The sequence below is a fragment of the Lactuca sativa genome, chromosome 7, assembly GCF_002870075.4.
Source record: "Lactuca sativa cultivar Salinas chromosome 7, Lsat_Salinas_v11, whole genome shotgun sequence".
Classification (NCBI taxonomy): domain Eukaryota; kingdom Viridiplantae; phylum Streptophyta; class Magnoliopsida; order Asterales; family Asteraceae; genus Lactuca; species Lactuca sativa.
This window is the reverse complement of record NC_056629.2, coordinates 165,027,539-165,099,627: the sequence shown is the minus strand read 5'-3', so window position 1 is coordinate 165,099,627 and position 72,089 is coordinate 165,027,539. Positions and strand designations below refer to the sequence as shown.

Sequence of the window (72,089 nt, the reverse complement as noted above, 5' to 3'; positions counted from 1 at the left end):
CTAAAGGTTAATTAATCAACAAATGGCCCAATTTTCCAAATTGGGCCCAAACGCCTTACATGGGCCTTACCTTAAGGCCAAAACATTCTTTCTCGTCCAAAACACTTTGTATTTCGTTGGCCATTAATAACTTAACCACTCAAGCCCAAAATATCAAGAACCACTCGTGGCCCAAATCATGGCCCAATTTTCCAAATTGGGCCTAATTCCCTTCGTAGGACTTCTCAAAATCACTATTAGAGCACAACCTGATGGCCAAATAGGACCAAGACACATAAGCCCAACAAATGGCCCTCATCGAAGACCAATAGCGAAACTTCTGCTGAGGCGTATTCAACTGCACGGTAAACGTATTGGTTGTTTTGCTTGTACGTTGCGCGTACTAAATTATACGCCCAACCTACTCCTCCATTGTGACAAATCCTTCATTAAGCTCCAAATGCTTAATCCTTTAAGTCAAAACCACATATCCGCTTCTAAATGGATGTTTAGAACCATAATGTCACTGACTTGGTGACTTTACATGCCCCAAAAACACCCATTCTCAAAGTGTAGCATTCTACTTTCATGAAAAGGACCCAAACTCAACCATAGATGGTTTTAAGCTCGAAAGGTGCCAACTTTATGGACCTTGAACCTCAGAAACACTAAGAGGGGCAACTCAAAGCTCCTGGGGTGGAATCAAGACAACTAGATCTCATTCTCGGGAGCAAATTAAACCAAAACTGATAAATGATAGATCTAAGACATCAATGATCAAGTTCAAATCTTTTTACCTGCAACATGCTGGAAATGAGACACATGAGCAAGATCCATATTCTCTTCATTTTTTCCCATCCTTGCACCAAACTCCATCTTCTAGAAATGGACCAAACATACCAAAAATGGACACCGTGAGCTCAAATTGCCACCACGAAGACTAAAAGACGATTTAGGGTTTTGAGACGGTGGAGTCTGACCTAGAAATCAAGGAAAAGGGCTAACATTATGCTTATATAAGGTACAACCCTAAAATTAGGGTTTTCAACCTAACCCTCGTACGCTCAGCGTACCTCCTCGTACGCTAGCGTACGAGGTATCTTACCCCGACCCACTTCGCAACTACACTCTGCATTCCTCCGGTTATGCTTCGTGTAAATCCTTATATATATATATATATATATATATATATATATATATATATATATATATATATATAAGGATTTCCTAATATATGCCTTAAATGCATAGATAAAAAACATTAATTATGAAAAATATTTCCATAATTAAATGTGAAATGTATTTCTTAAGAAAATTATTAATCTATTTCATATTTAATTATGGTAATATTTCTTATAATTAATATATTTCACATTTAATTATAAAAAAATTGCCGTAATTAATGATTTTCATTTTTTTGGAAAAGGCTGAAATATTATAAAAATACCCCAAGATTGCACGCACCTAAAAGGGGGCAAGGAGAACATACCAATACAATTAGATTGAAATAAAATTAAAGCGACGAAAATGGGAAAACAGTCTGGTCTTCCCACTCACAACAATCCTTACTACCCGTACATTTCACTCACAAATACACAAGGGATTTAACGTTCTCCACTATTCTGAAAGGAACACTAAAAATTTTCTTAAAGATTCGATCATTTCTAGCTTTCCAAAGACACCATACTAGACCATAACAAACAGCTAAGGCAATGTGATTTCTGCCCAATGCTCTGAATGTCAAAGTCAATAAATTCAACTAAGCACGGGTAAACCGCGGGAGTAGTATGAATCTATTAAGGTAGCCAAATGTCTCGTCATCTAATTAACGATTGTCATATGTGCCTTTAGTCATATATTAAAAAACCCGCTATTAATTTAAGTAAGCAATATCAGAATGGCTATCAAGATACGTTTGAATGTGAAATTACATTAATGGTACCTACTATATTCTTCACCTTCCTTATTATTTTCAATTGTAGTTTCTAAAATTTCCAAATTCACCCTCCTCAACTCTCTAGTACACGTTCGGATCACGTCAAATTCATTCATAATTTGGCTTAACACCCATCATTGTAAAAAATACCCTTTAAATAATAATTAAACCCTTATACTTCATTTAAATATAAAAAAAATTATAAGACTTTTAAAGTATAAAACATCTAACATGGACTAACGTTGTTTTATACTGCTTGTAGTTGTTTAAAGTTTTATCTCACCTATGATTCATAACTTTACAAAATGATTTAATATATTGACATTGATAAGTATTGAAAACGATATATCAAAGAATATTGATTATAATATTTTCACGATATATATATATATATATATATATATATATATATATATATATATATATATATATATATATATATATATATATATAACGATATATTGAAGAGTATTGATTATAACATTTTCAGGATATATATATATATATATATATATATATATATATATATATATATATTATTGTATTATATTATATTATGGTTCTTTTGATTTGATTGCTTTTATAACATTCATTGATTTATGGTAGTATTAACAAATTTTGCTTAAATATAAAAACCTAAGAACGATTTTTATTTTTGAGTAAATTACACAAATGGTCCCTACGGTTTGGGATAATTTGCACGTTTGGTCCCTATCTTATTTTTTTAACTCGGAAGGTTCCTACTGTTTGTTTTTGTTATGTGCTTTGTCCCTACTATTTGTTTTTGTTACACGTTTGGTCTCTATCTTAGCTAAAAAGACTTTTATTTAAATATATAAAAATGATGGAGTAGATAAGATAAGGTGAAAAGTGTGAGATTGTGGGTGTGTTTATTTAAATAAATCAAAAAATCAAAGGCAAAATAGTCTTTTTAGGTAAGTCAGGGACCAAGCACGTAGAAAAACAAAAAAGTAAGGATCTTCCGAGTTAAAAAAATAAGTTAGAGACTAAACGTGTAAATTACCGTAAACCATAGGGACTATTCGTGTAATTTACTCATTTTTTTTGTACTAGGACTCATATCAATGGGATGCCCTTGATTAAAAATAAAAGCCGGCAATTCTATTGTGGTTTTATGAAGTCGATAATGATAACAACCTAACCATTTTATTGGAAGTATTAAAAAATGGCTAAAATTTAAAACTTGTGTTTCCTTTCTTTCAAAAAAAACTACCTATCGTGTGGTAATTTATGTATTTCTGTTGTTTGTCGTATGGTTTATAATCATCTTAGACAAACATACTATTGAAACTCCTTCCTTCTTCTATAAATACCCATAACTGTCTCTACATTTTCTTCATCTAACGTGTTGCGGGTTCTTCCGTTTCATCATATATAACTTAAAAATGGCAAAAAGATCAATTGCCACCTATACAATCCTTCTCCTCCTCTTCGTTCTTGCCATTTCAGGTGCTCAATCTATCAAGTTGCTTTAGATACTTTTCCAATTTTTTACTTATTATTCTGATTTTGTTTCCTTAAATGCTAACAATTTATGTTTCTTAATTGTTTCTTTACAATCAAGAGCAATATCAAGTTATATAAACAACGAGACTTGTGTGACTTTTGCATGATGTGAACAGAAATCGGTACAGTGAAAGGAAAACTATGTGAAAAGACGAGCCAGACTTGGTCTGGAAAGTGTAATTCCAAGAAGTGTGACAAAAAGTGCATAGAATGGGAGAAGGCAGTCCACGGAGCTTGTCACAAGCGTGAAGGGAAAGGCGGCTGCTTCTGCTACTTTGACTGTGACAAGAAACCTCCAAAAGATGCAAAACCAGTTCCTCCTGATGCTGTACCACCGCCTCCAAAAGATGGTTCCCCTCCAAAAGATTCGCCTCCTGCTGATGGCGGTGGTTCCCCTCCTCCTGCCGAGGGTGGATCCCCACCTCCTGCCGAGGGGGGATCCCCACCTCCAGCTCCTTCACGACACTAAACGCCTGCTCATGGTAAAAGGAAAGGGGCTGATCAGGGACTAGGTTGTAGCCAAAAAAGTGCCACAACTTGAGCTTCTGTCAGCCTAGATAGCAAGCCTTATATGATAAAAATAATGGAGAAAAATGCGTCCTAATTAACAAATTTAGCATTTTCAAAGGTGTAATATCTGTTTCGTTTTTAATCGATAACTTAAGATTCAAGGCATTAGTACTTTGTTAATATAAGAAATCTACTTTTATAATCATGTCCAATAGGCACCAATAAAAAAAATATATGTCCTGGTATGCAAAATATTCCAACACATGCATGTAAATACATAAAAATATTGTATGGCATTTATATATTTACAATACTAGAAAAACTGGGAAATATATACCCATAATTTAGCGACAGCCAACTGAAAACAAATTTCGTCGATAATTATGGACGACATACCGACGACTCCAGTTTACTGACGGATTAGCTACACTTTAGCGACTGATGCCTATACGACGTTGTTTAACCTGAATACCAAAGAAATGCCGAAAACATGATTTTACCGACAGATTAGATATGATTTTATCATTTTTTACTCTCTTTGACTTAGTTCCGACATGACCTTTTACCGACATATATCCAGTCTTTAATCTACCTGTATTGTCGATTTACTTTTCTAAAAATATGTAAAATTTCAAGTTTTTTTTTGTCAATATGCCGAAAAAAAATCAATACTCAAAATTTATTAATAAATATATTCAAATACAAACCTCACTGAACATTAAAGATAATATGTAAAAATATACAAAAAAGTGTCCCACTACCAAGTTTTACAAAGTTGTTCTGTACCAACTAAGAAATAACACAAAAGCAAACAATACCAAGTATGTTTACATATTCTGTTGTTTACAAAACTAAGCAATATCATCGGGTAGATTACGGGTTTGATTACCGAGCATATTCCATTTCCTGAAAAACATGGTCATTTGTTCTTTAATTTGCTCTTGTACTTGTCGCATGGTAGAAACTTCATCACACAACCTTACAACCTAAAAAATGGTAACAAAACTAAGAAATAACACAAAAGCAAACAATACCAAGTATGTTTAGATTTTCCATTGTCTAAAAAACAAAGAAATATCAATGTACTTAAGTTTATTCTAAAAATATGCTTAACAGTTAAACCATAATAGGAATGTCATTTTGTTTATTATAGCAATGTACTTTAGTTTATATTTATAGCAATATATTTAAGTTTTAAACCATAATAGCAATGTATTTTTTAATTATCAATTTAATCCAAACTAGTTTTCAAACAATCTTTACTTTAAAGCTGATATGTGCAGTGACATCTATTAGACCATGATAGGTATAAGAAAGAATGATAACTTAATCTTAGTTTTCGATTCTAACTTATCTGAATATATTTAGTATAAATCGTGTGTGTAACGTTGTCGACATGGTAATATAAACAAGAAGCGAATCACTTTGCTCCATTCAGATGTGATCTTGGTATAATTTAGCTTAGAGTGAAATATTGTATGTGAATTTTGTTTACTTGGAAATATGACAAATGAGCCGTTCACATGTAAATGTGAATGACTCAACGATTTGTTAGGCCTCATTTATGTTGGATTAGTGTCTAAGTCCATAACTATTTTGGTATGTACTTGACCCGATTGTGCATGGTCCTTTTGGGTTGCCTTCACCAAAGCAACATGATTAGAGAAATAAATAGAGAGAGAGAGAGAGGTTATTATGATTTATTAATATGTTATAAGAATAATATATTAAAGGAGAAATCATATTTGTTTAATTAATATTGGTCAATAATTAATTAAGAATTAATTTTGTGATCAAATGTAATTAATTCAACTAGAGGGGCTGAATTGTAATTATGTGATAGTTGCAAAATAGGGCAATGGTTATCCTTGTTAAAGGATGGACGAATTCAAGGATAAGGATATCCTTGAAATCGTTCAAGGCCTAAGAGATAAGGGTTTTTCAAGGCTTATCTTATGGTTGCTTGATGTGCAAGTAACTAGATAAGGATAAGGACTAATACCCTAATCCCAACCCTATATAAAGACCCCTAAGGCTCATGAATTCGTCCAAGCCTTCCCTATAAGTCCTAAGGACGAATTCAATACCTCCCCTCTCTCCTCATATCTTCTCCATTTGCTCTTGGTGTTTGTAAGCCATTAGAGGAGTGACACTTGTGACTCTAAGCCTTCCAAAGTCAATTCAAGAAGGAATTGGGATTGTTATTGCTACATAACAATCAAGGTAATATCATAAACCTAATTATATGTTAGTATGATTATTTGAATGCTAGAATTAGGGTTTATAGTCTTGGATTCAAAGCATGTACAATAGAGAAACCTAGATCCAAGCATTAGGGTTTGTATGAGTACATAGGATGTCTTATGACCAAAACCCATAAGTGGTATCAGAGCCTAGCTTGGTTTCAATTGTATTGATGCATTAGATATCTGGAAAATTCGTTTTTTTGGGTTTCTGGAGGCTGGACTCGCCGAGTCCATAGCTGAACTCGCCGAGTCCAAGGTGACTCGACGAGTCCAAGCCTGACTCGACGAGTCAACTCGTCAGATGGGGATAATCTCAGGATTTCTTGTTGTTTTTGCATTGGGATAGTTACCTTATCATGTTAGATCAATATTAATCCGATTATATGATATATTTGACTATAATTTTGATCTAATTGAAGATATTTATCAATTAATAAGATAATTGTTTCCTTATAAGATAATTGATTAATTATTTTGACTAAATTGATAAATTGTTTTGCAATAAATCATTAAATAAATCAAATATGGATAATTATGTGATTAAATGTTAATTTGAATTATTTGTTATTTGATCCTTGCTGTTATGAAAAGTTTCATATTTTGCCCTTTAGGTTTTATAGTTTAAATTTGAACCCAAAAGTTTTGTTGTTTTGAAATTTAAATAGTTAAAACCCTAATGTTTTGAAAAAGGTTTCAAAACTTGCCCTCAAGTTTTGGAATTTAAATTTTGATTAAATAGTTTAATTTTGATGTATATTTAAATTCTAAACCCTAATGTGTTGAAATGTTTCAAAACTTGCCCTCAAGTTTTCGAATTTAAAAGTTGATTAAAAGTTTAATTAGGAATGTTAAATTCTAAAAACCTAGCATAGTTTTGAAAAAGTTTAAACCACACCCTTATGGTTTTATTAATTAATTAAGGTGTATAATTAAAGGAGGTTTAATAAATCCATAAAAGTTTTGGTTTCCAATTTAATTGAATTAAAGGTATAATTGTTAAGTTTGACCACCTAATATTTTAAAAGTATAAAATACACCCTATACTATATATAACATTAAAAGTCTAACATTATATATATGTATGAGTAAAAGTCAGTCTTATTGTTAGTAGGCCTCATTCACGAAGCTGGTCTATAAGGGGTGTTTAAGGAAATTGCCTATAAAATGGCGATTGAATGGGTATCCACTCTTACCCACCGCACTCTTGACTAGTGGAGGGTCGTTAGCCAAACGGGTAGGATAGGACGAAACCTTCCATTATAAGTATAATGAAGTATAAAAGTAACTAAATGTTTTCATAAAATTCTCAATCTTAGTTACTTAGGCAAAAGTGAATTGATGCAATTCCATGAAATTACACTTTGTGCCCTTGCGAAGACGTTAGTGGAGCGTGTGTGGTTTACCGGCACACTAAATGGTTCTAAGCAAAGGTAGCAAAGGGTGACTCAATGTTTGTCATAGTTCGGTGGAGCGTGTGTGGTTTACCGGCACATCAAATAGGTGACTGTAACATGTGAGGGCACCATGTAAGTTTGCATGGTTATTCACACCCGCTTTGTGATCCTCGGCATCCCAGTCAGAAACAAGAGGGGCATATCGAGATTTAAACATGCCATTGAAAGTACAATGAATCTCAAAGGATCTAGGAGTTTTCATAGATTTAAAACTTAAAATTCTTTTTCGTTTTTCGTGGTGGAAATTAGTGAATCGTCATTCACTTACCTTCAAATATTCTACAATTAGGGTTACGGCATCCCACTCCCGAGTTGTAGAATATTGTGTTGGGTCCTAGCCTTAGTATCTCATTTGGGTGATTTACTAAGGACTCAATCAATCAACTAACTTGAATTTGTTTTTCTCTCGTTTTGTAGATGTCAAAGTTCGACAACTATGGTCTTCCCAAATCCCGTGGAACAAGCATTCCACATGAAGATGGTATTCCATGATTCAATCGAGGAACAAGAAATCATGCTTCACTTCCTCATCCTCCTCCTATTGTTCTCCCCAACCCACAAGATCGAAGAATTGAAAGGTTCAATATCACTAAAGCCTTATTGGAAATGAAACATGAAGATGGTAAACCCGTGTGTACCCACGTTCTAGGAATGAAATCACACATTGATAGGTTGATAATGTTGGGTGTGTCATTCCCAGATGAGTTGGCTGTGAATTGGGTTTTGCAGTCACTTCCTGAATCATATAATGAGTTCAAAAGAGAGTATTATATGATGGATCATGACGACAACCTCATTGACCTAACTGACATGCTCATTGCTGCTGAATCAGAAATGATTTGGCGAAGCAATGGAGCGTATTTGTTGGGAAAGTCAACCGACCATGCTTCCGAGGACGTTCCAGGAGAACCGACCTGCATTTGCTGCCAAAAGAAAGGGCGTTGGATATAAGTCTGCCCAAAGAGCCTGAAGAGTCCAGAAGATGGGAGAGTCAAAGAGTATGGCTGCGCTTCAGGTAAAATCCACTATCTAACTCCATTAAGTTCCTATTCATTAATTCTTAATACATAATGTAATAAGATTGCATTTGAATGTTTTACAGGATCGGTGAAAAGAAAGGAAGCTTGGTGAAAGAGCAAGATGAATCTAATCACAAGGAATGGATCTTGATCGCATGGACTTGAAGATTAGATTTTGATCTTAGATAGTTATGATAGAGTTGTTAGAAAATTTTCTTTTGAAATACATAGTTTTCAATGGATTTTACATTGTAAGGACAAATGTTTTCCGCTGCTTTTATAAATAAAATAAATTTTCGTTTGACTTATTTATTTATTTGTTTATTTCCTTGCAATGAAATCGTTATGAAAATTGGTGTTTGCATATTTCTACAACAAATGGATATGATTCTTATTTATGGTGTTTATGGAAAAGTCAAGAATTTACCAAATAGGGAGAGTTTCTCATCGCCCAAGTTTCAATTGGACAGAAACTTGGAATCATGCAACGTGGATGCACGATGAATGAGAAATTTCGTATTTGGAAATTAGACTAATTCATTGACAAAGTGTCAAGTGAAGGACTAGGAGATCGAGTACACAAAGTTGTGTGTTGATCAAAGTTCACCATAAGAGTAACAAAATATTCGTCATGATTTACTAAAGGTTTAGTAAATATGATTATACTTATAAGATTAAGTGTAATTCTGAATTGATTGAAAAAGTTTAAATCAATAGTAAAACGAACAACAAGAATCAAGTAGGCAGAAAGATAAAAGTTTCTCCATTCTAAGAAGAAGGGAGAGTACCTTTTATGCTTTATGATAGGTCTTAATGATTAAGAACCATATCTCAATTGATCCTCTAAGTGACTCTTAGTACAATTGTATGTCTAAGAAGAGGAATCATGAATTGAAGAAATGGTTAAATCAAAAGTCAATCATACTTCGTTCCAAATCAAGTCTTAGAGTTAAGATTATGACATTGAGTGAAAAGTATTAAGAAGGTTTATAACATTCATCAATTGTGGAAAGTTGTGATGTCTTGGATAAGACAAAGACCAACTAAGACCAAAATTATGAAGTGTTTTGTTTTGATAAAAACTACACTAACTCTTGAATATTTGTTTGTCAAGAAATGTTTTGACAAGAGAATTGTATATGTCAAGGAGTCAGTGGGAGTCTTTATAGTCTTGAAAAGTTTCAAGAACAAATCAAATAAACCTTATCGATCATCACTAGCATACGAGTTGAGGTTTACAACCTATCGTGATGACATTATTTGGTTTCTGTGCCTATCCAATCGAGTTAATTATGCATGTGAGTTCTATGAATTCTCATTTTGAACGCATAAAAGGGAAGGCACCTTAATCAATGAAAGGTACATTGATAGGAAAGGGTGAACTTCTTAACTACTTGGAAGACGTGGTGGGCAGTTGTGCTACCATAAGGCAAGAAATCAAGATTAAGAAAGTTCGGTCCATATGAGTTTGAATTTGTCGTAAACCTTGGTTTTAACAAATTCACATGGATAGGAACACATACGCCATTTAAATCTAAGTGTCATAAGATTTCCTCCTTCATGAAAATGATTGTGACAAAATGCTTTCACTAAGAAAGATTTTAAGAAGATAGTGATTATAAAATTGCATTCTCAAATTCGATTATGGTTACGGCATCCCTTTCCATAATTTGAATTGTGAGGTTTGGCAATTAGTCTTAATTGTTTAGACACACATATGAACTATCGAAGGCAAAGGTGTATAAGTTCAAAAATCCTTGATAAAAGATTATTAAAGCACTAAGTATTAGAAACATGAACTTAAGAAATTCAATAAGTATTGTCTTTCTGGAAGTTGAGATGTTTATGAATACATGTCGAAGCTAATGGGAGCATAAGTGTTATGTTTTAATCATCATGATAGTGGGAGCATAAAAGTTATGATTGTATGATTATTAAGGAAAGTATTGCAAGGTTAGCAATATTAATTATAGAAAACAAGAGTCATACTTTGCAAAGCTGTAAGAGTTGAAAGGTTGTTTTGCTATAATTAAGGGAGAGAATTTTATGATTCATTTCAAATCTAAAGGATTAGGTTGAGAAATGTTAATAAACTTAGTCAAGGGTACATAGTGTGTTCTTAAAATTTCGATTATGATTATGGCATTCCTCTTCACAATTCGAATTTTGAGAACATAGCAAATAAAACATTATGCGTCGTGTCCCATATGCTTCGAGTATAGGATAGATTGCAAATGCTTTAATGTTTGACCATTCTAATTTTTTTTTCCAAATGTCTAGCGCATTTAGAGGGAAAAAGGACTAGAATCAGTTTTGACTAAAGTAATTAAACAACTATCAAAGGACAATCCAAAGTTCGATGAGGATTAGTCACTTGTGAGTAGTTGGAAGCATGGTGTTGGATGGACCATATTGACATTATTATGAATAGAAAAGATTCTATTAAGAATGAGTTTTCATATGGAAAATATGGAAATGTGTCCATATTGGATGGACCATATCGACATCATTACGAATAGATGAGATTCTATTAAGAATGAGTTGTCATATGGAAAATATGGAAATGTATCCATATTGGGAATTGAATATTAAATAAAATCTATGACTAGATTAGAAACTTTTATGCAAAAGGATGTTCAAAGGAATGTACTTTGAGTGAGAGACATCACATCTAAGGAATTGTCTTGTAATAATCTCCGATAGAAGACTTTATAATATCATTGGCAATAGTCTTTGTGACTTTGGTGCATTGGCATTACGAAAGGGTAAGTTGCATAAATGTTAGAATCTAGCATATTCTATAAGTGGCAAGAATTTGAAATTCTTAAACTTATGAAAAATGGATTTGGAGTTGTGAAATGAGAATGATTGCAAATGTGTTCAATGTGATCTATTTCACAAAGTAAGAACCATAGGTAAACATTGTGTGCATGCTAGGAGCATGGGACAAGTGTAATAATTCAAGTACGAAGTTGATTACCCGAAACGACAAATAATGAGTAATCAAAATGGTGATAAATAAAAGGTGTTTTATTTATACTCAAAGGTTTGAGGCCATATGGGATTAGTATTATTCTTGTGTTTCACATTTACATGTTTTGACTTCCAGAATAATTGAGTTTATTAAGAATAATCGAATTATTCAAACGAGCCACAGTCGTTCATATGTTGGAAGTAGATATGAATGAAGACTGTCATGAATTGGTGTGTGGATTGTCTAACGAGCATTAGACATAAGCAAATGTTTGCTGCAACGTTCATGAGTGCTTATGAATATGAATTTGAGCATTAGATGAAACCCACGCTCACTTGGATCACTCCATGAATTGTATCACGAGTAATTAGTGAGACGATAACATCTTATATTCTTGAAACCGAGATGTGTGAGTTGTATCTTGCGAATCGGTTGCACATTGATAATATGTAAACGCACTAGTAACTTGGTGTTATAAAACATATTGTTGTGTGTGATTTGGTTAGTGAGTGCAAGCGAGCATTGTATCAAAGTTTATCCATTCCTTTTATTGAAAGTAGGATAAAAGCGATATCTTTGGGCCCCTCGATGGTTTAGTGATGACAAACGTAAATGCTCGGCTGGGCTAGGGCTAATTTGATTTGTTCAATTAGTCAGTCATCATAAATCAGAAATCGAGAAGTAGTACAAAGAGAATGATTTGAAATCATATCTCATATGATATCTAGAATGGAGGAATATATGATCCCTTATCTAAGGACACATGTATTTGATATGATAAGAGTTGACAGCGGATTTGAAAAGCTACGATTGCAGATCGGGATCCAAAGTCATACGCAGAATAGTTATTAGACTTATCCAAGTGGGAGACTATTGGATTAGTGTCTAAGTCCATAACTATTTTGGTATGTACTTGACCCGATTGTGCATGGTCCTTTTGGGTTGCCTTCACCAAAGCAACATGATTGGAGAAATAAATGCAGAGAGAGAGAGGTTATTATGATTTATTAATATGTTATAAGAATAATATATTAAAGGAGAAATCATATTTGTTTAATTAATATTGGTCAATAATTAATTAAGAATTAATTTTGTGATCAAATGTAATTAATTAAACTAGAGGGGCTGAATTGTAATTATGTGATAGTTGCAAAATAGGGCAATGGTTATCCTTGTTAAAGGATGGATGAATTCAAGGATAAGGATATCCTTGAAATCGTTCAAGGCCTAAGAGATAAGGGTTTTTCAAGGCTTATCTTATGGTTGCTTGATGGGCAAGTAACTAGATAAGGATAAGGACTAAAACCCTAATCCCAACCCTATATAAAGACCCCTAAGGCTCATGAATTCGTCCAAGCCTTCCCTAGAAGTCCTAAGGACGAATTCAATACCTCCCCTCTCTCCTCATATCTTCTCCATTTGCTCTTGGTGTTTGTAAGCCATTAGAGGAGTGACACTTGTGACTCTAAGCCTTCCAAAGTCAATTCAAGAAGGAATTGGGATTGTTATTGCTACATAACAATCAAGGTAATATCATAAACCTAATTATATGTTAATATGATTATTTGAATGCTAGAATTAGGGTTTATAGTCTTGGATTCAAAGCATGTACAATAGAGAAACCTAGATCCAAGCATTAGGGTTTGTATGAGTACATAGGATGTCTTATGACCAAAACCCATCAATTTACACGGACTTGTGTGGACCATTTATATCTACCATACAACATGGTGAGAGATATTTTGTAACATTAACTAATGATTTCAGTATATATGCATATGTTTATATGATTAAACATCGGTTAGATGCCTTTGAGGCGATCAAGACATTCCAAATGATTATGATTCTCCGATCTGAAAGAACTAGAGTGTATCGTACTCATCAGTTTTACGACTATCGTAAAAGTTGTGGAATAGCTTTGCAGCATAATGTTGTGTCTCAGAGGAGAAATTGAACATTGCTTGATATAGTTAGATTAATGATGACAAATCTGATAAATTTCTGGGGTATTGCCATAAAGATTAATGCTTATGTCATAAACCTTGTATGAACTAATATGGTTTCAAAGACGCCCTATGAAATGTGGAGTCGAGTTTGTTCCTCATTGGTACATATAAAAGTTAGGGCTATGAGGCTTTCGTTCATCACGAAGCAATTGACAAGCTTGATCCGAGATCAAAGAAGTGTTGCTTCATTGGGTATCCCGACAAGTCCTGTGCATATTTGTTTTAAAAACCCTCCGAGAACAAAGTTTTTGTTTCTTGAAGGGCAGTTTTCCAAGAGAGGGAGCTGATATCTAAAGAAACTAGTAGGAGCCAGACTGATCTTGATAAGATTCAAAAGTCGACTAATAAAGAACTTAAAGTTGGCACTAGCACTCAAACCGAGGTTGAATGACCTGTTGTGGAATCTAATTTACTTCCACATCCTCTCATAGATTTGATAGAGAGCATTGTGCTCTAGAGTTTTATGTTTCGATTTTACAAAGGGCGATGACACACAACGTGGAAAAGATGAGCCAAGAAACTATCCGGAAGCCATGGCAAGCCCAGAGGCTACAAAATTGCAAGAGATTCTGGAGAGCGAGGTTCAGTGCATGTGTATTAACAAAGTTTGTATCATATTTTATCCACATCTGGCCTTAAAACGGTGGGTGTAATTAGGTCCTCGAGAAGTAGACCGAGATGGATGAGAATGTACACACATTCAAAGCTTAACTGGTTATGAAGAGTACACTCAGACTCAAGGAATTTATGATGATGAAACCTTGTCACTTGTGGTTATGATTAAGTCAATACGATAGTACTTGCCATAGCAGAATTTTATGATTATGAAACTTGACAAATGGATGTAAAAACCGCTTTCCATAACGGAAAACTATCACATGATGTATATATGACACAACCAAAAGGTTTTATATAGTTCAAGTATCTGAATAGAGTGTGTTTTCTTAAAAGGTCCATTTGTGGCTTCAAACAAGCCTCTCGTAGCTAGAATCTTTTCCTTAGATGACAAAATGAAAGAGTTTGGTTTTTTAAGAAGCGAATATGTGACAAACTTATATGTTAGACCTGGTGGGAGCTCTATTGTCACCCTTGTAATGTATGTTAATCACATACTACTCATAGGAAAAGATGTCACAACATTGCGAAGTGTAAAATCTTGGTTTGGCATATATTTGGCTAGGAAAGACTTCGGAGATGCAATATATATACTTTGTATAAAACACCTATAGAGATAGATCTAAGCGACTAATAAAATTAAGCCAAAGCACACAGATAGATAAGATCTTTGATAAATTCAAGATGCAAGATTCAAAGAAACGTCTTGTGCCTATGGACCATGGCATGAAATTGAGTAAGGTTTAGTATCCCATTTAAAATGATGAATTGGAAAGGATAAGTAGAATCTCCTAGGGTTAAAATCTCTCCATTGGAAGATCACTTAATGGTTTGGACATATCCTTTATGAAATGTGAAAAATTAAGCCATATAACTTAGTTGGTTGTAGCTCCGTATAAATAGTAATGTCTTAATCTGTATAGAGTAGAGCTCCCACATTAGATTAGATAGTTTGATTACGTAGTTGAGCAAACACATGCCTCTTTTGAGTTTTATTCTACATCTCACATTTTTATAAAATTAGGCTTAAATATAGGTTTATTGTCTTAACAAGTGGTATCAGAGTCAAACCATAAATATTCAAGTTACTATTCATGGAACGGTTTGTGATTTGACAACATTCTTACATAATCAATTCATGATTCGGTAACTTTTTGTGAGCCTAACAAAATCATTAGTAATCTTGTACATCTTTTTGGATTTATTATTCATCACGATTTTCTAATTAAATATAATTCATTTCAAAACCCAATTATATTTCATTCAATCTAATTTTTAATGATATAGCCAATTTTTTCTTACATTTACTATTCATTGTATTCTTGTATGATCCATTTGTTTGTTGGACTATTCAAGCCCAATGTAGTCAAATTGATTTATATTTGTTACAGCTCAAGCTCAAATTAACATTTAACAATAGACCTATATAAAAAGAACGGTCTTGGATTGGACCATAAAAAAGGCAATCACCGAACCGGTCTAAAACAAGATCGGATAGAAAAAAGATTGGTCCTAAAAAAGACTGGACTGAAAAAAGACCAAGTAGAGACCATCCAGGACCTGTCTGAAAAAGTCTGGACCGTTCAGAGACCGGTCCTAGAAGACCGGAATGTTCTGAGACTGATACAAGACCGGTTGAAGACCGAATGAGACCGGTCCGATAGTGGTTTCAAAAAAGGTTTTGTGGCCAAACATTATTAATATATCATTTTTGGGTTAATTACAAAATTTTTTTAATCACATATTATTTAAATTATTTCACTTTCATCTTTTATCAAACTTAAATTGTCATTTTTAATAAATTTTAATCTATCATTTTGGCGTTAATTATGTATTTGTTAACAGATGCAACTCGATGTAACATTTGATTATGGGTATATATATATATCTATATATATATATATATATATATATATATATATATATATATATATACATATATATATATATATATATATATGTGTGTGTGTGTATGCGTGTGTGTGTTTTCAGTTTTAGTCCCTACACTAGGCGTAAGTTGGAGCTACAACCCGCGTAGCACTTTTAACATGGTCACGACTTTGGGCTCGTATGTTGACCATATATATTTAGGTATGTTGAGAATACTCATGAAAAGTGCAAACCATAATTTTTAGGGTTTGGACACTATTTAAAGGAGTTTATGGCCCTAAACCCTTCCCTATCTCCAGAATCCATCCCTAATATCCCTCATCTCGAAACCCAAATCCTTGTATGTAAATTTTGAAGCTTTTTAGTGATATTTGGGTGTTCTTGGTGGTGAACGAATGCCTTTGAAGTGGTGGTATTGCTCTTAAGACTTTGGATTTAGATTTTTCTCATATATGTGCATCTTTAGTAGATATTAAGTACAAGTCTTGAAGAGTGCTTTGATACATCTTGTCAAAGCTTAGATTTATGTTCTCTTTGTCCCTAAACCTTGACTTTTGAGAGTATGGCATACTTTTAAGCTTTTAGCTATCCTTTCAGACGTTTTAGGGTGTATAGTGTCATAAAAATACATGTTTGGTCCATGGTATTCATCCATGCAAGAGCTATGAATGTTTAGATGATATTACTAGTTAGAGTTTGGTTTTAAGTTTCCTTCTTCCATGAAAGGGCATAATGGTTGCAAATTTATGGCTTTAGACATTTTATTAGGCATAGATATAAAGTTTGGGCATTAAGTCTTAACCTATTAAGACCTTACATTAAAGTTTGGAACTCAGGTGATTATGATGGGGGTAACGAGTACATTGGGCGTAGAGTTTTATGGCCTCGTAACCTTTCCATGGATTGGTTGTACATTGGGCGTAATGTGGAGTATGTCGGGCGTACTCCTTGAAAACGCATTGGGCCATTTTTGGGCCTTGATTAGTTGGATTAAAGTTTAGGAAGGGAAAAATGATCTTTTTAGCTAAATAAGATAAAAGATGATTTGGACCATTGATTATGGGTTTAAAACCTTATTGTAATTAGGATTTTCTTTAGGTTTTGATTAGCATGAGGAGCCATGTTAGTAGCATCTTGAGTTTGAGATTCTGTTGTCTTCAGCCAAACGTGATTCTTCTTACCACACTAGTGGGTCGAAGGGACCACGGTCATCTCCATAGTTTATATGTGTAGAATGTATGAAGTTATATGACTATTATTGATGTGACTGTATGATATATGCATTGAGCCAATCTGGGTTAGATGTCATTATGGACTCGGAGTTGATACGGACCTCGCGGTTGATACGGACCCGACACAACTATTTGATGTTCCTTGGGGTTAATATGGACCCGAGGGTTTTTATGGACCTGAAACAACAACATGCTGTTATGTTTTTATATGTATGGTGTATGTGGTATTTTAGAGAAGCTCACTAATATTTATGCTTACAAATATTTACTTTTTTTAGCTACTTCCGGTGCAAAAGGGAATATCCCGACGTGATGACACAACATTCCCCCCCCCCCCCCCTCATGATTTCCTCATTTTTGATCTCTTTTACTCAGATGATTTGTGATAGATTGTATTTTTGATGATTTTGAAACTTGTGAACTTTGGGATTGATGAATTAAAAATGATTTTTTTTAATTATGAATTTTGGGTTGTTAGAAGTTGGTATCAAAGCCTTGGTTTGAGGGATTCTAGCACACTTGCGGGTGTGTCAGAACTCAAACTATGGAAATTATAATATTTTTAAAAGAACATTTAAATTCTAAAAATATATTCACCAAGTAAAAAGAGGGGTGCAATGCATGCAATCATCCGAGCTCAAGTAAGTGATTCCCAAAATAGTGATATCTATGTTTTGTGATCGGTAGGCCTACTATATGAATTGCATGCTAGAGTAGGGCTACAAATATCTTCAAGAATCGTATGATAGAATTACCTGATATATGTGATGTCTTATAGCTAAAGGGATATGGATGCTATGTATTGCATGGAATTGATATCGGATCAATTAATTTCTAAGTATGGACTTCGAGTAGAATCATCATTTGACATTATATGTGATCCCATTTTGTGTATAACTTGCTTGTATAGGGCAACTGACAGTGTTTCATGAGATTCTTTGTATGAAAGAGGTAGTCAAAATGAGAATTCCTAGGAGAGCCTAGGTAATGCCATGATAGATTTTGTATGTTGTATATCTTAGGATTGGTATATAGATTTAGTGTGGTGCCTTAGAGGAATCAGGAAGGATTTTGAGGAAGGTACAGATAGATGTGGAAGGTAGTATTGGGCCCGTACTACTAGAATCACATGATCTATACTCGAGCAAGGATGGTCTTGAGGATTCTAAGGAGACCTGTATAGTGAGAGTCCCCTTGAGTCTTATTCTGGTCATTTATATGTTAATATTTCAGTTTGATTATTGTGGTGATCACTCGGGGAGGAGGTTCTAGTTTAGGTTCTGGTTCTAGTTTTGGCTCGGGCACATAACCAATTCATGAGAGCCTGCGTGAGTTCATTTTGTCTGATATTATTTGTGGTATCTTGGATGATACTCCTATGATGTTTGGTACCATCAAGGAGGAGATTGTGGAGCTTCTGTATGAGTGACCCGGGGATATTCAATCCAAGATTGGTGCGAGTCAGTTAGGAGAGTGTACTCCCTCATTTTGGGAGTTCAAGGCTTGTGGAGCTCCAAAGTTCTTCATAGCTATGGACCCCATCACTAGCCGACACTAGACCATTGACATAGAGAATTCTCATAAGGCAATTTTTTGATCGGATGGGTTAAAGGTAGGGTTTGCATCCTGCTTGTTGAGGGGCTGAGTAGGTAACTGCTGTAATGAGGTCGGCCAAGCTGTGGGGGTTGTGGCGGTGGCAACCATGACTTGGGAGGAGTTTTTTATGAGGTTTGATATTGCCATATTTATACCTATTTTTAGGCAATATTTAAGTACATTTTTATATATAAGTTGGTAATTTGTTTAGAATAATGATACTTATGGGTTTAAATGTTATTTGCAGCCAAAAAGAAGACATTTTGAAGAAAAGGGACTAAAAACGTTAAAGGAAGAAACTTTGGGAGTTAAAAGATTAAAGGACAAGAAAATCAGGAAAATATAAGCGTTTTCATGTCGTGAGAACTGGGAGATTCACGACGTGAGCTTAAGTTCTAGAAGATATGTACGCGGGTGAAGGAATCCTTGCCGGGCACGGTTATCTTGTATTCACAACGTGAATATTTTATTGTTCACGACGGGAATTATTAAAATCAGGAAACTATATATATCCTTGACCATTACGAATTCAGGAGACTTTTGGCAGAAGAAAGAGATTCCAAAAGGCGAATTTCAGAGGAAAAAGAAATCTGGAAGTGGTTTTCAACACCAAAGAAGAGGAAGTTCATAATTTTCTTTATAAACTTGGTACACTTAACATGTGTTTGATTATTGCTTTTGATTGTTTAGCTGTTAATATGTCCAGCTAAATCTAGCTGCTTCTGTTAGCTAGATGAAGCTGGAACTCATGGTTTGAATGCATTAGATTAGACTTTATCTATTGGTTATATGCTTGTGTTGATTGATTTTACCTAGCATGTTTAGTTAATGATTTAATTGCTGTAAATTCTTGTTCTGTGGAGTTAGTGAACACAAATCTGCATGAATATGAATACCTAATAACAAAATGAACACTAGTTTATTAGAGCTAAGATCAAACCAATCTTATATAAGTAATTGAATCATTGAATTAAGCTGTGTTAGAGAACTAATATTATGAATGTAATTGTGTTTTGATTAATCAATCTTCATAGCTCCAATCTTACATAATAATAGATTATGTGTTAATTATTGTGTGACCACACATAGATTTACATGAATTGATTAACAACTAGTAGGTTTAGAACTAAACTTCTAATACTTCTTAAATTGGTAACCAATGGTAATAGTCTTTAATAATGTATAACCACTGAGTGAAAGTGGATTCGAACTAATAGAAGTATTTTGCTTATAGATTGAGTTCTTGTTAAAGAATTAAGTTTATCTAAACTTGCAAAATTAGATACAAACCCTTTTAGCCTATTAATAATTAGATTAATTTAGTAGTAAATAAGTAAATTAACAACACTGTTCCCTGTGATCGACACCCAACTTACCCAAGGTATACTGTAATCTGACTAGGTACACTGTCTATAAGTGCATAGTTAGTTTAAGTTTGTTAGGTTATAAATATTAAAATTAGTGGGTACGTTCGTGCACATCAAGTTTTTGGCGCCGTTGCCGGAGAAAGGCTAGTTTATTAGTTTACTTAGTTGCATTAGATTAATCGACCCTTTTTGTGGGATAAAATCTACAAAAAGTTAATTAGTTATTTATTTTTGTTTATTAGCTTAGTTTATTAGAATATTATTTTAGCAAAAATTTTGATTTTTGTTTCTGTCACAGAATTCACGACGTGAGCTTTATAAACTCACGACATGAGAGCTTGGATTTTTAGTTTTTAGTATTTTCCTATTTTTGTTTAGTTTTACGTTTTTATTTTGTCGAGTTGCAGGAGTTCATGACCAGAGGTTCTACCACACCTTTGGTGCCACCGATTGAAGATCTAGAAGCTGCACTTCACAAAATGACTGATAAGATGACGTCGTTGCAAGAACTAAGGTCAGCATTTTCAAGGAAGTCGGGAAAGAAGACAGGAGAGTCAAGTTCATCCTCAAAGAACAAGAGCAAGCTTGAACACTTTGATCAAATACCCGTCCAAACCGAATCCGAATACGATACCGAGCCTGAATTTGAAGAACATACGAGCGAACCCGAGAACGAGCCAAGGAACGAGATGGCAGACATTGAAGAGATGTCCATGGGAGCTTATAAGAAGTGGATCCGAGAAGACATGGGTCCCAGTTTAGTCCAACCCGCAATACCTGCCACTGCCACATTCGAGCTGAAGGGGCACATCTTGACTGCACTAAAGGAAATCCCATTCTATGGGAAAGATCATGAGGATGCTTTTAAGAATCTAGATGAAGTCAATGACATTGCGGATTACTTTAATGTCCCAAATGTCAATAGAAACACCGTACTGCTCAGGATGCTTCCCATTAATTTCAAGGGAGCTGCTAAAGAGTGGTTAAAATCACTTCCACCGGGTACAATCACCACTTGGGCTCAAATGCGTGAGCAATTTCTGGACCAATTTTGCCCACCATCCAAGATAGCTAAACTCAAGAAGGCAATAGCCAACTTTGAACAATAGTCAGGGGAGTCATTATACGAAGCATGGGAGCGGTACAAGGGCTTGCTCAGAAATTGCCCTCAGTATGATCTAAATGTGCAACAAGAGATGTCCATGTTCTATGATGGGGTCAACGTTATGACGAGACAACTCCTTGACTCTCAAGGACCTTTGACAAAGAAAAATCCAAGGTAGCTCATGGAGCTGATCGAAGAATTCGCGAAGCACTCTCATGAATACCACAACCCTAGGCAAGATGGAATTAAAGGCGGTGGAGGGGCCCAAACTGAAGAAATAGCAACCATGATGGCTATGCTAAATAATATGGACTGGGGGTTGACACAAATGGACCACTCAATTCATGCCATAAGAGTGGGTTGCGAGAGGTATAGTGGTCCACACTTGACCAAGGACTGCAATTTAGATGAGTTTGGGAACAGAAAAGCTCAAGTGTGCTACTCGAGTGGGGATAAATATGATGAAGACTGGAGGAAACCAAAGAAGGAGTAGCTGCCATATGAAGAATTTAAGAAAGCAAAAAGAAGAAAAGTATAGGCAAACAAGCCGATGCTTCTACCAAAAGGAGCAGCCACCAGCTGAGAAGAAACATGATCTAGAGACCATGTTGATGAAGTTTATGGAAGCTTCAGAAAAGTGACATGAGGCTACTGATTCTCCTATTACTAAACAAAGAACCTTGGTTAAGAATCATCATTCATTGATGGTAGAACATCAAACTTTAATAAAGAATCAGCAAGCTTCCATCAATAACCTTGATGTACAACTTGATCAACTAGCCACTCTGGTTCATGAGAAGTTGTCCCCGAAAAGTCCCGAAACGAAGGCCCAATCTCATGTAATGGCCATAGATACTGAAGAAGAGGCCATCTCTGAGTTCCTAGAAGCCTTAGAAGTTGAACAACAACAGCCCGATCCAAAGTTAAAGAAGCCCAAGCTCGAGAATCAAGATGCTGCTGAATTAACGAACTCACAACGTGAGCCATATAAGTTCACGACGTGGGCCCGTCATGAACAGAAAAATTCTATAGCTGGTTTGGTTTATCAGCCGCCTTTGCCTTTTCCTTCCCGAGCTAACCTTAGTCCACTGGAAAGTGAACATCTAGAGTTTGTTAAGCACATGAAGGGTATCCCGATTAATACTCCCTTTGTCGAGTCCTTATCCAAAATTCCTGAGTATCAAAAATTACTGCAAGACTTGATACACACTCGAAAGAAATTAAAGAAGCATTCTAAGGTGATTCTAAGTGAGCAAAGCTCAAAAGCTGGGTTGGGAGAGACACGTAAGAAGATGGGAGATCCTGGACGCCTCACTATTCCGTGTGAGTTTGGTAACAATATGAAGGTTGATGCATTAGCCGATTTTGGGGCTAGCATTAATTTGATGCCTTACTCATTTTATCAAAAGTTAGATAATCAGAATTTGAAGGGTACAAGAATGAGTATTCACATGGCGAACCGTTCAGTGACACAGCCCCGGGGCATTGTGGAGGATATTTTAGTAAAAATTGGAAAATTTGTTTTTCCAATAGATTTTGTAGTGTTTGATATGAAGGAAGACCCTGATGTTCCAATTATCCATGGTCGTCCATTGCTTAACTCTGTTGGAGCTCTTGTTGATATTCGTGAGTGTAAGCTCACATTGAGGGTTGGTGATGAAAAAGAAATTTTTAGGATAAAGGATGACTTTCAAAGGAATTATGTTCAAGAAGAGGTGTTCATAATTAATGAAGACAATGAATTATAAGAACTAGAAAATCTTATGGAATAAGAGATCAAGATAGTTCATCAAGTCAAAAGAGCAAAACCAAGAGCATTTGTTCCATATTTGGTTGAGGTCGTTGCTTACAAGAGTCCACCTTATTGGGTAAGCGAGGAAGATGAGATGACTAGTGATGAAGAGGAGGTTACTTCAAAGGTGACAAAGCCAGTAGTGAAAGAGGAGAAGGATGCTGTGGAGTGCAGGGAGGAAACTAAAGGGACCAAACACAAGCTTGATGAAGAAGAGGTCAAAGCTAAAAAGGGAAATTCAAAAAAGGCATAGAAAAGACAAGTTCAAGCTTACAAGAGGCATTTCAAGGAACAGAAGATCCTAGTGGTAGACTCTTCAGAACATTCAACATAGAATGCACGGAGTCCAGCTCAAGACTCCAAGAAAAAGAAGCACTTCTCGGGAGGCAACCCGAGTTTGGTTTGTAATTTTTTTGTTTTCTTTTTGCATTTTAGTCTTAAAAACATAGATCATATCATCCAACTCGATTATAACATTATTAAACACTGAATGTGGGGTTCGTAAAAACGAAGTGGTGATAATTAGGAAGATAGCTGTGAGACATACTTTATTTGAGAATAACTACATTTCGTGCAGGATTCACAACGTGAATAGTTACTAATTCACGACGTGAATTCTGATTAAGCGGGATAATATAAAAATGATGCATATCAACCCATTTTCTATTAAATAAATAGGCCAAGACTTAGCCCATTTTTTTTAATTGAATTGGCCCAATTTTAAGCCCAGAACATGACTCACGACGTGAATCTTTAAGAACTCACGACGTGAGTTGTCACTTATTCGGGACCACTGATTAAAGGGATAAGAATCAGTTTGACCTCATTTCTTTATTCCCCACGAAGTGAAACACACGATCCGGTCCCCTTTTTCCAAATTTGGCCGATAATTTCTCTATTTTCCTTTGTGCTTATGTTATACTACGATCTAAGGTAATGATTCTTAATTCTTAAGTTTAATTTTTATTCAATGGTTGAACTTAGGATTAGGGTTTGTTCATTAGATGAAAATCGAATTTACTTCTTAAAAGTGTTGTAATAGCCTTGAAATGTTGATGCTTTATGCTTGTAAATGCTATGAAGTAAACCCCATTATTCTTGTGGTTTGATTTGTACCCTGATTTTCCCGATTATAGTTGCTGGGTACGAATTCACGACGTGAATCCTGGCCTGAGCAGTTTTCAGTTTCCTTAATTTCTAGTTTGTTGGATTATTTCTTTTGGATATGTTTGTTGTTGTTTTTGCAGTAATGGCTCCCCGAAGAGAGACTCCCATTGGGGTGGCAAGTTTACACCCGTTTTAGAATTTACCCACAACAATGTCCCGCGACATCTTAACCCGATGGAACAACAAGTTAGGGTGGCTTTACAACTGAGAAATTGCAGTTGCTCCAACAATTAATTGGACACGGTTGAGGGAAGTCGGGCTCGTAGACCAGCTATGCCCATTTTTGACAAAAATATTTATTGGAAATAGGTATTCGTTAACTTGTTCTAGATGGCGTAACCTGTTCCGGGTCCAAGAGCGGGTATATAAGGAATTTTGTGTTGAGTTTTTCTCAACAGTGACATTTCAGGAAACTGTCCGAGGCCCACATTGGCCACAAGCTTTGGTATTCCGTTTGGCGGGTGAGTACCGGGAGTCCAGCCTCGTTGAATTTGCTTGGAGAGTTGGACTATATGATCGACAAGAGGCAATGAATCCCGAATTTGGTATGTTTTTGAGTGCGGCTGCTAGAGTATATGCGGAGGGTGTGACTGGGTATGCTTTCTGGCATAATATTGCGTCTGGAATGTTTAATTCCGTAGTGTCTCCCGGGAGCAGTATTCGGTCCCCGATCCATCGCTTACTCCATCGTTTCATCACATTCTCCATCAATCATAGGAGGCATGGAGATAAAGTGACAAAACAAAATTTATTCTTCTTATGGTGTATCTTACAACCTAACGTGTGTTGCAATATTCCTTATTTTATGGTACGTTTTCTGGCCGGGTCTGCAGCTAGTTCGCGCCCTGGGAGCCCCATTTGTGGAGGGCAATTGATTACGTGTTTGGCCCGCTCGTATCATTTGAATGTTCCTGATATTATTCGTTCCATGACTTGTGTGGATAAGCATGAGTTTGGCATGGGGTATTTGGAGACTATGCGGGTTGTCAGAAACGTCCGGTCGCATTGGGGCATAGTACCTTTAGATGGTGAGGGTGATGATGGTGATGACCAGCTGGCCGACCAACCTGAACCACAACCGAGGCCGAGGCATAGGAACATGAGAGGAAGGGGAGAATGCGGGCAGCCAATGCGTCCTCCCGCATCCATGGTGGGAGCACCTTTTTGGAGTGACATGGCTGGTTATTTTGACCAGTTATCTTTGAGTGTCAATTGGATTGGAGGTACTATGGAGAACGTTGTTCGACACCTTGGAGTGGAGCAGCCACCTCATTTGGGGTATCATTACCCGATTTTCCCGAGATGGACGGAGTATGGCGGACGTGGAGGTGACGGAGCAGGCACGAGCAGAGCGAACGATGAGGAGGAGAATGATTGATTGTTTGTTCAATTTTATTTTGTTTGGTTTGTTTTTATTTTGTTTTCTTTTGTTTTATTTTGTTGGGATTGTAAGCTTTATTAAGATATTATGTTACTTTTATTCTTCTTTGGTTGTTATTTCTCAGAAATTGCTAGGAGCGCCTAAAAAGGATATCGAGATATACGTGCATATGTGTTTAGCTAGGAGTGTTTAAAGTTGAGAATCAAGACCCATATTTTAAAATAAGTGTGGGGTGAGTCAAGAGAGTAGAAAGTCAGCGAAAGAGTCAAAAACTAGTGAATTTAGAAGAGTCTTAATACATTAAGACATTGGGTTGAATTGTGCACATTAAAAGAAGATTTTGCTAAATGTTTTTTTGTCTGCCCAGTTTTCACGACGTAAACTCTTGTTACTCACGTCGTGAGTCAGTTCGCAGGGGTTCCCAGAATATGCGTGATTGCGACTTCACGTCGTGACTTTTCTTATCAAACGTTGTGAATCGGTGTTCTTCACAAATTCAAGGCCCTTGACATATTATTATTCCATGGGTCGATACCATTCTTCTTGTCATTATTATGAAGATTATTTTGGCTCATTTTCACTACCATATAATGTGGCGTATGTTTTTCCACATTGTTTGTTCTATTTTGGAGATTTCCACCACATTTGTAGAAGATTGAAGGCTCGATTTCATGTTTTGCCGGTACATTCCTTATCTCGCGTGTTCAAGATCCAAATTTCTATTTCTCAGAGTCCATATTCAAGATGCACGTTTTCCACACTTTTCGAGATATTTACGCCGCTATCGCAGGGGAGTCTGTTCCTTTTTCTCCCTTTTCTTAATTTTGATTTATCCTAGGCATACAATGAGGGCATTGTATGAAATAAGTGTGGGGTAGGGGGTAGAAAAAGTAAATTGCTAGTAAATGGTAAAATTTGATGGTAAAATTTAAAGTTTGAAAATTGAAATTTCTAATAATTAAATCTAGTAATAATAATTTGAACTGGAATTGTTAGTGTCATATGGGATGATCCGATAAAAGTTCAAATGTTTAGTTGAGAGAATACACGTTATAGTGCATTTGTGGTCTCCCTTATTTTAGTGAAATCATGGAACAAAAACATAACCCCGCTTAGTTTGATGGATGCAATATGTTTAGCAGCCTAAACCTGAAATGTATCCAGGAAAGCTATGTCTTAACCAATAAAGGGTGAAGTTAAGCGCCCCTGCTTAAGCATGTAGGTTTTGAGTGGAAAAAGTGAGTTATACATGTAGAAAAAAGAGAGAGAGAGAGAGAGAGAGAGAGAGAGAGAGAGAAATTACTGAAAAGTAAGAATTCTTGAAGATTTTTGGAGCTATCAAAGTATGTAGATCAAAGATCAAAGTTCTAAGGAATCAAAAGTTGAAGATGCCAGAAATCATGAAAGAAGTGAATCCAAAGAAATCAAGATTAAACTGTTAAAGAAGTGAAGAATTCAAGAGCTCCAAGTATTGGTATCTTAAAGTTGTAATTCTCTAGTTTATGTATGCTTGGGTAGCTTTTCAAAAATACTTTGAGGTTAAGTAAGATTTATGCGGATGGATTCGGAGGGTTGCATAAAATGAGCATTGTTCGAAAGAAGTGGGCGCGTGTTTATGAAGTTTGTGAGTATTTAAAGTATGGGGGGTTACTTTAGGAAAACTTTAGACATAAATGCATGCGTTGAGGTCTTGGCATAATGGCTGAGCGGGAATCAGATTGTTCTATGTGATGTTAGCAATAAAAGGTTAAGTTTAAATTTGCTTGAGGGCAAGCAAAGCCCAAGTGTGGGGTATTTTGATATTGCCACATTTATACCTATTTTTAGGAAATATTTAAGTACATTTTTATATATAAGTTGGTAATTTGTTTAGAATAATGGTACATATAGGTTTAAATGTTATTTGCAGCCAAAAAGAAGACATTTAGAAGAAAAGGGACTAAAAACGTTAAAGGAAGAAACTTTGGGAGTTAAAAGATTAAAGGACAAGAAAATCAGGAAAAAGCGTTTTCACGTCGTGAGAACTGGAAGATTCACGACGTGAGCTTAAGTTCTAGAATATATGTACGTGGGTGAAGGAATCCTTGCTGGACACGGTTATCTTGTATTCACGACGTGAATATTTTATTGTTCACGACGTGAATTATTAAAATCAGGAAACTATATATATCCCTGACCATTACGAATTGAGGAGACTTTTGGCAGAAGAAAGAGATTCCAGAAGGCGAATTTCAGAGGAAGAAGAGATCTGCAAGTGGTTTTCAACACCAAAGAAGAGGAAGTTCATAATTTGCTTTATAAACTTGGTACACTTAACATGTGTTTGATTATAGCTTTTGATTGTTTAGCTTTTAATATATCCAGCTAAATCTAACTGCTTCTGTTAGTTAGATGAAGTTGGAACTCGTGGTTTGAATGCATCATATTAGATTTTATCTGTTGGTTATATGCTTGTGTTGATTGATTTTACCTAGCATGTTTAGTTAATGATTTAATTGCTTTAAATTCTTGTTCTGTGTAGTTATTGAATACAAATCTGCATGAATATGAATACCTAATAATAAAGTGAACACTAGTTTATTTGAGCTAAGATCAAACCAATCTTGGATAAGTAATTGAATCATTGAATTAAGCTGTGTTAGAGAACTCATATTATGAATGTAATTGTGTTTTGATTAATCAATCTTCATAGCTCCAATCTTACTTAATAATAGATTATTTGTTAACAATTGTGTGACCACACATAGATTTACATGAATTGATTAGTAATTAGTAGGTTTAGAACTAAACTGCTAACACTTCTTAAATTGGTAACCAACGGTAATAGTCTTGACTAATGTATAACCATTGAGTGAAAGTGGATTCGAACTAATAGAAGTATTTTGTTTATAGATTGAGTTTTTGTTAAAGAATTAAGTTTATCTAAACTTGCAAAATTAAATACAAACCCTTTTAGCCTATTAATAATTAGATTAATTTAGTAGTAATGAATAAATTAACAACACCGTTCCTTGTGATCGACACACGACTTACCCAAGCTATACTGTAATCTGACTAGGTACACTGCCTATAAGTGCACTGTCAGTCTAAGTTTGTTAGGTTATAAATATTAAAATTAGTGGGTAGTTTCGTGCACATCAAGTTTTTGGCGCCGTTGCCGGCGAACGGCCAATTTATTAGTTTATTTATTTGCATTAGATTAATCGACCCTTTTTGTGGGAGAAAATATACAAAAAGTTAATTAGTAATTTATTTTTGTTTATTAGCTTAGTTTATTAGCATATTATTTTAGCAAAAATTTTGATTTTTGATTCTATCATAGAATTCAAGATGTGAGCTTTATAAACTCACGACGTGAGAGCTGTGATTTTTAGTTTTTAGTATTTTCCTATTTTAGTTCAGCTTTACATTTTTATTTTGTCGAGTTGCAGGAGTTCATGACCAGAGGTTCTACCACACCTTTGGTGCCACCGATTGAAGATCCAGAAGTTGCACTTCACAAAAAGATTGATAAGAAGACGCCATTGCAAGAACTAAGGTCAGCATTTTCATGGAAATCGGGAAAGAAGACAGGAGAGTCAAGTTCATCCTCAAAGAACAAGAGCAAGCTTGAACACTTGGATCAAATACCCATCCAAACCGAATCCGAATACGATATCGAGCCTGAATTTGAAGAACATACGAGCGAACCCGAGAACGAGATAGCAGACATTAAAGAGATGTCCATGGGAGCTTATAAGAAGCGGATCCGAGAAGATGTGGGGCCCGGTTTAGTCCAACCCGCAATACCTGCCACTGCCACATTCAAGCTGAAGGGGCACATCGTGACTGCACTAAAGGAAATCCCATTCTATGGGAATGATCACGAGGATGGTTTTAAGCATCTAGATGAAGTCAATGACATTGCAGATTACTTCATTGTCCCAAATGTCAATAGAAACACCATACTGCTCAGGATGCTTCCCATTAATTTCACGGGAGCTGCTAAAGAGTGGTTAAAATCACTTCCACCGTGTACAATCACCACTTGGGCTTAAATGCGTGAGCAATTTCTAGACTAGTTTCGCCCACCATCCAAGATAGCTAAACTCAAGAAGGCAATAGCCAACTTTGAACAACAGCCGGGGGAGACATTATACGAAGCATGGGAGCGGTATAAGGGCTTGTTCAGAATTTGCCCTCAGTATGATCTAAATGTGCAACAAGAGATGTCCATTTTCTATGATGGGGTCAACGTTATGACGAGACAACTCCTTGACTCTCAAGGACCTTTGACAAAGAAAAATACAAGGGAGGTCATGGAGCTGATCGAAGAATTCGCGAAGCACTCTCATGAATACCACAACCCTAGGCAAGATGGAATTAAAGGCGGTGGAGGGGCCCAAACTGAAGAAATAGCAACCATGATGGCTATGCTAAATAATATGGACTGGGGGTTGACACAAATGGACCACTCAATTCATGCCATAAGAGTGGGTTGCGAGAGGTATAGTGGTCCACACTTGACCAAGGACTGCAATTTAGATGAGTTTGGGAACAGAAAAGCTCAAGTGTGCTACTCGAGTGGGGATAAATATGATGAAGACTAGAGGAAACCAAAGAAGGAGTAGCTGCCATATGAAGAATTTAAGAAAGCAAAAAGAAGAAAAGTATAGGAAAACAAGCCGATGCTTCTACCAAAAGGAGCAGCCACCAGCTGAGAAGAAACATGATCTAGAGACCATGTTGATGAAGTTTATGGAAGCTTCGGAAAAGAGACATGAGGTTACTGATTCTGTTATTAATGAACAAAGAACCTTGGTTAAGAATCATCATCCATTGATGGTAGAACAACAAACTTTAATAAAGAATCATCAAGCTTCCATCAATAACCTTGAGGTACAACTTGGTTAACTAGCCACTCTGGTTCATGAGAAGCTGTCCCCGAAAAATCCCGAAACGAAGGCCCAATCTCATGTAAATGCCATAGATACTGAAGAAGAGGACATCTCTGAGTTCCTAGAAGCCTTAGAAGTTGAACAATAGTAGCCCAATCCAAAGTTAAAGAAGCCCAAGCTCGAGAATCATGATGTTGCTGAATTGACGAACTCATGACGTGAGCCATATAAGTTCACGACGTGGGCCCGTCATGAACAGAAAAATTATGTAGCTGGTTCGGTTTATCAGCCACCTTTGCCTTTTCCTTCCCGAGCTAACCTTAGTCCACTGGAAAGAGAACATCTAGAGTTTGTTAAGCACGTGAAAGAGAAAAATTCTATAACTGGTTCATCCCATCTCATCCAATGACGTCCATGGACTCCTTTCCTCAACTTCTAATAAATAACCAAAAAGACTTTGTACGTTTAATTTATCCGATTAATCCCAAAATTATTTCTAATTAATTTATGATTAATTATTATTTAAATATCATAATTTCTAGTTAATATATTATTCTCATAATATATTAAAAAAATTATATATTACAATTTATTATTCAAATAATAAATCATTCTCAAAAGCATTATGCTACTAACAATTCAACATTTAACAAATTATAGTTATGGGCATAGACACCTAATCCAACAGTCACCCACTTGGATAAGTCTAATAACTATAACTGTCAGTATAACTTCTAAACTGATTAGTAAATTGTAACTACCAAAAGCGGTTGTAAAAATATAACCTAGTCAGATAAGTGATCAAATAATCCTCTGTTCGGCAAGATACCGGTTGGATATGAGACATGGAATAGAATCAATCTCATTATCCACTATTCTGTTTCTTGGTTTCTAATTTGTAATGAAAAAGAACTACTACTCGAACACATCAATTGTGTCTTGGCCGGGCCTGTCACTATAAGCCAACACCAAGCTATCAAATGGCCCAAAAATATCGCTTTTCTCGTTTGGGCAAAAGAAACAGATAAACATTAGTTGAATCATAAAAAGTGACGCTCTTAAACACGGTCTACTGCAACATTCCAAGATCCGCAGTCAACACCGATCGGCAACCCTATCCGCAATCTTCAACATCCGTAGTTAACTATCTAGTTTCCTTAGTGTAACTCTTTATCTGTTTTTATTAGAATACTCTCTTTTGTCCAGTATGCCTTGCATGGCTACGCTTAGATAGTTGAACAAATGTAATTTTTGAGTCTTTATAGATAGAGCTCAATATTTCTTATTCAAAATCAGGGAACAATACGCATCTTGAATCTCATATCTTGTTATTACTCTCATCTCCTTCTTACTCTCAAAAGTTCACTAGAATATAACTTAATATTATCTCTCTTCGGAGCAAGTCATTCTTGACTTAATCACTAAGTTTGATCTCACTTACTAACTTGGTCTGAATGCATTCCTTCTTAAGTATCAACTTATGTGTATACTTGATATCATACCTGCTTTCATTTATATTTCCTTACATTTCTGCACCTAACTCTCTAATTATCTAACTCTAATGTATTATTATTGTTGAGCTTTCAGATCCTCTGAGATAAACTATTCAACAACTATACTTGTTCTAATGTTTGTTCAAGTGTGTCTCAAGTTTTTCTCTCAACAATTGGTATCAGAGCCAAAGTGGTTGCCTTTTGAAAAAGAACTCTGATTTTCAAAAAGCCTTCTATACCACTAAAGCTCATGCTTAAAAAAAAACCTTTTCAAAACAAGGAAATATGGCACATACATTATCTCTTAATGTATCAAACATTGTTGGTGGTTCAAATAGAGAACCGATACTTGTGGAAAATGAATATCATCACTGGTCCTAGAGAATAGAAAGATATTTAAGGAGACATGGAAGAGACGCATGTAGATCTGTTGAAGAAAGGCCTCATGTTCCTGTTCTTACTCTAGTACAAACCGATGGTGCCACAACCAGACTAGGAGGAGGTCAACCAACGTTGAATCGTCCCACCAAAGACAATCTTGACAAAATGGAAAATGACGCTATTGCCTTTTATGAGATTTTGTGTGGAGTTGCGCCTGACAACATTGATATAATCATAAATTCTAAGTCTACAAAGGAAATCGCGGATGTTCTTAAAAATCTATATGAATGAACTAAACACGCTCAATACAAAAAGCTTACTATTGCACTCAATGAGTTTAATAACATTAAAGCTCATGCGGGTGATAGTTTGGAAGATTCCTTTAAAGGGTTTAATCTGCTAGTCACAAAGCTATCCAATGTTGGCACTGTCTGAAGCAACCATGAAACAAATCTTCAGTTTCTTAACGGTTTAGGAAGACACTGGACAACTGGCAAAACGATTGTTCAAGGGGATAGAAAAATTCATTCTCTATCTCTCTATAAGCTCTAGGGTGAATTGCAAGCCCAAGAGTCTACGGTACTCAAAGACTGTGTAGACCTCGGTGGTCCACTTGCTCTCATAGCACAATCTCCACACTCTCAACCATACTCCGAAGCATTTGACAACTCTCTGCAGTCGTATGAAGCAGACTCAGAGTATGACGATGAAGAAGAATTTCATAATGCAATCGCTCTTGTCAGCCAACAATTCAATCGATTACCACCTTCTTCATTCCGAAAGAATCAGAGGTATAACAAACCACCTTTCAACCGCAGTCTTAACTCTTAAAACAATCACTCTCGTTTAACTAAAAACACTCACCCACCACCGCAGTCTCAAAATAGTCAACCCAAGGAGGCACCGAAGTCCATCCAAACCATTGTCTCTGGTACTCCCTCAGAAGACAAAAGTGGCTTTGTAATATGTCACAAGTGCAACAAAGAGAATCACTTTGCCAAAGACTATAAGGCAAATGTAGTAAAAGATAGAGCATTCTATCTCATAATGGCTCAAGAAATGGAGGAAAATGAAGAAGGAAGGGCATATGTTGCTCAAGTAAAAAGAGATCATCAAGTTTGGTCCTCTGGGGATGAAGATGAGGACATTAATAGCATCAAAGGAAAGGGGAAGATCTGTATGATAGCAACTGCCGATGAAGATTTCTGTACAAAAATGGAAAAGAATTATTGTTATATGGCGAAAGATGGGACACTCAGCATTGTTGAACAGGTAAAACTTATGATTCAAACTCTAAATTATAGCATGCATGATTGTCATCCCTTCATAGACAATCTTAATGACACATGTGTTGTCATCCTTACAGACTATAATAGAACATTAGATGAGAAGAACATTGTGTACCAGGAGATGTTTCACGTAAGAGGACGACTGGTAAACAAAAGACTCAAAATGGCTATGTTAGAAAAGGACTTAATGTTAGAGAAAGATGCAAGAATGTTGAGTGAAACACACTTAGAAATAGCTTTGAATCAGAGAGATCTAGCTTAGAGTGAAATTGTACGTTTAAATCTTTTAATAGAAAAACTATTTAATGAAAGTGAATCCATCGAGAATCTTGTTAACAATGGGACTACTGACAATACTTACAATTGGGTTTGGTCCAATGGGTACTCCACCGCAACGGACTCGTCACCCCGATTCAGTAAAGACCGTCCCTACGTCCCTCGTGATGGGTTTTGAGCATTCTAACACTTCCTAAGTGTACATGCAACCCTAATAACCTTGGATCTATGTTTGTCTAATTATCATGCTAAGTTGAATTCCAAGGCTATATTCCTATCTAGCATACATGGGGAACAATTCTAACTTGAATAATAGATAGAATAACTTACCTTGTTGTTGCTTGTGTTCCTTGAAACCTTGTGAGCCTAGCACCCCAAGTGTGATGCCTCAAATGCTTCACACAACACCAAATGCTCTTGGAAAAACTTATGAGAGAACACACACTTCTTGAAATCGGCCAAGCCCTCTTGTTTTCTTAGTGTAGCCAATTTTGGTGGAGAATATGATTCTTATATAGTGTTGACACATCTAGGGTTACACCATGTAAACCCTAATGTGTCATGACTCTTCATTTCCATGACCCATGGGTTTGTAACTCCCATGGAGCATCCATGGAGCATCCTATGGGTAGAACCCAACTTGATAATCCATGGAGCCTCTTAGCCCACTATACAAGATATGGATGATTTACATAATCAACCCATATCTTTAATTAGTTCTCTTTTGACCACTTAATTAATTCTAAATTAATTATTGATCAAACTAATCAAATAATATTATTAATATATTAGAACTTATAATATATTAATAATCTCCAAGTGTTATTTCTCTCATTTAGTCTATCCAATTGCATGGTGCCATGCAACCCAAATGGACCATGCCGGGTCGGGTCAAGTACATACCAGAAATAGTTATGGACTTAGACACCTTATCCAACAGTCTCCCACTTGGATAAGTCTAATAACTATTACTGCAAGTATGACTTCAGGAACCGATCGGCAATCGTAGCTCTATTCAAGGTTTCTCAGAACTGAGAAGATGATGGTACGCCATTTAAGATAAGTGATCATATAATCCTCTGTTCTAGATATCAGCCGGACAAATACATGGAACAATGTCTTTCTTATTGTCCAGCAGTTTGTTTCCCGATTTCCGATTTGTTTGACAAAGAACTTAATTGAACACATCAACTTAGTTCTGACCGGGCCCGGTACATAGGTCAAAACAAAATCATCGAGGGGCCCAGATATCAGCTTCTAATCCAAGAAGGAACAGATAAACTTCGACTCATATGTTTGTTCTACCACTCATTGAATTACACACAAGAGCATGATTTATAACATCGAGTTACCAATGCGTTTTCGTACAATCAATGCATAACCAACTTGTAAGTAACAAATCATATCTCTAGGTTTGAAGACTTATACGATATTACCGTCTCACGATCACTCAAGATAGAATTCCATGAAGTGATTACAGTGAGCGTGGGTTGAGTCCAATGCTCAGGACTTATGAGAACTCATGATTGCTGTAGCCTTGTCCAAGACCTCTACAACCAAACATGACAGTCTTGATTCATACCTACTTCTGACATATGACTGACTGTGGAGGTTTGAATAATATGTTATACCAAACAAAATTATTCTGGAAGTCAAAACATGCAAAAGAAATATAGTAAACGATCGACAAGAGATAACAACACCTTACTCATAAATAAAACATTTTTTATTCATCATCAAATGTCAATTACACTTTACAAATTTCGAGGTTATCTAACTACTAAATCTAATATCATCCTTCAGCCCTATGCTCCGAGCATGCTGAAGATGCTTAATCCGATTCAGTCCCTTTGTGAGGGGATCTGCCGGATTCTCATCTGATGATACCCTCTTTGCCACGAGGAGTCCTTCTTCGATCCGATGTCTGATGAAATGGTATTTTCTGTCGATGTGTCTAGATCTCCCGTGATCCCTTGGTTCCTTGGCTAAGGCAATAGCACTTTCACTATCACAGAAAATTTCCATTGGCTCTTTAATAGCTGGTACAACTCCAAGGTCTCCAATGAAGTTCTTCAGCCATATCGCCTCCTTTGCTGCCTCCCTAGCTGCAATATACTCTGATTCACAAGTAGAATCTGCCACTGTCTCTTGCTTGGAACTCTTCCAAGAAATTGCTCCTCCGTTTAGGGTAAAGACCTAGCCTGACTGAGAGCGTAAATTATCCCTATCAGTTTGGAAGCTAGCATCACTATACCCTACTACTCTCAAGTCATCACTCCCTCTGAGGGTAAGGACCCAGTCCTTAGTCCTCCGTAGGTACTTGAGGATATTCTTTACCGCAGTCCAGTGTGCCTTGCCAGGGTTCGCCTGATACCTGCTAACCATGCTCAAGGCAAAAGCTACATCGGGTCGAGTACACGTCATAGCATACATGATCGATCCTACAGCCGAAGCATAAGGTGTTCGACTCATTTCTGCTATCTCAGCCTCAGTGCTAGGGCTTTGTGTCTTACTCAATCTGGTGTTACTCTGGATGGGTAACTCTCCTTTCTTGGAATCCTGCATGCTGAGTCTCTTCAGCACCTTATCCAAGTAGGTACTCTGACTAAGTCCAATTAGTCTTTTACTCCGATCTCTCAAGATCCTTATCCCTAAAATATAGGCAGCTTCACCAAGGTCCTTCATAGCAAAACACTTCCCAAGCCAGGACTTTACTTCCTGAATTTCTTCACCACTTGATTCTTGAATTTCTTCAAGATCAATTTGCCTCCCACTGTCTCCTTGGCTTATAAACTCTCTTTCTCGAAAGACTCCTCTTCTTGCTACAAAGACCACATTATCACTGGGTCTGTAGAAGAGGTAACCAAAGGATTGCTGTGGGTAACCGATGAAAATACACCTCTCGCTTCGAGGTTCGAGCTTATCATGAGTCTCGTGTCTCACGAAAGCCTCACAGCCCCAAATCTTGATGTGGTCTAGTTTAGGTACTTTACCAGTCCACATCTCGTGAGGAGTTTTGGCAACTTTCTTTGTAGGGACTAGATTAAGGATATGCACGGCAGTCTCTAAGGCATACCCCCAGAATGAGATTGGTAGCGAAGCTCGACTCATCATGGAACGAACCATATCTAACAAGGTTCGATTACGCCTCTCAGCCACACCATTCAACTGTGGTGTCCTGGGAGGTGTCAATTGTGAGACTATCCCACATTCCCTTAGATAGTCAAGGAACTCTGAACTAAGATACTCACCACCACGATCGGATCGAAGCATCTTAATGTTCGTGCCCAATTAATTCTCGACTTCCTGTTTAAATTCCTTAAACCTCTCGAAAGTCTCTGACTTATGCTTGATCAAGTAGACATATCCATATCTACTGTAATCATCAGTAAAAGTCAAATAATAACGATTAGCATCCCTTGTGGCATGTTTGAATGGTCCACACACATCCGTGTGTATAAGGTCCAACAAACCTTCACCCTTTCACACGAGCCTGTGAAGGGTGACTTTGTCATTTTTCCAAGTAAGCATGATACGCAACTATCATCTGACTTAAGGTCAAACGACTCCAAGACTCCATCCTTTTGGAGTTGGCCTATGCGTTTCTTGCTTATATGTCCAAGGCGACAGTGCCATAATGATGCTTTATCCAAGTTATTATTAGTAGTAGAATCAATACACAAAACATTATTTCCTAAGTTATCTACAACAGACACAGCTTCATACACACCATCACAAGGTAATGCTTTAAAATAAAGAACATTATTAAAGAAAGCATCAATAGAACCAACTTCATTATTAAACGAAAAGGTAAACCCTTGTTTGTACAAAGCATGAAAGGAAATAATATTTCTTGCCATTCCTAGCGAGTAACAACATTTATTCAAATCTAAACTAAACCCACTACTTAGCAATAAAGTATAAACTCCAATCTTGGTGACAGGTGAAGCTCTCCTATTCCCCATGATCAAGTTTATTCTTTCTTGCTCCACATCCTCACTTCTTCTTAGTCCCTGCAAGTCACAACAAATATGAATACCACAACCGGTATCAAGGACCCAAGATTTAGAATGGGGTGAGTTATTAGAAATGATAGTGTAAATACCTGCATGGTTGGGTTTAACTTTCCCATCCTTCACATCCTGCTGGTACTTTGGGCAGTTCCGCTTCCAATGAGCCTTTTCATGGCAATAGAAGCATTCAGCCTCTTTTGGGTCAGAAGAAGGAGTAATGAAACCTTTCTTGGTTCCACTTGAAGAAGAGCCATCAAGGGTCCGAGCCTTGGTACCCTTCGAAGATCTCTTTCTCTTCCTCCCTCGACTTTTCCCGATTGCCAAAGCCGGAGTTGAGTTTGGAGTAGGAGTGATAGCAACCGACTTCCCCTTAAGACCTGATTCTGCGGTCTTGAGAAGTCCTTGAAGTTTGCTGAGGGTGACTTCTTCCTTGTTCATGTGATATGTCATGTGGAATTGATCATAGCACGATGGTAAGGAGTGCAAAATGATATCTATTGCAAGATCCTCAGGGAAGTTCACATTAAGCTTCAGCAAGCGATCCACATACCTTTGCATTTTCTGCATGTGGCTCGTGACGGATTCCCCGTCCTTCATCATGGTTGTTATCATGGAGCAGATGATTTCATACCTCTCTTGCCTTGCACTTTGATGGTATCTTTCCATCAAATCTTGGTGCATTTCATAAGGGTAGAAATCCTCATAAGACTTTTGGAGTTCCGTTGTCATCGTGGCCATCATGATGCAAGCCACTTTCGTAGCATCCCTTTCATGTGCCCGAAAGTCAGCGATCTCCTGAGGAGTTGCAGTGGTCTCATCAATCTCCTTAAGCTCCTTGTCAAGGACATATTCTTTGTCCTCGTAGCGGGTAATCATTCTGATGTTTCTGATCCACTCATTAAAGTTGGATCCATCAAAGGTGACTTTCCCACACAAGTTCATAAGGGTAAAGGAGCCATTTGGATTAGAGCCAGAAGCATTGTTGTAAGACATCTGAAGAAAAGAGAACAAGGTTAGTTTAGATATAAGAGAGTCCTTAATAAAACACCCAAATGTAATATTAAGGCTAGGATCCAATCACAATATAGTATAACTTAGAAGAGGTATGCCGTAATCTAAGCTATATCATATTTGAAAGGTAGGTGAATGACGATTAACCAATTTCCACCACGAAAACCGCAATATTTAAGTATTAGGTTTTTGAATGGTTCTTAGAAATTCCTAGATTCTTTGAGATTCAATGAACTTTTCAAAGGCATGTTTCAATCTCGAGTGTGCCCTCCAAGTTTTGTGACTGGGGTACCGAGGATCACAAAACGAGGTGTGAAGTAACCATACAAATCACTTGGTACCCTTAAAGTTTATCACTCAATCGATGTGCCGGTAAACCACACACGCTCCATCGATACTATAATAAACCCTAAGTCACCCTTTACCTACCTTGTTAAGTCCAAGTTAGTGTGTCGGTTAACCACACACGCTCCACCAACGACTTAATCAAAGTGTAAAGTGTAATTTCATGGAATAGCACCTTATTCACATTTTTCCTAAAGTAACTAAGATTGGGAATTTAATAAAACATTTAGTTACTTTATAATATTCATCATACTTTGAATGAGAATTTTGTAAGTCCTTGTCTTACCCGTTCGGCTAACGACCCTCCGCCGGTCAAGCAAGCGGTGGGTGAGAGTGGACACCCATTAAGTCACCATTTTATAGGCAACAACCTTATACCCACCTTATAGACCGGCTTCGTGAATGAGGCGTACTAGCGGTAAGACGACTTTGTTCTTATACATATATATATATATATATATATATATATATATATATATATATATATATATATATATTATTAAATCATAATAATATAAGTATAAGGGTTGAATTTTAACTTTTAAAATTCTAGGGGTTGGAACTAAAGTTTTAACTTAACTTTACTTGTTCCAAAACTTGAGGGCAAGTTTTGTAAACTTTCAAAACTTTTCATATCTTGTAACTTATGAGTTTAATAGAGTAATAAAATGAGGACTTTTCATTTTTCCTAACTCTTGTGTTCTTTTAATGGTTTTTAATCCAAGAGGCTTTTGGTTTTCCATAACTTGAGGACAAGTTATGGACTCCATTAAAACACATTATGATCAAGAATTAAACTACCACATAGGTTACAAAAATTCCTATGATCATCTAAACATCATAAGAACAAGATCATGAACATGAACACTTTCATATATCAAAATCACACTTAATCTTTGTAATTTTGATAACTAGTTGTTGTAAATGAGTTAGAAAAGACATTACACCTTCTAAAACAAGTTTTCAAGTACCAAAACAGTTTAGGGTAATGTTTCTAATCCATTTCCAGCAGCTAAAGTCGAAATTCTGCACTCTGTCGACCCTACTCGCCGAGTGCATAAATCTACTCGCCGAGTAGGTTGAAGATACAAGTGAACTCGACGAGTCCCCCCATGGACTCGACGAGTCCAGCAGTCAGACAGCAAGTTTTTCGACTTTCTTCAACTTTTAAGCACAAATAACAAACAAACAAGCCTAGGCTCTGATACCACTGATGGGTTTTGAGCATTCTAACACTTCCTAGGTGTACATGCAACCCTAATAACCTTGGATCTATGTTAGTCTAATTATCATGCTAAGTTGAATTCCAAGGCTATATTCCTATCTAGCATACATGGGGAACAATTCTAACTTGAATAATAGATAGAATAACTTACCTTGTTGTTGCTTGTGTTCCTTGAAACCTTGTGAGCCTAGCACCCCAAGTGTGATGCCTCAAATGCTTCACACAACACCAAATGCTCTTGGAAAAACTTATGAGAGAACACACACTTCTTGAAATCGGCCAAGCCCTCTTGTTTTCTTAGTGTAGCCAATTTTGGTGGAGAATATGATTCTTATATAGTGTTGACACATCTAGGGTTACACCATGTAAACCCTAATGTGTCATGACTCTTCATTTCCATGACCCATGGGTTTGTAACTCCCATGGAGCATCCATGGAGCATCCTATGGGTAGAACCCAACTTGATAATCCATGGAGCCTCTTAGCCCACTATACAAGATATGGATGATTTACATAATCAACCCATATATTTAATTAGTTCTCTTTTGACCACTTAATTAATTCTAAATTAATTATTGATCAAACTAATCAAATAATATTATTAATATATTAGAACTTATAATATATTAATAATCTCCAAGTGTTATTTCTCTCATTTAGTCTATCCAATTGCATGGTGCCATGCAACCCAAATGGACCATGCCGGGTCGGGTCAAGTACATACCAGAAATAGTTATGGACTTAGACACCTTATCCAACACCTCGGGACCGAGAATTCTTGTTTCTTGTCAATGACAAAACATTGCCTGAAGATATCAAATCTCACTTTGGTAGAATTCACGATCTGAGTAACAATTATGTTATCGAAGAAATTCTTCCCGAATTCTCTAATCCTATAGATAGCACAACTCTTCCCAGTTCTCAGACTTCATCAATTGCTGATGAGGAAATTGTCTTGGAAGATCCCAAAGTCTCAATGGGCTTCCCATCTATGCGGTCAGACCGCAGTATCCCTTACTTCAGTCATGAACTACAGTCTATCCATTTACCATCCATCAATTGTCCCACCAATGTATCAAGTCAGACTTATTTTGCGGTTGTTCAAAGCTCCGAACCACAGACCATAGTAAAAAGTACTGTGACCATCCTACCAATTTATCATGAATTACAAATTAAAAATTTTGAAGTTGGCCAATGTTCCCTGAATCCTAAACTCTCCAGTTCGGATGAATCAAGTCCTCGTTTTTCAAAATTACCAAATGTTTCTAGGAAACCGCAACTGAATATCACTGACCGCGATTCTCCTAAAACCGAGCCGAAAAAGGCTTTCAAAGAAGAATTTTGATCGTATGGCATAAAGCGGGAAAATCTGTCAAAACAAAAGCAATCTGTCAAAATTCCTAAGTCTAGGAGTATAGAAAAACTTGTTTTCTCAAATTATCTATCCAAAAACTCTACAGTCAAGAAAACAAAGAAAAAGGAATGTATAGTTCCTCAATCCATTCCAAATTCATCTGACACAACCCAAAAGAAAGAAAAGTCTTTTCGAAGCAATGGTTTTCAAGTCTATTCCTCAGATGATCCAAAATGGAAGGGTTATTTACCAACTCTATCACTCTTAAAATCACATCAAAGTTTTAAGAAATAACTTCACAAAAGGTCTACACGTGCTTTTACATCTGCAAAATCTGCAAAACCTGCTTTTTCAAATCTTACCAACACCATTTTCAGATCTCACAACCCTTGGACTGGTCAAAAGCATACTTCCTCACCAAAACCACTGTCCAAACAAAATGTCAAGGGAAATGAAAAAAGTTCAGTTTGCAAATGTCAGTGTCAAAAGATTTCTTCTCATGTCAAATCTCGTTCTTTTGAAAAACCTCGGAACTTTTCTCAATTTCACAAAACTCCAAAAAATCTGAAACACCCAGGACTAGGTTTAAGAGTTGACACAAAACCTGTCCGTGCAACCTCGTATCATGCATCAATTAAGAATTCATATGATGCCCTGGGCTCCAAACTCGTTTGGGTGCCCAAACTGACTGTTTAATTCTCAGGCTTTGTGCAAGGAGGACTAAGAAGAAGAATGGTTGATCGACAGTGCCTGTTCCTTGCACATGACCGGAAGGTTAGAGTAACTTCGGGATTTCAGGCCAGTTTGCAACGGGGGTAACGTCACATTCGTCAACAACGCGAATGGGGTCATCCGAGGTTATAGTGTTCTTACTACTGAAAATTTTTCTATACAAAAGGTTGCTTACGTGGAAAGTCTTAAACACAATCTCATTAGTGTTGGCCAACTATGTAAGGCAGGCCATCAGGTTGAATTTGATAACCAAATGTGTTACATAATGACAAGCGATAGGAGCACTTGCTTGATCAAATCTAGATCTGAAGGTAGTATGTATCCTCTAGATGTCTCTCTGATCATCGGTAAACCACAGCTATGTTTCTTATCAAAAGACATATCGGAAGTTAGCTGGCTCTGGCACCGCAAGCTTCCTCATCTCAATTTCTAGTATATCAACAACTTGGTCACAAGGGAACTTGTCCGAGGTTTCGCTATTCTTAAGTACCACAATGACACTCTTTGCCCTGCATGTGAGTGTGGAAAATAGTCCAAAGCAAGTCATCCTATGGTGATTGACTGCTCAATCTCAGAACCACTGGAACTTCTCTATACTGATCTCTGCAGTCCATCCACCGTAGCCAGTCTGCAGCTCCATCCACAAAAAATACATACTGGTTATAGTAGATTACTTCACACATTTCACATGGGTTTTCTTTCTTAGACTCAAGTCAGACACATCGTAGGCACTTATCAATTTTATCAAGGAAATAGAACTTCAAACCAAACTACCAGTGTGTTGCATCCGCAATGACAATGGAACCGAGTTCACTAATCATCATCTAAATAGTTTCTTGGTATCCAAGGGAATAAGTCACAACTTCTAAGATCCATACACACCACAGTAGAATGGAGTAGTAGAGCAAAGGAATCGCACTCTAGTAGAAGCAGCCAGATCTATGCTCAATTTTGCCAACCTTCCTCTCTACTTCTGGGTCGAAACAGTGGCCATAACATGCTTTGAGCAGAACCGAATCATTGTGTGCAAACGTCTCAATAAAACACCATATGAGGTCCTTAACAAAAGAAAGCCTAATCTCCGATTCTCTCATATGTTTGGGTGCAGATGTTTTGTGATCAACAACAAGGATCATCATAACAAGTTTGCACCAAAATCTTATGAAGGCATCTTCTTTGGCTACTCAACAAACAAGGTAGTCTATAGCGTTCTCATAAGACGTACGAGACTAATAGTTGAAAGCTTTGATGTAAAGTTCGATGCTTATTATGTCCGCAACACTACTCCCTCCACCGAAACAAAAGCAATCCTGGAATGTGATGTTCTTGATTCTTCGGGTCCATTAAACATAGTTGAAGTTAACTATCATGATCTCTTCGACCCAATAAAGATTTCTAAACTACCTGAGGTTCTTGTGTCTCCTGAAGCCCAAATGCAACATGCTGAAGTATTTGGTCGTATGCTATCTGATGATATATCACTAAATACTTCCACCTTGCTGGTTGAGGGGGAAAACTTAACTCTGGATCATACGAAAACTATCAAGGTTCCAGTACTAGAAGAAGCAGCTTCAGTCCCTCCCCACAGAGGATCTCAACCATCAAACGTTTCTTCGGACTCGGATGATGAAAACATAGAGAATATCGACACCAGAACTAACCCAAGAGTTTTTACAATTCCAATAATCTAGGAGGAACCTTCTCGACCTCAAGAGGATATTCCATTAGTAATCCATGGGGAACCTCTTCACATTGTTCAAGAAAATGCTAATCTCACTCCAACAGTCCAAGATGATTCCGCGGGTTGTTCTCAAGTCCAGGGGGAACTGCCGTCTCCAACCACATAATCTTCCGATATTGAAGACATTCCCTATACCGCAGCTACAGATAATCTTCAACCCCGTCTACATTTATGCACAAAGGACCACCCACCAGGACAAATCATTGGCAACCCATCCTCAGGTATCCAGACTCGATCTTCCAAGGATTTAACTGATCACTATCGCTACGCAACATTTATGTCCTCGGTGGAGCCCCAAACGATCAATGAGGCATTACTAGAACCAGACTGGATATCCGCAATGGAAGAAGAACTAGACTAATTCAAAAGAAACAAAGTGTAGCAACTCGTTCTAAAGCCGCAAGGTCACACTATTGTTGGTACGAGATGGGTGTACAAGAACAAGTTGGATGAATCCGGAACGGTCGTCAGAAACAAGGCAAGGCTAGTTGCCAAGGGATATAGTCAACTTGAAGGTATTGACTATGATGAAACGTACGCTCCGGTGGCATGAATGGAAGCCATCTGAATCCTCTTATCATATGCAGCTCACAAGAACATCAAAGTACATCAAATGGATGTGAAAAGTGCTTTTCTCAACAGTGAATTAAAAGAGGAGGTTTATCTTCAGCAACCTCCTGGCTTCGAAAGTCTTGAATTTCCTAATCACTGTTACATACTTAAAAAGGTAGTCCATGGTCTGAAGCAAGCTCCAAGAGCATGGTACGAGACTCTCTCAGAATTTGTTGTCTCATCCGGGTACAAAAAGAGGAGTGATTCATCCCATTTTATTTAGTAAAGCAAACGGTAATCACCTTATGCTAGTACAAATATATGTGGATGATATAATCTTCGGATCTATAGATCAGGGAATGGTGGATGAATTTGCACAGCTCATGACCAGTAAATTTCAAATGAGCATGAATAGAGAGACTAATTTCTTTCTAGGTCTTCAAATCAAAAAAGTTCCGCAAGGAATATTCATCCATCAAGAAAAATACACCTCTGAACTGCTAAAGAAATACTCGATGGACAACTGTTCCTCGGCAAAGGTCCTAATGGCCTTTGCACATAAAATCTCCGCTGATCCTACCGGTGAATCCGTAGATCACAAAACTTATCAAGGAATAATTGGTCCATTAATGTACCTCACTCCAAGCAGACCAAATATTGTCTTTGCAACAAGTGTATGTGCAAGGTACCATGCAGATCCAAAAACGTCACACATGACCGCAACCAAGCAGATTCTAAGATACTTAAAGGGCAGCAAGACTCTTGGCTTATGGTACCCCACAGGAAATAACTTCGGTCTACAAGCATTCACTGATGCGAATCATGCTGAATGAGAGTAGATCGAAAAAGCACCTCCGGTGGATGTTATTTTCTGCGTGGAAGACTCGTCAGCTGATCATCAAGAAAACAAAGTTGTGTATCACTGTCTGCCGCATAAGCTGAATATATGGCCGCAGCCAACTATTGTTCACAAGTCTTGTGGATGAAAACACAACTTATGGACCACGGATACAGAATGCTCTGGATACCAATTTATTGTGACTCTGAGAGTGCTATAGCGATTTCTCACAATTCTTTAATCAAGTTGATGATCAAGTTCCTGTTGAATCATCCTTTGTTTGGTCCCTTTGATGCCGTCACAGACGTGGTTCCTCTATCAACACTCTTCAAATGTGCTTTCTCTACATATTGTCCTCTCAACAACCTTCAACAGGTGCATTTGAATCTGGTGATTGATTCTTTGATTATTCTGACCAAAGAAAAATTTCTCAATGCCATCAATCTATTAGTTCATCCTTCAACAAAGTTCTTCACCCTAAGAATGGCCGACATTCTATCTACAATTTACGAGATGGGCTACCAAAAAAAGTTGCAAGGCATAGGCGAATTCAAGAAAAATCAGTTGCCTGTGGTATGGCAGTTCGTTTGCCATTTTGTGATCTGCAGTTTGTCTGGAAGGACCGGAGGCACTGATAACATGGGCCTCAATCTGTTAGAATTAGTGTGGAGTATTTTTAATGGCCACGATGTCAACTACGGTCAGATTCTGTGGGATAACTTCTTGCAATAGATCCCCAAGGAAAGCCCAAGAGAATATCCTACCGAGCTCACCTTTGCAAGATACTGGTCTTTATGCATCTCAGATCTTCATGCTGATGCAGAACTAAGCATGGGCAACGATGTCAACCTCTTCATCACTAGAGATCTTAAAAGGTACAACTCTTCTAAAGATCAATCCATTTTTGGACCCATTAGACGACTATTAGTCCACATACTATCTACACGTGGACTTGAAACAAATGATGTCACATATCACATAGAGGCTACGGAAGGTATTGGCCCATACCTTCCTACCCCGCCTCTACCTAGTCAGAACATACAAGCTGCAACTGCACCTATCAATCCTGGTAGTACAGCAGCTCCATCTTCCACTACTTTATCCAACTTACCATTATCTAAAAGGCTAAAAAAGGTTGCCTCAGTCAACCAAGGCCCCCGCAACATGACCAAGAAACATGGAACCCCAAAGAAGAAGGATGCTCCCAAGAACACTAAACCATCCAAGAAAATGAAACTCAAACAAATTGTGCCTTCAAATAATGAATCAGATGACAACCAACCTCAATCTCCCTCCATGGAATTTATGAGTGATTCTGATGATGACGCACAACCCATTGCAATCCTCAAGAAAAGAAAAACCAAATCCACTGACCAAATGCGTGACCAGACTGATACCGTAGCCTCTCAAAAGGCTCCGGTAGTCCTTGGGGAGGTCGCAGACCCATTCAATGCAACCATCGAATTCCACTCAGACACAGAAAGTGTTTCTATTTCACCTATTTGTGGAGACTCACCCCCAGCTCACTCCCAAGGGGATGGAACTGGTTCTCACCCTAAGGTCTCCAAGGCTTCCCGTCTACATTTCTATTCACCTGAGGAGTTGGACTCCATCCTTTTGTCAGTAAACCAAACACTTCAAATACCTTCCCAACTGCAGGGCGATTCTTCCGCCCTTGCCAGAACTGAGACGAGGCCAGACTTGACCACGGGTCAAGGAGACCAAGGAAGCTTAGGAAATCCTACTTTGCTTACATCTTATCCAGGTGGTTTAGGCACGGTGGCATAATTGTGCAAGGATCCGTGGACTAGAGGGACACCTCGGTGCTTTCTCAAGGATTTGACGGAATTGATCTTAATACTTCATGGAGTAAATACAAGCCAACCAATGAAGCTGAATCAAAGAAATGTGTCGCTTTTCGTAGGGCATTTCAAGCAAGAAAGGTTCAACAGAACAAGCAGCTTCAACAAAAACAGCTAGAAATTCAATCAGTGGCAAAGTATTGGGCTAACGCCATTAGCAACGCTCACACCGTAACCATAATTCTGAAAGTACAGGAGTGGATGTCCATAATGGCTGAGATGGTCCGCAACGCTCAGACCACTCTTGGTGGTGAAAGTCAATCAAAACCACCCTCCAACTCCAAGTGTTAGAGATTCTCAATAAGATAGGACCGCAATAGAAGTTAGCTCCGCACCTACATTCGGGCTCGATGACTTTGATATCAATGAGGTAAATCAACCTGCTCCTTCTGATGACAATTTAATGATTTTTGATGAAGAAGAAGCTTCGATTGGCTCTCAACACTCAACCTCCAAGCCTAAAGAGAAAAAGAAGAACAAGAAGAATGTTGTTTCAAGAAAAGAATTTCTGAGTCTTCAAGCAAAAATAGATCAGATTCTTGTTGCAGTTAAGCCTACTCAACCACAACCTGAAGACATACCAGGACCGAAGTCCCTTATTGAAAGGATTTAACGACTTGAAACATGTGAATGAATTGCTGCTGAGCGAATTTCTCTAAAAGTTGAAATGGGAATTCGTTCTCTGGATAAAAGTAATAAGGCTAACCATCAACAGTTTATGGCGACTGCAGAGCGCTTCATCTTTTATGTATCCGCAATAAAGGCAGATCTTCAAACAGCCATAGTGGACCAGTCCACAAATTAGAAGCTGATAGATGAAACTCATATTGCCTATGAGTCCACCATCTTGGTCCTACAATCTACAATCAACAACCTTCGATGCTCTCTATCTTCCAATTTTAATGGTCCTGAGATTCTTCGACTTACCAAGGAAATTCATCGAATACTCTTCAACACCTCCATTCCAAACAATCAGCAACCGGCGGAGGCACGTTGAGCTAAATTATAGGATGTGTGTGCTAAAGTCGATGGTCTTAAGCAATGGCTTGAGGAATCCCCGACTCTGCACTCCTCAAGAGGGTGAAGTGATGAAGACCATCATTCATACCTCAACTCTCATCAACATACCAAAAATACTCTAGAAAACATTCCACAATGCAAGCCATCAGTCACCTCCGCAACATCAGTCACCACCACAATAGGAAGTCATTCAAGAATCTAATCCTTCGCCTGAGCGACCAGAGACCCCTCCCCACTTCAAGAATCTAGCATCCAACATGTCATCCGAACACTCCAATGACTCTTCCACAATGAAACAGAAGAAAGCCGACTGGAAAGCAGCCAAATTTGCTAAGCTAATTTAGAGAGAAAACGGATTCGACATCACCATGGATGAATCCTTGGTCAATTCTTGGATCAATCCCCATTGAAGATTGTTGGATGCTAACTATAAACCCTTCCTGACTTTTCCTGAACCTCCATCTCACGGTTACTGGGATGTTTCAATATCCCCCAATGGAAAATACTTCACTATATTTAAGCATTTTGACTGTAGCTTACCTGATCACAAGAGACTGCCCATGGAATTCGAAAGACTCAATCGTTTCCATGCTAAACATGCTTCCTCAATAGAGAAAATCTGGTGTAATGATTGATCATCTGCAGTCAAGAACATTAAGCCCCGAAAATTCATGAAAGCTGACTTCATCCAGTATACTCTGATAAGAAGGAATCAGGACTACGTCCGCACCCAAGCTGACTTCCCATGCATGAATCCAGAAGAAGTCTTCCTGATAGCAAAGGTGTTCCAAAACAAAACAAAAAAGTATCTCAAGATGAAGATAGCATTTGAGAGGGTAAGCACATTCCTAACAGAAACTGTCTTGTGTAACAACGGAAATTTTTAAACAAATTTTTTTTCATTTCTAAAAATGTATTTTCATCCAAAACAAGGCATAAATATCCAACGTATCATGTCATAATACAAATCATATGAATCCCAAGATCATAAATCATCTATCAGTGTGTACAGATCACGCCGGCGCCTTCCACGGTCCTCGCTAGTACCTTAAACACATACACAGCAACTATAAGCATAAATGCTTAGTGAGTTCCCCAAAATACAACTTACGCACATACACCTTTCCAGGCCCTGACCTTCCGGTCCATGTGTCTCAGGGGACTTCCGTCCCTGCTGGGTAAACCTTCCGGTCCTACCCACGCCAACCCTTCGGTCCACATTACAACGCCTTCCGGCCCATAACATATTCGCCTTCCGGCCCATAACATAATGCCTTCCGGCCCACATTAAGCATATCATACATAGCACAGATAACAATTAATTTATCACATATAGCACATATGTCTCATATCATATCCGACCTTCCGGTCACACAGTCAAACCCTTCCGGGTACAGTATAGTGAGAAGACTCGCCTCGTGAATATCGATAGCTAGCAAATCCCGAAATCACTCGTGCTCGATCCTCCGAGCTACAATTTCCCTATATCATCATACATCTCTTATTAACACTTTTACCACTAAGGTTGACTACCCTTTTTAAGTCAACACTAGTCAACTCTTGGTCAACGGTCAACGGTCAACTTTGACCGGACTCGGCGAGTGTACTAGGGCGACTCGGCGAGTCTAGACGGTTTCACCAACTCTCTAAGATTCCCTTTTGACACGTCGAGTACTCCCCCTGACTCGACGAGTTCCACTTGGAAGAATCGCGGGGCCACCCCGACTCAACTCGCCGAGTCTCAAGAACAACTCGGCGAGTCCCAGTTCGACTCAGTCCACCTGACATCCCTCTCTAACTCGCCCTGACTCACTGAGTCAACCCACGACTCGACTGGACCACTCACTGGACGATCTAAGGCAATCTTCAAGCTACTCGCCGAGTCTGCTCATCGGACTCGGCGAGTCCATGCCATGCAATCACTCAAACTCGCTTCTAAGGTCAGATATGCTCCAACAATTCATAGATCTGGCCTTCCTAGACTGATTCATCACGTAAAGCCCTTATCTTGGTGTTGACAATACACTCCATGTCTCATAAATGGCATTTTGGCCCAAGGCATAAGGATTCCAATCCAAAACCACAATTGATTCACAGAAAGCTTGGGCAAAGGGACACTCTGGACTCCCAAGGGTCCAGATCTATGCTCTAAAACGCTTAAGGGACTAAGGGAGCACTAGATCTAGCCACATGAGGCCTCAATAAGCCCTAAATCAATGAAAACATCAACATAGAAGAGGATAGCTCGAAGATATTACCACAATAACGATGCTCTGGACTCCAAACCCTCAGAAATGGCTCCTCTTGCTTTCCCCTTAGCTGATCCTCCCTTTCCCTTGCAAGATGAAACTTCCAAGATCAATAATGGCCTCCTTCTTTGCTCCAAATGCTCACACTCGATTAGGGTTTCACTCAAGGGACTGGTGAGCACAAATGACGGCCATAAGGCCCTTTAAATAGGTCCCAAACCCGAGCAATTAGGGTTTTGTTAAACAGCGTGGACTCGCCGAGTCCACACCTTGGACTCGCCGAGTCCAGACGCGAACCCGCGTCCAGAATCGCGACCCTACTCGGCGAGTCTGAGCTCCAACTCGCCGAGTCCACTCACAAAACATCAAAATTAGAAACATAAAAGATACCTGGAAATCCGGGTTGTTACACTGTGACTTCGCAAAGATTGATGCACACATTCACCCTACCCTTGACAAAAAGTTTGATCTACCACCACTTGACCCTGCGCAGATGTTGACTGAAGGTTATCAAGAGAGATCTCTGGGTGTAACAAACTTCAAAGATGTTTGATAGCAGAATAAAGCTCAATGAAACCAAATATTTCATCCATATGACTACCATGAATCGTCTCACAAGGAAGCAACTTGAAGTTTGTCGAACCACAATTTAAAAGTCCAAACACACAACCGCCGAAGTCAAGTTCGAAATTTTAAGGAGAATCACCTGGTTAAAGAATATAAGAAAGTTTTGGTCGATTCTCATCAAGTTCCTAAAACTCAATAAATGAAGAAAAGTTGAAGAGGTAACTTAGGGGGGGAATTGTTGAATCATAAACAGTGACCCTCTTCAACTTAGTCTACCGCAGCCTTCTAAGATCCGCAGTCAACATTGATCAGCAACCCTATCCGTAGTCTTCAACATCCGCAGTTCACTATCTAGTTTTCTTAGTATAACTCTTTATCTGTTTTTATTAGAATACTCTCATTTGTCCAGTATGCCTTGCATGGCTATGCTTAGATAGTTGAACAAATGTAATTTTTAGTCTCTATAAATAGAGGTCAATCTTTCTTATTCAAAATCAGAGAACACTACGCATCTTGAATCTCATATTTTGTTATTACTCTCATCTCCTTCTTACTCTCAAAAGTTCACTAGAATATAACTGAATATTATCTCTCTTCGGAGAAAGTCATTCTTGACTTAATCACTAAGTTTGATCTCACTTACTAACTTGGTTTGAATGCATTCCTTGTTAAGTATCAACTTATGTGTATACTTGATATATTACGTGCTGTCATTTATATTTCCTTACATTTCCACACATAACTCTCTAATTATCTAACTCTTACTTAGTATTAATGTTGAGCTTTCAGATCCTATGAGATAAACTATTCGGCAGCTATACTTGTTCTAACGTTTGTTCAAGTATGTCTCAAGTTTTTCTCTCAACAACATTGACTTATGTGCATGTACTATTTACTCACCAAATCATGCACAAAAATACGTTTTATAACATCAAGTTACTGATGCATTTACATATCATCAATGAAAACCATATTTTAAACACAACTTATTATTAAACCACAACTCATAATTTTCCGTTTAAAGATTAGAAGATATTATCGTCTCATAATTGCTTGTGATAAATTCCATGAAGTAATTCTATTAGTGTGGGTTAATCCATTACATAAAATCCCCATTTTCAGGTTCTCATTAATGTTGCAACAAACTGTTGCTATGTCTAAACCGTCAGACAATCTACAACCAAATTCATGACAGCCTTAATTCACTACTGACTTCCAAAAGTATGAACGATTGTAAAGTTTGAATAATATAATTATTCGGGAAGTACAACATGCAAAATGAAACACAATAATAAACAATTGAGAAAAGGTAGTAAATAATAATCATAAATAATTCTCTATTATTTAATCACCAAAATTCAATTACATTTACTTTGTTACTAGTTTCTAAATAACTATCTAACTACTAAAACTAATATCATCTCTCATATCAACGCACCTTGCATGTTAAATGTGGTTAACCCTACTCAGACCCTCTGTGAGGGAATCTGCAGGATTTTCTTCAGATGATACACTCTTTACAACGAGGTAATCATATTCTACTCTATCTATGATGAAATGGTACTTTATGTCGATATGTCTTGACCTGCCATGATCTCTCGGTTCCTTTGTTAAGGCAACCACCCCTTCATTATCACATAAAATCTCCATTGGCTCCTTGATGGCTAGCACAACTCCGTGATTTCCAATCAAGATATTGAAACATATCGCTTCCTTCAATGCTTCTCTTTCCATTTAGTACTCTAATTCACAAGTAGAATCAGCCAAGCAACAACTCCTCCATTAAAGGTAAACACCCATCCAGATTGAGAACGGAAGTTGTCTCTATGTGTCTGAAAGCTAGTGTCACTATACCTGGTTACTCTAAAAGTATCATTGCCAGCAAGCACAAGGACCTAGTTCTTAATTCTACACAAATACTTGAGAATATTCTTAACTGCTATCTAATGAGCTCTACCTGGACTTTCCTGATAACGACTGACCATGCTCAAACAAAAAGCCACATCCGGGTGAGTACATGTCATAGACTACATGATAGATCCAACTGCAGAAGCATATGGAACTCTACTCATATTTCCAATCTCAGCATCGGTACTCGGACTCTGAGTCTTACTCAGTTTGGAATTACTTTGTATAGGCAGTTCTCCTTTATTGGAATACTCAATGCTAAAAGTTTTAGCACCTTTTCCAAATATTTTGACTAAGTGTAAGTCCCAAAATTTAACTTGAGTAACAAGCTGATCCACTTGATGGTGTGAAATGCCAATTAAGTGGATCATGCAAGATAGAATGGAGAAGAAGAAGAAGAAGAACTTGATGAATCTTGAATATATTGATGATATGAATGATAATCCTTACACAAGATTCACACACACCAGTTCTCTCTCTAACTTTCTCTTTCTAGCACACACTATGAAGTGAATGAATGAATGCTCCTCTCAACAATGGCTTCGCTTTTTCATATGGACCACCTTTCCTCTCTTCCTCTTATAAAACACTCCCCATACCCCTATATATACCTAGGGACTACACCCATGCCCAAAACACAAAGGCTAGACCGAAAACACATGCGTTTTCGGTCCAAGCTACAAATAAACCAGTAATATTTTCGGCCCAAGACTAAAAACAATAAATGCTTAGAAAAGCAAATTATAAACCAATATTTTAGACCCAACGATCTCCCCCTTGGTTTATAGCTTTATTTTCTTTTGACTTGACAAACTGCCTTAGGATTGTAGCTTGCATTTCTTGTCAATCTTCACTTTGTGCTTCGCTTAAGCGATAATCTTTGATTTCTTCACAACTTTCAAGATGAACTTGTGAATCTTCTATTTGAATGACTTCATTTTGAACAGTTGGTCTTTTCTTCAAAATTTAACTTTTAACGCATGTTGGGTGTGGAGGCTTCTTGAAAAGATTCTTGAAAATCAACACTTTCAACTTGAGAATCTTCAGAGAGAATAGCAGAGAACGAATCTTCTGAATCACTTCAGCAGGTTCATAGATAGCAGCAAATTGATTGAGGAGGCTTCAATGCAATCTATCAAGTAATCTTCAAGTACAGTTTCACCTAGCTTCTAGGGTTGAAAGATTGAATGTTGAAAGAATAATCTTCATTTCTTGTTCCTTCGAATGAATATTCTTCGAAAATCACGGATAAAACTTTGGCTCTGAAAATCTCAATACCGTCTCCTTGAGTCTGTTGTACATCTGAATTCACTTTTCAAGACAAATAAAATTTTGAGATAAAAACAAAACTAAAAGAAAACTTAGCACGCAATATTTTTGGATTTTTCAAATTTTTTTAAAAAAAATAAAACATAAACAAAAATATTTTTGGATTTTTGATTTTTCTAAAAAGGAAATAAAACAGAAATAACAATGTTTTTAGATTTTTAATTTTTATGATTTAAAAAAAAAAAAAATCTCCCCCTAAATTTGTGCATAGAGGAAACTACTAACTAATTTAACAAAAAACAAAAATATTTGGTATCAAATTTGTCAGGCAATTCAATATCGTTTTCAGGTATGGTGTGAACAATGCAAGAGGGGTATGTAGTCAAGATGGATTTGTTCCTCTTGTATGTTGAGAGTTAGACATCTAAGGTGCGTTACCAAAAGTTGAATGACTAATGAGATTGATCGCGATCCATATCTCATGTTCAAAATGATGTTTGTAGCAAAGGTATAATGGATAAACATACCTTATACACCAATTTTAGCTTTTAGCTTTTTGGTAATGGGGTGTTGATATAATGGCACAAAGTCGTACATTGCTGGGGGCAGTGAAATGTAAATATAGTTTCGCCACTACCTATATCAGTTTAATATGAATCTTGCGCAGGTGGGAGACTGAAAGGTCTAGTATGCTCAAGAGTCGTATTAAAGTGATATTGGTAATTAACATATGATACTAATGGGTCACACTAACAACAACTTGATATAATTGATTATTTATTACAAATTGATTTGAATAAATATTCGATAAAACTCTTATAATTAAATTTGGAAATTATTTATTTCATGGAAATAAAAATTTTCATTAGTAACTAACATATATTATTTCATAATGTATGAATTAATAAGTCATGCACAAATTTTTGGATTAGTTGAGACTTTTAGTGTTTTACCTAAAGACAAAGTTTATACTTTATAAACTTGGTTTTATAAAATTTAAACTTATTAATTCAATTTTATAACAATTTTCGGAAGTTAATGGAAAAGAAGAAAGGTATGGCCTTTCACTTAGCTTATTAAAAAAAATGAAGCATGGTGCATGCATGGGGACAAGATTTTCTAAAGTGCTTATTGGATAAGGACCATTAGATTAAGTTTATGCTTTAAATAGCTTGTGTCTTGCACACTTAGGGTTGGTTCTTTTTAAGAATTACCAAAACCTACATTTCCTCTCTCATTCTCTCTAGTTTTGCTTTGAAGACATGGATATTACTTGATTTTACATGCCCTATTTAAGTCCATAATGGTTTTGAGCTTAAAGCTTAAGGGTTTAAAAGTTTATGGATTAGCATCTACATCAAGTTGAGTCATTGTTTGTAATACCCCATCTTTCAAGAAACTTCAAATTCATCCCTTGAATGTTAATTATGTTATTTTTGGCCCTTGGATTGGAAAGAAGTGGCAAAGGGAGGCCCTAATGGCAAAATGGTGATTATAGGAACTTGATTAGTACGCTAAGCATATATGTGAGTATGCTAAGGGTCCTAGGGCGTGCCTTAGTACACTGGGCGTACGTGTGTCAGGGTGAAACCCTAACTTTTAGGGTTTGTAGAGTATTGAAGCATCTTTATGGGTCATTTTGACTCATTCTTTCAGCCTCCAAGTCCTTAGGCCGTTTTAAGTAAACCCTAATCCCCACAGTGAGCATCTTGAGCTTATAGTGTGGTTTGTGTGAGCCAAAAGAAGAAGTTAGTGCATCAAATGAGTCAATGAAGGAATGAAGCTTGTAGATATAAGGTTATCACCATCTTGGGAAGCTTTAGAATGTATAAAGCTTCTACCTTTATGCTTGGATTGTTTAGATCTTCTTTGGTAGCTCTTTGGCATTCTTTGTGATGAGTTGAAAAACTCTTTGATCGTTTAGATCTTAAACAAGTTAATCACAATAATACAAACAGAAACATCAAACACAGGAATGAATCAGAATATGCTGAATGATTCAATAGATTCACGCCTCAGCAGAGCTCGATAAAGAACTTCCGCTGTAGAGGTTGTTTAAGGTTACAATCGATAAAAGTATTCGCTGTGAATGATCGACTCCAAAATCTTACGTATAAAGATGCATGCAAGCATCTATAAATACTAAGCCCTAATAAATAAATCATGGATGGACATGCCCAATCCGGATACAAAATTGGACTATGAACTGAGGCAAAGACGCAACACCTAATGGACCCTACAATATCCCCCTTTGCGTCAATTGGAGCGAGACTCTACTTCGGCTTGCTGGGTCAAGCTGCAGGAACTTTCTTCGTGGTGTCGAACAGACGAGGAATGATGGCAAGAATGGTTTGTCTGAAACGAATGTACCACTGGATCATGTAACAGCTCAAATTTTCAAATAAATTTTTCGTTAAAAATAAAACATCATTATTCGACAAAAGGGTTTATTCCAAGTTTATTTCAAAATAAAAATAATAAATCTCCAGGATCTCCAACAGTGGCAGTGTGTACGTGTCACGCCGGCGCCTTCCCACGGTCATCACTAGTACCTGAAAAACATAAACACAACTAGTAAGCATAAATGCTTAGTGAGTTCCCCAGTATACGACCTACCCACATACGCCTTCCGGCCCGGACCTTTCGGTCCACATAATATTGCCTTCCGGCCCGGACCTTTCGGTCCACATAACATTGCCTTCCGGCCCGGATCTTTCGATCCACATAACATTGCCTTCCGGCCCGGATCTTTCGACCCACAAGATAATTGCCTTCCGGCCCATACACATATATAACACATAACACAAATACTCTAACACATAAAGCACATATATCATACCGTTCTTTCTAACACATAAAGTCTCGCCTTCCGGCCCGTATAATCATACATCACATAATAGCACACATCGCATATAAAGCATCTATCTCTCTAGACATAGCATGAATATAACACACGCGACCTTCCGGTCTAACAGTCAAACCCTTCCGGGTGAAGTATAGTGAGAAGACTCACCTCGTAGTACGCAGGCTATAACCTCCTCGAGCTACTCGCACACAATCCGCTAGTCCGCAGGTTCCCTATAATACCACAGCCCTAGTTAATGATCTTATCAAACAAGACAACTGACCCCTCTAAGATATATACAGATCAACGGTCAATCTTGACCAGACTCGTCGAGTACAAAGGGTAACTCGACGAGTATAGACATCCTGACACCACTCGCCGAGTCTGAAGAACGACTCGACGAGTTCCAGTAGATCTTCAAGCTACTCGCCGAGTCGGAAGAACAACTCGACGAGTCCTAGTGAACCTCCAAGCTACTCGCCGAGTCTGAAGAACAACTCGGCGAGTTCTAGTGAATCTTCAAGCTACTCGCCGAGTCTGATCATTGGACTCGGCGAGTCCCCGCCATGCAGTCAACCCGCTGCCTCCTGTATTTCGCATGATTTCGAAGTATATAGATATAGGGCTTCCTGGACTTTCACATATACTATTACAGGGGTTTTAAACACTTATAACAACAATATAATCTAACTAACCTTTAATTGGGTTTCCTAAACCCTAAACTCGCATTCAACGTAAAAGTTACAGATTTCAATCCGAAAATTACCTGGAAACGTGTTTCCTGTGTCTCCAAACCTCCAATACTCAATTCCTTTGATCACCACCTTGCTCCTCCTTGTCTAACAATCTCTTCAAGCCTTCTCAAGTCCTCTCTCTTGCTTCAAATGCTCACACACTCCCAGGGGATCTTCAATCGGCCAAAAAAAAACGACATGACGGCCATAATATGATTATATACGGTTCAGAATCGAAACGGCTAGGGTTCAGCTGAACAGCGTCGACTCGCCGAGTCCCTTATTGGACTCGTCGAGTCCAGTCGCGCGTCTGCGACCAAGACCATGGCCCTACTCGGCGAGTCATGCACCAACTCGCCGAGTCCCCTCCTAAATGTGCCCCAAAAATAATTTAAAGAAATACCTGAAATTCCGGGCTGTTACAACTCTCCCCCACTAGAACTAGACTTCGCCCTCGAAGTCTCTCATTCTGCGAATAACTCCGGATGTTGCTCCCGCATTTCTCTTTCCGGCTCCCAAGTCATCTCCGATCCCTTCCGGTGTTGCCACTGAACTAACACCAGAGGTATTTCCTTGTTCCGAAGAACCTTGATCTTCCGATCTCTGATAGCTACTGGTCTCTCGGCGTAATTCAGACTCGCATCTACCTGGATATCTTCTAACGGAACCACTGCTGCCTCATCGGCTATACACTTCCTCAGCTGCGATACGTGGAAGGTATTGTGAATCTGATTCAGCTCCGCTGGCAACTCCAACCGATAAGCTACCCGACCTACCCTTGCAATTACCCGAAATGGACCTATGAACCGGGGCCCCAATTTGCCCCTCTTCCTGAACCGGATCACCCCTTTCCAAGGAGAAACCTTTAGGAGAACGAAGTCGCCGACCTGGAATTCGAGCTCGGACCGGCGTCTGTCCGCGTAACTCTTCTGTCGGCTCTGGGCGGTCAATAACCTCTGCCTCACCCGTTGGATCTACTCAGTCGTTTGAAGTACAATCTCTGTACTGCCCAACACTCTCTGTCCCACTTCTCCCCAGCAAATGGGAGTCCGACACCTCCTACCATACAACAACTCAAAAGGTGGCATACCAATGCTCGAATGATGGTTGTTGTTGTAGGAAAACTCAGCCAGCGGCAGATGCGCATCCCAGCTACCCCCGAAGTCTAACACACACGCTCTAAGCATATCTTCCAATGTCTGGATCGTCCGCTCGCTTTGACCGTCAGTCTGGGGATGGTATGCGGTACTAAAATGCAGTTTAGTACCCAACTCCTCATGGAATTTCTTCCAGAACCTGGAAATGAAACGTACATCGCGGTCCGAAACAATCGAGGTCGGCACTCCATGCCGAGATACTATCTCTCTCACGTACAACTCCGCCAACTTCTCTGCTGATGAACTTTCACTAATGGCAAGGAAATGTGCACTCTTTGTTAGTCTATCCACAATCACCCAAATCGCATCGACTCCCCTGGCAGTTTTCGGCAATTTGGTGATGAAATCCATCGTGATCTGATCCCACTTCCACTCAGGGATCTCCAAGGGTTGCAACTTACCGTGCGGTCTCTGGTGCTCGGCCTTAACTTTACGGCAGGTCAAACACCTCTCCACGAACCACGCAATGTCTCTCTTCATGCACGGCCACCAGTACTCCTTTTTCAAATCCAGATACATTTTCGTAGCACCGGGATGGATCGAGAATTTCGATCTATGTGCCTCCTCCATCAAAATGACACGCGTACCGCCCACGAATGGCACCCAGATCCGACCCTGAAATGTCAGAAGTCCCCGCCCATCCGTAACGAACTCTGAAATTACCCCGACGACCCGCTCCTGTTTTTGCATCCCAGACTTCACAACCTCGGCTTGTGCCCCACGAATAGTATCTAATACCGGAGTTACCACCGTCAATCTCAAACATACGTCCCGCAACGGAGTACCCCCCGCCCTACGACTCAATGCATCGGCTACCACATTAGCCTTGCCTGGGTGGTATAGGATCTCACAGTCATAATCCTTAACCACGTCTAACCATCTCCTCTGGCGCATGTTTAGGTTGGGTTGATCCATCAAATACTTCAAACTCTTATGGTCCGTGTATATGGTACAACGAACCCCGTACAGGTAGTGACGCCAAATTTTGAGGGCGAACACTACTGCCCCCAACTCTAAGTCATGCGTGGGATATCTCGCTTCGTGAGGCTTCAGCTGCCTCGATGCATAGGCTATCACATGGCCCCTCTGCATCAACACTGCACCCAGTCCTGAAATCGATGCGTCGCAATATACGACGAAGTCCTCCATCCCTTCAGGAAGGGCTAATACTGGTGCTTCGCACAGTCTCTGACGAAGTGTCTCGAAGGAAGTCTGCTGCTCGGGTCCCCATGAGAATGTAACACCCTTTCGGGTCAATTTGGTAAGTGGCACTGCGATCTTGGAGAAGTCCCTAATGAACCTTCGATAGTACCCTGCCAACCCAAGGAAACTCCTGATCTCCGAAGGTGACTTTGGTGCCTCTCATCTCATCACCGCCTCCACCTTGGCCGGATCGACCAATATCCCTGCCTGATTTACAACGTGCCCCAGAAATTGAACCTCCCGTAACCAGAAGTCACATTTGGAGAATTTTGCATATAGCTTCTCCGACCTCAGTACCTCAAGGACCTCCCTCAAATGTCCCTCATGCTGCTCCCTAGACCGCGAATACACCAGAATGTCGTCGATGAATACAATCACAGACCGATCCAGCATCGGCCTGCATACCCTGTTCATGAGATCCATGAACACTGCTGGGGCATTGGTGAGCCCAAAAGGCATCACCACGAACTCGTAATGCCCATACCGCGTCCTAAAGGCTGTCTTCTGGACGTCCTCATCCCGCACCCTTACCTGATGGTACCCTGATCTCAAATCAATCTTGGAAAACCAAGATGCCCCTTGCAACTGATCGAATAGGTCATCGATTCTTGGTAACGGATAGCGGTTCTTAACTGTCACCTTGTTCAGTTCCCGGTAATCGATACACATCCGGTTTGAACCATCCTTCTTCTTGACGAACAAAATCGGTGCTCCCCACGGGGAGCTACTCGGCCGAATAAATCCCTTCCCCAACAACTCTTGAAGTTGCGAGGACAATTCTTGCATCTCTGGAGGTGCAAGACGATAAGGCACCTTCGCAATAGGCGCCGCCCCTGGAACTAGGTCGATACCAAACTCCACTTGCCTCGCAGGAGGTATTCCCGACAAATCCTCGGGGAAAACATCTGGAAACTCGCGCACCACTGGAACCTCCTGCAATGTCTTCGGTCTCTCGGAACTCTCCCGCGTATCCATCACATACGCCACGAAACCGTCACAACCCCGCTGTAGGCATTCCCTCGCCCTAGCAGCCGAACAAAAAGCTGATCTCGAACGGGTACCCTCGCCGTACACCGTAAGAACTCCCCCACTAGGGTCTCGTATAGTCACCAACTGACGCTCGCAGTTGATGACAGCGCTGAATCGGCTCAACCAGTCCATGCCTACAATGACACAGGCATCACCCATCGCAATAGGAATTAGGTCAATCGGAAATGCGACCCCGAAGATCTCTAGCACACATCCCCGAAAAACCTCCGTAGCACAAATCACCCTCTCAGCCGCAATGGAAACGCTCAAAGGCCGACTTAACGGCTCACGACTAATGCCGATGTGCTGACTAAAAGCTAACGATACAAACGATCTACTCGCACCCGAATCAAATAATACTAGAGCAGGCATAGAGTTCACAAGGAAAGTACCTACACATACATTAACATAAGCATAACATTTCGACCTTTAATTAAATACATGAAAGATAACATACCTGCCACAACATCGGGCGCAGCGCGGACCTCCTCCGCAGTCAGCTGAAAGGCTCTCCCGCGAGCCCTCGGGGCCTCGACCTTCACCGGTCGGGTCTCAGTAGTCCGGGTAGTAGGTGTAGCTCCCTGACGAAGTTGCGGGCACTCGGCCTTCCGATGGCCTGTCTGGTTGCAGTGAAAACAAACCATAAACCCCTTAGGGCAATCCCTGGCAATATGTCCGTCCTTGCCACACTTGTAGCAACCACCGGTTCGACACGCCCCCTCGTGACTTTTGCCGCACTTCGCGCAAGTGCGACCCTTCGAACCTCCCACCCTCGAACCAGCGAACTTAATCCGCTTGGCTGCCGGCTGAGACTGGGCCGGCCGTCGATCCACCTGCCGAGACTCAGCCTCCTCCCTCGCTTGAGTCTCTAACTCAATCTCGCGCTTCCTGGCGTTCGCCTGAAGCTCAGTGAAAGTGCGATAGGTGGAGTTTGACACAAACTCCCGAATCTCCCTCTTCAAAACACCCAAATAGCGGCTCATCCGCGACTGCTCCGTAGATACCAGCTCGGGGCAGAACATTGCCCTCTCATGAAACTTCCGTGTGATCACTGCCACGGAATCAGTACCCTGCTTAAGGGTCAAGAACTCCTGAATCAACCGCTCCCTCTCTACCGGGGGAACGTACTCATCCCTGAACATCTCCGTAAACCTCTCCCATGTCACTGCCGAAATCTCTGCCTGAGTGAAGTTCACCGTCACGAACTTCCACCAATCCTTCGCTCCCAGACGGAGCTGGTTCAAGGCGAACCGTACCCTCAAGTGTTCCGGGCATGAGCAAGTATAGAAGCACCCCTCGATGTCGGCGATCCACCTCATGGCTGCGATCGGATCCTGCGTCCCATCAAATTCAGGGGGTTTCGTGTTGCTGAATTCCCTGAATGGTAATGAATCACCCCCTTGCGGCCTGGCAGCAGCCACCGCTGCGGTAGCGGCAGCGACTGCAGCTTCAGAAATTGCGGCGCACCGCTCCTCAAACTCCTCCATCAACGTGGTCTTAATAGACCCAAACATCTCCGGGATCTCAGCCCGGACCGCCGCAGCTACCTCTTCCTGAATAATCTGACGAATCTCCTCGTCACTCGCACCGCTCGAACTCGCCCAATTGCGTGTGACAACCATGATGTCTCTGAAATACAACATAAAATCATCAGAGACTCCACCAAGTACAATTGTACTCAATACGCGCCCTACCCAGTCTCCGATTTCCAGGGATTCTTATTTGAGTCTTCCACTGATCCGGTGCCTTCGGTAGTACGGGCCCAATACTACCGACCACACCGTATCAGTATTCGTCCCAAATCTTCCTCCCCAAATCCCGAATAACGGGTACTCTACTTCTAGTATGTACTATTTACTTGCACGCTACCAAATATCTCATTTAAGCAATCTCCCTAGACTAAGGCATCACAAAACAGGCGATTCTATTCCTATCATGTATACCTAGTCTTCTAGCATGCATAACAATTCATAATTCAGTGCATAACATAACATCGTAAGGTATTCTGGGGATCTTTACCGTTCGGACGCTGGCTGCTCGTACACACTGTTCCACCCTTGTTTTTACCGCCTTGCCCTTTATAAAATGTTATGTCCTTATTATTTTTTAAAATTTTTTTTTCAATTCCCCGGTCTGAGTTCAGTTGCACCCAAAAGTACACCCGAATCCCTCAAACCAAGGCTCTGATACCAATTGTAACAGCTCAAATTTTCAAATAAATTTTTCGTTAAAAATAAAACATCATTATTCGACAAAAGGGTTTATTCCAAGTTTATTTCAAAATAAAAATAATAAATCTCCAGGATCTCCAACAGTGGCAGTGTGTACGTGTCACGCCGGCGCCTTCCCACGGTCATCACTAGTACCTGAAAAACATAAACACAACTAGTAAGCATAAATGCTTAGTGAGTTCCCCAGTATACGACCTACCCACATATGCCTTCCGGCCCGGACCTTTCGGTCCACATAATATTGCCTTCCGGCCCGGACCTTTCGGTCCACATAACATTGCCTTCCGGCCCGGATCTTTCGATCCACATAACATTGCCTTCCGGCCCGGATCTTTCGACCCACAAGATAATTGCCTTCCGGCCCATACACATATATAACACATAACACAAATACTCTAACACATAAAGCACATATATCATACCGTTCTTTCTAACACATAAAGTCTCGCCTTCCGGCCCGTATAATCATACATCACATAATAGCACACATCGCATATAAAGCATCTATCTCTCTAGACATAGCATGAATATAACACACGCGACCTTCCGGTCTAACAGTCAAACCCTTCCGGGTGAAGTATAGTGAGAAGACTCACCTCGTAGTACGCAGGCTATAACCTCCTCGAGCTACTCGCACACAATCCGCTAGTCCGCAGGTTCCCTATAATACCACAGCCCTAGTTAATGATCTTATCAAACAAGACAACTGACCCCTCTAAGATATATACAGATCAACGGTCAATCTTGACCAGACTCGTCGAGTACAAAGGGTAACTCGACGAGTATAGACATCCTGACACCACTCGCCGAGTCTGAAGAACGACTCGACGAGTTCCAGTAGATCTTCAAGCTACTCGCCGAGTCGGAAGAACAACTCGACGAGTCCTAGTGAACCTCCAAGCTACTCGCCGAGTCTGAAGAACAACTCGGCGAGTTCTAGTGAATCTTCAAGCTACTCGCCGAGTCTGATCATTGGACTCGGCGAGTCCCCGCCATGCAGTCAACCCGCTGCCTCCTGTATTTCGCATGATTTCGAAGTATATAGATATAGGGCTTCCTGGACTTTCACATATACTATTACAGGGGTTTTAAACACTTATAACAACAATATAATCTAACTAACCTTTAATTGGGTTTCCTAAACCCTAAACTCGCATTCAACGTAAAAGTTACAGATTTCAATCCGAAAATTACCTGGAAACGTGTTTCCTGTGTCTCCAAACCTCCAATACTCAATTCCTTTGATCACCACCTTGCTCCTCCTTGTCTAACAATCTCTTCAAGCCTTCTCAAGTCCTCTCTCTTGCTTCAAATGCTCACACACTCCCAGGGGATCTTCAATCGGCCAAAAAAAAAACGACATGACGGCCACAATATGATTATATACGGTTCAGAATCGAAACGGCTAGGGTTCAGCTGAACAGCGTCGACTCGCCGAGTCCCTTATTGGACTCGTCGAGTCCAGTCGCGCGTCTGCGACCAAGACCATGGCCCTACTCGGCGAGTCATGCACCAACTCGCCGAGTCCCCTCCTAAATGTGCCCCAAAAATAATTTAAAGAAATACCTGAAATTCCGGGCTGTTACAGATCATATCATCAAAATACTTCTTGTCATCTTCAGAATTTTGCTTGCATCGATTAATGATCCCCAGAACATGTTCTAAGCACGAAGTGGTATATAGATGCTTATCTGCCAAGGTGAACAGGGATTTTTGGCCTTCATTCTTGGTGAACATGACTGAGTTACGCTTTGGACCGATCCTCCCCATCTGCATTTTATTCAAATCGCTTGCAGAACCAACTGGGGAGATGGTGGGCTTTTTCTTGAAAACATTTGCAATCTCCTGATCCATCTTGGCAACCTCCATGATGTAGCAAACCAACATCCTTTTGAAGTGATCTATGATTGGCCCATATTCAGCTTCATTAGTGAGGAGGATGTTATGCAGGATGATCCAATCATGTGGATTCAGGCTAGGAAGATCAGCAAGAGAAATGGCATGTTCGGTTTTAGCTGACCCCCTCAACACTTTGAACCTGACATTTGTGAAGTTACCCTCCCGAAATGGCTTAAGGACCCGAACATTTATGATCTTCTGTGCACTCCATGTCTGATACTGAGGCTAAGAAGACCTCAGATAGAACTCAACAAGCTCCCTATCGACCTTCGGGTGAGGATGAGGGACATCAGCAACGTGGGAAAATGCATGAAATATGAAGGCCTTTCGGGTCAAGGGCATGTCGAACTGGGAGTCGACAGAATTAACCCTATCCAAGGAAATTACAGGTTCAGACCAGAGGATGTTGGGGGTATCAATAGCTTCTTTGATAAGCTTCTCGAGAGTCCACAGAGGGAATAGGGTTTTCCGACTTTCAAGAAGATCATGAGCCCCCTTCATCTTCCTTTCGTTCGCTTCTGTCTCTCTAGCAATCCGAGCACTCATGTCTGAATCCTTATCCCTGGCCTGTTTCTTCAAGAGATCAGCAATGGTCTCTTTGTCATCATCACCATCACTGTCACCAAGAACCTTTTCCCCTTTATCTTGAGCACCCGAACCTGAAGCCTGACCAGTTGATGGAGGTTCGGTTACTTTAGTTGAAGCTGATGTAGAAGTAGGAGGCGGTTGAGATTGATTTTTGCCCTTTGAAACCCCTTCTCCCCCTTGTTTTGGATGGGCCACGACCTCAGGAAGCCTCTCAATTTTGTTGAGCAGGTCAAGGGTGGGAGCAAGCTTCTCGGCTAGAGTTCGCCTCACTAAGTAGTTCAGGACAGGGCCGTGTGCTTCAATAATGTTGGAGAGGGCAGCGTGGACATCTGAAACACAAGTGGAAATGACCGGTCGCTCAGATCGGAGAGACGCAACCTCCTTTTGTGATTGGGAAAGCTGAAGACTCTTGACCTTTAGAGCTGTGGTTTTGCGAGCAAGCGCATCCATCACAGAGTTCTCTGAAGCAAGAGCTTCTTGGAGCTTGGTCAATCGCTCCTCAACTGCTGCCTGAAAAGATTTATTATCAGCTTCAAGAGTCTGACAAAGACTGGCAAATTGTTGTTGTTTTGATTCGAAAGAAGTAGCCAGCTTCTCAACAATGGAATCGACCTTCGCTGCATTGGATTCAGCGCCCCCCTGTAAAGACTGTAAAAGACTGTTAGCTTTGTGGAATAGTTTTTCGACTTTTTTGGTCGCAGCAACATAGGCCTTTGTAGATGCTTCTATAGCAGCAGTGGCAGAGTTGATAGAGGCTTCATGTGCCTTGGTGAAAGAATCAACTAGCCCCTGAATGGCAGCCTCTGAGATATTGGACCGACAGGAGGAGGAGGAAGCGATGAGACTATCATTTTTCTCATGAAGTTCCTTGATATGCTTTTTAGTGATAGGAGCATCATCGTCATCATCGCTTTGAACCTGGTAGGGACTGTAGTAGACAGAATCGAAGGTCATGTCTTCCCCTCCAAGAAAAGTCTCGGAATCTGCGGAGTGATTGGGAAGTATGTTTGGTGGTAGAAGTATGTTTGATTACAGGTGTAGGTTTGGGTACTGAAGTACGAGCCCCCGTATCAGATACGTTGGTTCGAACTCTAGTGGTTGTTGTTGTTGTAGCGTTTGAGAAAATAGGAGGTGGTACGGGAATAGAAGTGGGTGGAATATGAGTAGTGGAGGTTATGGGGGGAATGGAAATAGAGAGAGTGATTGGGGGAGGAAAGATCAGTTTGGTTGAAACTGGTACCTCAGGTGAAGGCAAATGGGGAGGAGTGTCGCCTCGAAATGACTCCTCTGAGTCTGAACTCTCATCCTCTGATTCACTGGAGGAAGAGGCAAGAATGAGTTTTCGCCTGGGCCGGGTTTTCCTCTTCTTTGGTGGAGGTGATTGAACTGCCTTCGTATGTTTTCGCTTCTTAGGAGAAGGGCCTTTCGCCCCATTGACCACCTTCTTGTCTTTCCACTTTTCTGGTTTCTTGCCCCTGGGAGCAAGCTTGTCGTCGTCATAGATAGACTGAATCATCTCTGGAGTGAGCTCTCTAGGACCCGAAGTAAGAAACTCCTTGTAGGTCTTGATGATGCGACTCTCCCCTGATACACATGCATACATTGACTCTGGAATTGATCCAACAAACTAAAACTTGGATGGATCTGTCACAATGATCTTCGTAGTGTGGAAGACGCCAATAGAGGAGTGTGGAGATATAGCCACAATAGGAACATGGTACTTGTACATTGCCCATTTGCTGACGAGCATCCAGAACCTTGCATATGAAATTTCAGAATGTCGAGAGGTAGAGGAAAGGCTTTGGATTAACTGCTGTCATAAAACTGAGCCATAATCGAGATTGACACCAGTGTACAACCCGTAGAGAATCGTCATGAATAGACGAATAGCCCCATCAGAACCTACACTTCTCTCTGATAGATCCTTGAACAGTTTCGTGAAGAAGCCGCTCCACTAAGGAGGTAGACACGATTTCTTGAACTTCGTGACAGTGGTAAGAATCTCAATGTAACCCATGTTGTAAAACATGGACACTAACTGTCCCACAGAAATCGACTCAGGGTTAACCCTCGAGTCATCAGGTTCAAACCCTAGAAGCGAGCAGAATCGCTGTTTGAAGATGGAGGTTTTGGTATCAAGAATGTCGAAGAAAATGTGATCAATAGACTTGTCATAGTCGGCAGTAGAGAAAATCTGGGATAAACACTCCATAGGAACGATTTCGACCTTGGTCAGTGTGAGTACCAGTGGAGAGTGTTTAAGACACTCCACTATAGGGTACATGAAGCCATCGTAGGAATATGGGGTGAGATCAATGACCAAGCTTTGTTGGGGTCAGATTGGGAGAGTATGGGAGGTTTCATGAACAGAGGAGGAATCCGCCACTGATGAGCCCTTCGAAGAAGGAGATGAACAGTGTTAGAAAAGTGTCTTTGTTTTCTCTCAAAAAATTGGGTGTAGTAAAGAGGTAAAGTAACTTAGGGTTTACCCTTTATACCCTGTGTAGAAGAGAGAGAGAGAAAAATCCGCCCCCAAATCTTCTTGAAAAAACGAATCGGTTCTTGAGTTGATTGACGCGTGACAGTTAGGAGCTCCTATGATTACGCATGAGAGACAAAAACGTTTCCATTTTGCACGCTTCCCATCAAATGCCTTTTTGAATTCCTGAAACCTTTAGTCTCCCGGCTGAGTCATCATCTTATCCCTAAAATGAGCTGTCTTCATTAAATAAAAGCAAACACGTATAGCATTAACCACACCATCCCGTTGAGAATATAGCATTAAATACTAGAGCTACAAAAATAGCTTGTAGTGAACGAAGCCAGACTTTTGGAAAATCAAAAAGATTTTCGTGCAAAGAGTGTCAAAGATAAAGAAATAAAGCAACATATATGTGGGAAATTGTGATGTCAATATAGACACGAAACAGTGGATCTCGGGCACGAATCTCTTCCTTCACAGTCAAGAGAGACTTTAAAGTGTTTGAGTGGTTTCTCGTTCAATTACGATCAAGCACTTGTTAAGAAGTGTTGAAAGGCATCTTTTAATAAGGCTGATAAGGGTGGGTTTCGCTTCAGTTCAGAATTCCTGATCTTGACATAAGATAAAAACCGATTGAAGTACTTGTGAGACCAATGTGGTCTGTTGAACAAGTAGGTTTGGAAAATATTTTAGTGACTTGTTGGAAATGCTTGGTGTGAAATCTCAAGAGAATTTAAAACTGGATTCTATGGGAAGAAATGTTATGGTATGTAACAATTTCAGAAGACTCACACAAAATAGAAAATAGAGATTTCAAGGTACAACCACTTGGGTGGATTCGTTAATGCATAGAGGGTATTGAATTGTGGGTTTCACTTAGCACATAGTAACACGAAGCTGAGATCACAAACATAGAGATTGTGTAACCATAAACATCAGTGGTAATTTTTGAGAGTCTTAAGGGTTACATGTATGAAGTGAATATGATGGAGAAAAATGATTGAGATGGTGTAAGGAAACCGATGTACCTCACCTATAAAAATAGTGACTAAGCAGAAAACTGTTAACTGATATGAGAAAAGAGTAAGGTAGCTCATGATTAGAATAAATGTAGTAGCCTAATTGGTAAGACAAGGTTTGTATATACCAAGTCAATAAGGCTTTATTCAGAATCAATGTAGGCTTTGGACAACATGCAGCAACATGCTTCTAGGAACTCTTAGCTAGTAAAAAGTGTGAGAATGATACCTGCCCCATCGATATTCCATAAACTGTTAATATAAACAGAAGTAGAGACAAAAAGAAAAAGAAAATATTTTTGGAATTTTTGATATTTTTCTAAAGAGAAAAACAAAACAACCAAACAGAAAAAAATTTGGAACCGAACCCGAAATGGACCGAACGCTCGGTTCATTTCGTTTGCTTAAAAAAATATTTTTGGAATTTTTGGAAAAATTATTGTACAAGAGTATACAACCAAAGATATCAGCTTTTGAGATAAGCGAAAACAAGTGTAATGGGACCGAACCCGAAATAGACCGAGCGTTCGGTTCATTTCGGTTCCCATGTGAACGGAGCCCGAAATAGACCGAGCGTTCGGTTCATTTCGCTTCCATACTTTTAGTTCTGAGAAGGTGTTTTTGGTACTGACTCCGATTCCATCATACCTAGGCCTTGTAGAATTTTATTGAAACTTGCTTTAGGAAGGGCTTTGTTGAAGATGTCGGCCAGTTGATCGTTGGTTCGAAGAAAGTGAATCTCTACGTTTTCCATCTTCCACATGATCCTTAATAAAGTAATACCTAAGTGCTATAGGCTTTGTCTTGGAATGTTGCACTAGGTTATGACAGATCCTAATTGCACTTTCTGATTCGCAATATAGTGGGATCTTTTTCATATTGAGTCCATAGTCCCGGAGTTGGCTTTGGATCCAAATTACTTGAGATGTGCAGGAGGCGGCTGCAATGTACTCTGCTTCGGCAATAGACAGAGAAACACATGTTTGTTTCTTAGATTGCCAGCTCACCAACTTCCCATCGAGGAATTGACAGCCTCCTGTAGTGCTTTTCCGGTCTAAACCACATCCTCCTAGGTCTGCATCTGAGTAGGCTTGAACGAAGAATCTGAGTTTGAGGGATACTAAAGACCGAGAGAGGTGGTTCGCTTCAAATACCGGAATATATTCTTCACTGCCAGCATGTGTGGTTCACGAGGATTTGCTTGAAACCTGGCGCAATAGCACACTGAAAACATTATATCGGGCCTGCTAGCTGTGAGCTACATCAGGGAACCAATCATTTGGTGATAAAGCGTTATGTCGACTGCCGATTTTTCCAAAGATGGTGTGAGCTTGGTACCGAACACCATAGGGACTTTGACTTTTGAGTCTCCCATCATGCCAAACTTGGCAAGGAGATTCTTCGTATACGCTTCTTGGTTGATAAAGATGCCTTCGGGTCCCTGTCTAATATTTAAGCCAAGGAAAAAGTTAATCGGACCCATTGAGCTCATTTAAAATTTAGTCTCCATCAACTTTCTGAATTCAGCTGTTAGGCTAGGATTCGTTGAGCCAAAGATGATATCATCAACATAGATTTGAACGATCATAAGGTGGTTACCTTCCTTTTTACGAAAGAAGGTTGGGTCAACCGAACCTTGTTTGAATTTACACATCTTTAAAAACTTAGTTAATGTTTCATACCATGCCCTAGGTGCTTGTTTCAGACAATAAACAGCCTTATCCAAGATGTAGCAGTGATTTGGATACTTTTCATACACAAAGCTAGGAGGTTGCTCCACGTACACGGTTTCTTCAAGTTCCCCATTCAGAAAGGTGCACTTTACATCCATCTGGTAGACCTCAAAGTTCTTGTGTGCAGCATAGGGAAGAAATATACGAACATATTCCAGCCTTGCCATCGGAGCAAATGTCTCTTCGTAATCGATTCCGTCTTCCTGGCAATATCCTTTCACCACTAGCCGAGCCTTATTCCGGATAACATTACCCTCCTTGTCCATTTTGCTTCTGAACACCCATTTGAGACCGACAACCGAGGCATCTTTTGGTGTTGGAATGAGTCTCCAGACCTTATTTCTTTCAAACTCATTTAGTTCGTCTTGCAT

General features: G+C 39.0%; 1 protein-coding gene and 2 non-coding genes across 3 annotated transcripts; 1 reads left to right on the top strand and 2 right to left on the bottom strand.

The window, feature by feature from the left end:
• Nucleotides 1–3,229: 3,229 nt before the first annotated feature.
• Nucleotides 3,230–4,154, top strand: LOC111919043 (major pollen allergen Art v 1). Its single transcript, XM_023914657.3, has 2 exons — nt 3,230–3,385; nt 3,559–4,154. Exons 1-2 carry the CDS (start codon nt 3,322–3,324, stop codon nt 3,909–3,911), a joined length of 417 nt encoding a protein of 138 aa, XP_023770425.1. The 5' UTR covers nt 3,230–3,321; the 3' UTR covers nt 3,912–4,154.
• A 17,270-nt stretch (nt 4,155–21,424) lies between these two features.
• LOC111919118 (small nucleolar RNA R71) lies at nt 21,425–21,531 on the bottom strand. The gene has a single exon (XR_002859404.1). It is a non-coding gene; the product is annotated as a small nucleolar RNA R71 (small nucleolar RNA).
• Nucleotides 21,532–29,881: 8,350 nt separating this feature from the next.
• LOC111919119 (small nucleolar RNA R71) lies at nt 29,882–29,988 on the bottom strand. Its single transcript, XR_002859405.1, has one exon. It is a non-coding gene; the product is annotated as a small nucleolar RNA R71 (small nucleolar RNA).
• Between the last annotated feature and the right edge of the window lie 42,101 nt (nt 29,989–72,089).

Coding starts and splice junctions, on each gene's coding strand:
- LOC111919043 (XM_023914657.3), top strand. CDS start 3,322: ATGGCAAAAAGATCAATTGCCACCTATACAATCCTTCTCCTCCTCTTC. Junction 3,386..3,558: donor CTTCGTTCTTGCCATTTCAG/GTGCTCAATCTA, acceptor TGATGTGAACAG/AAATCGGTACAGTGAAAGGA.